Source organism: Pholis gunnellus, assembly GCF_910591455.1.
Source record: "Pholis gunnellus genome assembly, chromosome: 14".
Taxonomy (NCBI): Eukaryota; Metazoa; Chordata; class Actinopteri; order Perciformes; family Pholidae; genus Pholis; species Pholis gunnellus.
The window spans coordinates 8,635,583-8,696,530 of record NC_136541.1 but is presented as its reverse complement, the minus strand read 5'-3'; the positions used below and the strand labels follow the sequence as shown (position 1 = coordinate 8,696,530).

Here is a 60,948-nt window from a genome sequence, read left to right as displayed (position 1 = left end):
GACAGGTGACTATGAGTTCTTTGTGCTGTGTATAGCTTGTGTTTCTATAAGTTAGATAGTAAATAATCAAGGGATCTAACAGGGACAGGGAGAAGGACATCCTCCTTGCATGGGATTTACTATAGATCACTGTCATTAAGCCCATGACATAAACACAGGAAGGAAGCTGGGGGATCCCATCTTGTTTTACACTGAGTGACGGAGCCAGATGTTTCCTCAGACAATGAGCAAGCTCATGAATTTGTACTTGTATAAGAGTAAGCTAAGCAGGAAAACATGCTCTCTTTATTACTTAAATACAAAAAAAACACTAAAATACAATTCAAATACCCACCCGATGTACTGTCTACATCAGTTAAGATCCCTACAAATTAATTGAGGTCAGTCTCTGCCATAGCTGCAGCACTCTCTTAGAGGGATAAAAGCTATGGGTAAAACACATAAGAGTACTGCTTACACAAACACCATACAAAACAAACACCTAATGTATTGTCAGATTTACTAAGTCGTGATTTGTTCTGACACCTAGGTTAGATAAGAACTGGTTAATTGGACATTATTAATAGAAGGAAGAAAAATGTAGCATTGACGGTAGACAAGTTGCTCAGGGGCCCAGCAGCTCCAACTCTGAGCCGCCCTTTAGCAACACAACAAAATGAGTGACATTTTTTTTAAAGCTACTCTAATCAACATTTTGGTTGGTTGCAATGAAAATGTACAAAGAAAAAAAAGACTGCTTACCTTTCCATGGCAACTTTATAAGGTATAATATGGCAATGCCTAGTTTACAAGTGGCTAAAGAAATCTATAAAGCAGGTTTAAGACAAGGCTATTGTATTGCTTCATCACACTGTCCTGTCTTGAAGACGGTGAGAAGGTCTAGTTTACTTTAAAGAACATAATTATTATGTTTTGTGCAAATATTTTCTCATATTCCTGAATCAATGTATACCTACAATATTGCTCAGAGAATGGGACGAAGTCCCCAGGGGCCGCTGAGCCATAGCCAAGTAAAATAAATGATGCAAATAGTTCATTAAGAAAGTAAATTCTAAAGTGATGAATTAAAATGGTCAGTTAAATTAAATGAGTCACTTAAACTTCACACTTGATACTATAGCGTTAAACAATGGTGATCTATATTATTTATTATTATTAATAATAACATCATTATAGGTATTAGTAGTAGTATTAGTAGTAATAGTAGTAATATTATTGTTATTATTATTTTGCCTCGCGCGTCTCGTCTGTAAACTTCCGGAAGAAAAAAAAACGAAGCGAGCACGACACCGGAAATGGAGCCCCAAAAAAAGAAACTGAACCGTCAAAACATAAACAGAGCAGTCAACCTTGTGCGAACGCAGTTAGCTCGCTTTATAGACTGTCTTTTACAAACAAGCTGTATGCACGCATTCCTAATGTCGTGTATTTACGGTCAAAGAACTCCTAGCCGAGGCACTTAAGTTAGCTCAATTGCTAAGTAGTCAGGTGGAAAAAAATAAATCTGCAATAAAGATCAGGACCAAACTAAGAAGTACGCCTCGTCGGGCCTTCGAGTAGAGGTAACGCAAGCTATGCTAGTTAGCCACTACACGCAATGCTAGCTGCTTGTTCGATTTATAACCAGCCGTTTGGTTGTTCAGCAGGAATATTTAGTTTAAATATCGGTTAGCCCACCGCAGGCTAGTTAGCATTAGCTCACGTTGACAACAGCGTCGGGTAGTCGAGCACTGCAGAGGACAATGCACTGTTAAGCACCACAAAGCAAAATACGGCATTAGTCGGGCCTGTGAGCCCGCTACCAAGCGAGTAAGTTTGTTTATGTCACGACAGACAGCGGGAGACAGGCAGTACAATTAGCCTGGCTGCTAGTGTGGACAGGTACATTGTGCCTCGCGGCACACAGTGCGGCGTCGGTGCTTGATAACAGTTCAGCGAGTGCAAGCAATGGTGTCGTCGCACTGATGCACACACGTTTTTCTGTTGTCTTAATTTGAGCCCTTGTTATTGTTGCTGAATAAACAACCTACATATTGTTTCTGTTCATAGGTCGACGCAGGACAAACGGAGACATCATGTCTGAGGCTGACGGGAAATCCACTGCGCTGAACGGTAAATGGATCAGTGCAATAAAATAACTGACTATGTCTGCTAACCATAACTTTGCGAGCGGTCATGCTCGACATACAGTTAATCAGAGGACATGTTTGGATTTACCAGGTGGCTCTGAAGAAAAAGAACCAGAAGAAGATCAACACAAGGAGACAGACGCCTCTGGAAGCAAAGAGGGACAAACACAGCCTTCTTCTCAAGATGGTAACCCCATTCATTTCTTATGAATCGTATGCTGCTAACTTTGATATGGTGGAAACAATGCTACAATATGTATTTTAATTTTTGTTCATATTTAAAAGGATATGTATTTACTGAGAGGAACCAGTGCTACAGTTTACAGTAGTAGTTGTACACCTTTTTGTTGGATCTCCCAGTGAGATGGTAATGTCTAAACATCCTCCATGGCTCTGGCTTACCTTACTTCTGTAGCTCCCAAAGACACAGGAGAGGCATCTGGAGACAAGCCAATGTCCGATGTGGATGGAGAGATGGGGGGAAACAGAGAGAGAGAGGAGGAGGAAGACACAGACAGCATGGATGGCAGCGGTCTTTACTCCCTGACGGAGGACGGTGAAAGAGAGAGTGAGGGAGGCAGACGGGAGAGGGCGAAGGATAAAGATGGTGGGAAAAGGGCCGCTAGAAAGAGGAATAGACCTGGCGGTGGCACCAATCACTCCACCAGCTCAGATGAGGATGACGACGACGACGACGACGAAGAAGAACAGAAAGATGATGATGACGAAGACGACGATGAGGCTATGGAGGCCTGGCTGGGAGCAGAGCTCTGTGACCTGCGTGGCCCTATATGGCGGGCGATACCCTCGCTGCGCTCGAGGGAGATCGGCAAGGACTCGCACCAGTTTGTGAGGCGTGTGTGTGGAGCCCGTGGCCTCGTGCAGAGGCTGGAGCTCCAGGGCCGACTGGAGAGGCACACGGGCTGCGTCAACACGTTGCACTTCAACCCCTCGGGCACACGCCTGGCTTCGGGCAGCGACGACCTGCGAGTGGTTATCTGGGACTGGGCTGTCCGCCGTGCTGAGCTGGAGTTTGACAGTGGCCACAAGAGCAATGTCTTTCAGGTAAGGGGAAACAAAGAATCCTTGATTTAACAATGAGGGCTAGTGATTACTTCATGTTTATCTCTAGTAAATGATAGACACGGATTGAAGTGACTGAGTGAGTGGCTAATCAAAGTGACTATTGTGGTCAGAGACTTCTTCTCTTCTCCCTGCCCTTGATCTACATAGGCAAAGTTCCTGCCTCACAGTGGAGACTCCACCTTGGCCATGTGTGCTCGAGATGGTCAGATCCGAGTGGCCGAGCTCTCTGCCACACAGCGCTGCAAGAACACCAAACGGGTCGCACAGCACAAAGGGGCGGCACACAAGGTGAGTGTCTGTGTACCGTATGTGTATATGAATGTCTAATTGGATAGAATGATGATGCGATGACATTTTGGTCAGAACTGGAAGTGAACTGCACCTTGGCTGGTTTGCGGAGCCATATAATCGCTATGTGGTAATTCTTGTTTCTACTTGTTTTTGTTCCAGCTGGCCCTTGAGCCCGATTCCCCCTGCTCCTTTCTGTCCGCTGGAGAGGATGCCGTGGTGTTTGGTATTGACCTGCGTCTGGACCGTCCTGCCAAGTGAGTGATACTATTATTAAAGTTTGCCAAGTTCAAATTCAGTCACCTCTGGCAGTTTGTATTGTTGTTGCGCAAATCTCCTGTCTTTCGTTCAGTGCTGGTGGACATCCACTTTTTCATACATTCCTCTTTGCCAGTTTTCCTGTGTTTGCCATAATTCCGCCTTTCCAGAGGTAATATTCTTGTTTTTCTGTCTCCTTTGTTAAATTTGTGTGGCAGTAAACTGGTGGTTGTAAAGGAAGGAGATAAAAAAGTGGGGCTGTACACCATATTTGTCAACCCAGCAAAGACACACCAGTTTGCTGTGGGCGGTAGAGACCAGTATGTGAGGTATGAAGCTCAAGTTGTGGTGCTAATGCTGATTATTTCACTGTTAATGCAAAATGGCATCCAATGGAAATCGTACAATAATATTTGAAATTGTTGCTTACTGTCTCTTAGATGTTACTTCTGAATTCCTTTTTCTTTTCTCACTTCCTCTTCTCCTCACCCTCTGTAGGATCTATGACCAGAGGAAGATCAATGAGAATGATAACAATGGTGTGCTGAAAAAGTTTTGTCCTTCACATCTGGTATCCAGTGAGTCCAAAACCAACATAACCTGCCTCGTGTACAGTCATGATGGCACAGGTAAAAAAAAACTTTATGTTTAAAGCACTAAAAACATGACATTTAGATTTCCCTATCATGAGCACAGCGGAAATAAAGACATGTAACAGCTTGCATGCAGTGTGTATGGAAATAACTGAATACCCCATAGCATGATTTCATTTCCTTGCAATCAACTGTTTCACATTTATCTTTGAATTAATTTGGCTTATCCTCCCCTAATTTCTCCTTCTGTAATGAACATCTTTTAGAAATATTGAAAGTTGTGAATCCTGCATGCTTGTTTCAATGTCTTAAAACGCCCAAACTTTTGCCCTCGTTAGCCTTCCTGATGTAACCACAATGCAATATCAGGGACACTCAAACAGAATGGGGTCTATTCTAATAAAGCATGTGTGTGCTCGCATCTTTGCAGAACTTTACAGATTTAGAGCCAATTGCAGGAATTTACTTATGTCCAATAAAAATCAATTTTTCTGAGATCAACAATTTAGCTGAACTTGTCTGAATATCTAAAAAAGAAAAAAGTTCAGACCATCTTCTGCCTTGATGGCATTAAAGGGAATTAACAAAAGACTGTTTGACCTCTTTTTTGTCTGCAGAGCTCCTGGTCAGTTACAATGATGAGGACATCTACCTGTTTGACTCCAACCACAGTGATGGGGCAGACTATCGCCGGAGATACAAGGGACACCGCAATAACGCAACAGGTGTTCTATTTAGTTCCCAACAATTTATTTCAAAATGTAATCTTATGGAGTCCTTTTTTCTTAAAGTATACAGCTGCAGAGAGATTCTGGTTACCACACAGACGAACACTGTATCATCCTCCCTCATCTTCGCCTCTCTCTCTCTCTCACAGTGAAGGGGGTGAACTTCTACGGGCCGTGCAGTGAGTTTGTGGTCAGCGGCAGTGACTGCGGGCACATCTACCTGTGGGACAAGTACTCTGCTCGCATCGTCCAATTTATGGAGGGAGACAGGGGAGGAGTGGTGAGTCAAAGAGAGGGGGAATGACCTATCTTTGTCGGGTTCAAAGATGACTTAGGATAGGCTGTAAACAACAACTATTGATTATTAATGCTTCTGTAATCTCTTTTTCTTAGTGTTCATTGTATTCCGTTCCAAATTTTATTTTGATAAAACCCACTTGTACTGGTTGTATTTTTGTCTCTTGAGACATCTGTCTTAACAATATTGTTTTTAAAACTTCGGCCATCTTCATTTTGTTAATCTCAGTCATTATCTCCACCCTCGGCAACTACAGGTGAACTGTTTGGAGCCACACCCCAATCTTCCAGGTATGGCCACCAGTGGGCTGGACCACGACATCAAACTGTGGGCCCCCACAGCTGAAAGCCCCACAGGACTCAAGGGCCTAAAAGAGGTATTCTATTCTGCTCCATTATCTCTGCCAGGAGGTTCATGGGATTGGTCTATTGTGGGTTGCATGCTCCTGTTCGCCAAATTCACACGTTCCTTTGGTTTGTCAAGGTGATGAAGAAAAACAAGCGGGAGCGCGATGAAGACAGTGTGCGCCACGGTGACCAGTACGACACCCAGCTGCTGTGGTTCCTGATGAGACACATGAGGAACAGACGGCCTCAGAGGGTGAGCTCCCGAACTCTCCGACAAACGTGCATTTGTTCACTATGTTTTCGGGCGTGGAGTTGAAACCACTACCAGACAGGTAGTAACAAAAAAATAAAAATATATCCTATTGGTTACATACCGGACATTTAGGATCCAGAGTTTGTCTAAAGGTAAAGATATTTTTGACTCTGCTTTGATTCTTCTTCTTTTTTTTAATCTGGGCTTTGCGAGTCCCCCAGTTTTATGGAAAGGTAATACTACATTGCTGGAGTGCCCCTTTAAAAAGCATGCAGTTGGTATTACTCTTGGATTACACTGGTAATTTAGCACTGAAAATTTTGATTTGTTTGATTTGTAACATGAAGGACCAGGTTGACAAGATGTTTACATATTCTGTGTCTTTGATGCAGGCCCGCCGTGAGGGTGCAGACACAGACACAGATGAGTCCTGGAGCTCTCCAGATTCCTCTGATGAAGAGGAAGGAGGTCCAGACCACGTCCAGTGCATGTCCTCCTGAGCAACACACACGCACACGCACACACTTAGACATACATACAAACATACACATACATTTATTGCCCTTGAATTGAGGCACATAGGCAAACTATTGACACACTGGCACACTGACGAGCCACAGACTTGTTTTTGTTTTCTTTTTACACACATACAAAGTCACGGATACAAACACACTAAATTAAACATACTTTTGAAGCAGAGTGACGGAGCTTAACGCCTGGTTTTCCATCAGTTGTGAGTGTGCAAATGACGACTACAGACCGCGTACACACTTCCAGAATCCTGATTTTTGAGAATTGTACAAAGAGGTTTAGTGCGCGCTTGCGTCCCTATAAACCACTCGGAGGGCCCCTGCTTGTGCATACATTATCTATATGCTCTGTCTAGCCCCAGAACAATGTGCTGTGTGTGTGTGTGTGTGTGTGTGTGTGTGTGTTTAAGGCACCTCCTCTGTAGGCACCGTGTAGGAAGCTGTACATCACCAGCACCCCTCCCCCCCTCTCTCGTAGTGACACACCTCTTGCTCTTGAGCTCTCTGTGCTGATGGGGTTCAGCAGGGAGCAAGGGCTTAGAATCATACCATCAACCCATCCCCTAAATGTGACTTCCTTTAAGATCTGAACTGGTAGAGGGACACCCACAGTGTCTCCCCCCCCAACTGCATCGCCCCAGCCTCATACTGATTACCTGCCCCGAGCTTGTGCAGCTAGTTGCATTTTTTTTTCACACGCTTTCTCTCCAAGGACTACTAAATCCCTACATGCTGCATCACCCGACATGCTACTCCCTCCCCTCCTCTCTACATCACCCTCCCCCTCACTACTGAGTGCACTTTGAATCAGGGACGCTTTAGTTTGAGACACAGACAAAATGTGCACTGAGTGTGTGACTTGGGGGGGGGGGGGGGCTGTTGTATCCTTCATTGGAGACCCCACAGTGGAGTTTAGTTTATTCTTCTAGATTTCTTTTTTTTTGAGTGGGGAGATATTTTGCACTAAAATGTTTTTTTTGACTGAGGAAGAGGAGGTTTCTTTTGCTTCCACCAGCCTTTGCGCCCCCTCTTCTTCCTCCCTGACTCTCCATCTTTGACAGGAAATCTTGGATGGTGTTCAGCATGTGCATCGGGTAATGCTTGATGTGGGGCTCTGTTGGTGAACTTAATCATTTTAAAGAGCCAGAACCGACCTGGATCAAATCCCAATTTAAACAATTGCTTGTGTGCTAATTGAGATTGGAGTAATAACCACGTGGTTCCTGAAAATGCCTCTGCGACGCTAGCGGTGTCAAATCAATAGCTGAACGACGTCTTTCAAACAAACATTTGAACACCATGACAACTCAAAGAGGAGGACTGGGGGGGGGGAGGGGGCAGGGTCAATATGCTTGCCAGTAATTTGTTGTGTGAGAGCGATGAAGTCCAGCTTTTCTCATTTTCTATGAGAACTCTAGTTAGTTGAATTTATATGTACATATATAAATATATATTAAAACTGTAAAAACAACTTTAGCAAATGCTGTTTGACTTCAAAAGAAGAGAAAAAAAAAAGATGTCAAAACATTTGATTGGTATTGATGCAGAGGTTTATATTCTATATGAGGACAAAGTACTTTTAAAATCCAGAGAAAAAGAGTTGACTTGAGGCACCATTTTTCTTCAGTTTTTCCTTTTTGTGAATGACATCCTTCTGTGAGCAGAACAGCTGTCGAGTATTAAAGTTATGATTCTCTTGTTCAAGAAAAGAAAAAAAATCAAGACCGTTTCCTTTCTAGATATTCATCCATCATTTGAGACAGTTAAATCCAGATTTTCCCACTGGCTATTTTTGGCATCTTGTATACATAAGGCGTTTGATGAACAATTTTTTTGTCCACTGCCTAATATTGCATTCTACCAGTTAAGTTGGAAATGTGTACGATTCGTGCAATAAACAAAAAGACAGTGCTCTTGATGTTGTCATTTCATGGTCTGATTCTGTGTTGTATTGTTGTAACATAACGTATTCATGATTTTATTGCTTGATTGCCATAAGAGCTCCTATTCTTTATCTGTGGAGACTTTTGTCACCAGTTTAGCAGAATTCCAGAAACATTCACTTAAACGTTGCAGTTTCTGACAGCTCACACTAATAGTGAGAATTCAAGTTATTGATATTTGCCATTATTTGTTAAAGTGATTTCATATTGCAATTGAGAAAAGACAGATTTAAAAAAAATCAAAGTCTCTAAATTGACTTCAAGCAATGCCCCCCCACGACCTCTTGCATTACATTTCTTTCCTTATTAAAATTTCTGGAAGCAGAAGATCATTTAAGACCGGCTTGTTTCAGCCAATAAATGAAAAAACAAGCTGCCGAATGATCTTAACATGATGTTTTTATTTAACAGGTCTCCGAGTGGGAATTTAAACTCAATACTTGTTGGCAGATTCCCCACACTTGTTGCCAGTCACACCAAAATCTCCATCCTTGATCTGACATGAAAGAGCCTTATTTCACATGAACAAAAACAAACAAACAAATAGTTGACATGTACAAACAGTGGTGTCTGATCAGTAAATCTGACTGTGGTGTATTTTCTAGTTGGAGAACCTGAACTGACAGATTACAGTAAACTAGTTCTCCAGGCTGGTGTTTAGAACAAAACCAGTAGTAAAAAAAAAATATATTTCCAGAACACATTTCAGACACCTGTGAAACTAAAGAGAACACAGCTTCTTTCTCATCACTCTGACCTCGCATACTATCCGTCTCACTCACCACAAATGCAAAATGCTTTGAAGTCACACGGTAAGGAATTCCATAAGACAGCCTGAACATGTACATAATTTAGAACCGATGCAGCGCAAATAGCCCTTTACAACTCATCCCAATTCATGAAAGTCAAATATGATCACCTGAGATGGCTTCCTTGTAATACAAATAAAGCAAATATCCTTTGGAATGAGTTGCTTATCTGTACAGTGAGCTAGTTTAATTCTCTCAAACACAGGAGGAAACAGCTTCCAACCTGTTTCAGTCTGTCAGTTGGGCAGGAAGCCCTCGTGTCGGAGACGTGATCTAGCCTATCAGATACAATCCGCAATGACATCGTGCAGACATAAATATTAAAAGAGGCACTACCATGGGCTTTCACTTGTTGCCTCAATTATGCTCATGTGTGCACACACGCGCATACACACACATCACAATAAGAATCTGACAGCACAACAGTTGTGTTATTCCTTGTACTCCAGAAACTGCTGCAATCTTTTCCGGTGCTCTGCAGACATCTGAACAGCACTAAGGATTTAAAAAAAATACATACAAAAAATTACTCTACGTATGATTATTATTTTGAGGATTTGAAGAAAGTCAATTTTAATGACAGGCCTTACTTTAAGTGATTTCCAAAAGTCGTTGTTATCCTGTAGATGGCAGTCTTGAGAGTGGCCCTGAGAGCAAAGCGCAGTGTTTTGTGAGTGGATTCTCCCATGCTGCTGGCCGACCTGACGGGCTTACTGGAGGCATGAGGCAGCTTGAAGTGTCGATCTACTGCCTGAAAACGAGGAGGACAGGAAACAACTGCCGTCAGTGGGTGAAGGGATGTTGTGTCTGTGTCACTACGTCGTACAGCATCTGTACAATTCTCCGCTTCTCGTCATTTACATGCAAAAACACTTCAGGGCACTTTAAAGTCAATCAATACAAATGTCGATAACTGAATGTTGCACAGATACAGAGAAACTCTTGCTTATCTGGCTGACCCACCAGAGTTTCTACCATGTGGATAAAGGAACAATGTTTTATCGTGATTTAGATGAACTCGCCCCTCTACAATACAGCTGGGCTAGGAAATGAATGTAATCATTGTCGCTGCGCCCACGTGTGCTCTCAGGGTGGCTGCAGTAAACCATTACAGCTTACCTCTTGTAAGACCAGCATGCAACCGAGAATGCTGGGTAATGTAGTCTGTACAACACCAAACTGGTCTTCTGAGAAGGAGGCTTGAACAAGGTATGACAGCCCTGCAGGAGGATATTAGAGGAGATAATAATGTACATGTTGCATCAACAAGGACAGGTCGCATCCGTATCAAATGAAAATCAAGACCAACATCTCTTCCCACCTTCTAAAGCCCAGATGTGAGCCTGGCTGTCTGCAAACAGAGCTTGACTGGAAGCTTCCGGAAGCTGTAAGAGACAATGTTAACTTGTACGAGCTTTCTACTGAACAAGACAAATGCATCTTTACAGCAGACTGATGAATCAGGAAGTTGTTGGATTGGACAGGTTTGAATGAGACTACATCACAACATGCATGTGTGATCAACGGAAGATACGTGACCCTCAGGAAGCGAAGCAGACTAACCAAACTAGTTTCTACAAATAGGAAATAGTGCAACACAAGCACAATATCTGGTGGCGATAAACTCATCAGCACCTCACACTCCTGATATAACAAGATTTCTCAACATTTAATGGTACAAACAACAGTTTTTATAGTCAAGACAAGTAGGTTACACAACTCCTTAAAACAAGCTTTTAAAGTAATTAGTAACATTGTATCGTAACAGCTAGGGGGACTGGAAAAGAGCTACATTAGTAATGTGTGCACAACTGAGCCCAGATACAGGAGGTGAATTAGTGATGCTTGGAGGGTGAGGTTGTTAGGTTTAGTAAAACTAAAAGGAAATCTACGGTGTCAGATGAGAGCATGCAGGGAGCCCCTCGGTGTCTAAAGACGACAGCATGCACATGCCACACAGCCTTACCTTGTTAAACAAATACATTATCAGCACGCGTTTGGCCAAGAAATGTCTAACCTGAATGAGACAAGTATAAAGTTGTTTTGCTTTCAAAACGACACAGCAAAATGTAACACACGTATAGAAATAATGGCTTTATAGACTTAACAGAGGGCTCAACAACGATGACAAAGATGGACAAACACTCCACCAGAACAAAGGCAGATAATGTGACGGTTACATTGTAAAGCAGAGGTAATCCTCAGTAACCAGGCTACAAGGAGGTTCTTAATTAAGTTGACACTCCTTCTATCTTATTGCTCTGCCAGCACAGAGGGGATTGGCTTTGTCCATTTTCAAACATGTGCACTTGCTAGCCAATCACTGCATAACATCAGACAAGACCAACCCCTCTGTATGGCAACTATTGTTTGCCCAATGTTAATAAATGTTAAGTATGAAAAGCCTTTAGTCAATGCAGTATAAACACATTAGTATATCCATTGAATATTGAAGTACCTGATCTTTTCTGTTCTGGAGAAACAGAGCCAGGCGACTTGGTTTGGACGGCTCCTGCTTGGGACTGGGAACTGAGGCAGGGGATGCGGGGGGACTGCCATTGACCTGTGAGTCTGCACAGAGAGACGCCAAGTAAATAAGTGGGAACAAGCAAAAAAAAGCTCATATCTACTAATCAACCATCTGCTACTGAACTTATGCAATGATACCCTGACCTATAAGTCGACATCATGCCATACCAGACGTTCCAAAATCTCTGTTCAGTCATTTGAGGTGAATAAACACAGAATACAGAAAAAGTACAAAATACACCTCAAAATTGACTCAACATTAGTTTCAGAGCTATAACGAAACAGATCAAACGAGGTTAAACTTATCTTTTACCGGCTAAAATTGGACCTTTAAGTGTCTGTTTGATCTGAGCCTCCTCTCACCTGTGGGGGTGGACCAGAGCTTTGGGGCTCTCCTCATGATGTGTGGGCTTTGCACCGTGCCAAACCCTGGCGAGAATTGGTCCATAGGAGCAGTGAGCCGGCGCAGGGCGGGAGAAGCAAACGGGCTGTCCAGGTCAGGAGTGAATGGTGCCGTCAGAGGGCTCTGTGGGGGGCCGACAATGGAGCGTGCAAAGACGGAAGCGGGAGTCTTCATAAGTAAAGTGGGCCTCGGGCTCATCAGATCTTCTGGGCATGAGGTTACTTTAAGAAAGAAACCAATGAAATGATGAAGGGAACTGGGCATAAATAATGACATGTAATTATGTTTTAAAACAACATACTTGACGTCTCAGATGAGGTCTTCCTGTCACTCCCAGTAGACAGAGATTTGGCCCTGCCATTGGTTGCTACAGTGTCATGGTAGGCTATGAGTCTCTGGGTCAGATCAGCCAGCAGAGACAGACACTCCTGAGTGATGGCGTTCCAGTTGTGAGGATGACCACCTGGGAAAGACGAGAATGAAAAGCTAATTATGTATAAATACAATCTGATTATGCAGAGTGTATTGTTTTTTTTGCAAATAGTCAATCAGTGACCGCTCAAGCAAGGACCACTTGTCTGTGTAGACAAGAAGACAGACCTGGCAGACTCAGACCGAAGACCTCACAGCGTCTTGATGGGGAGTGTTGAGACAGCAGAGCCAAGTCCTGCAGAGCTAGGAACTACAATTTGGGAAAAGACAAGTTACAACACCCATATGTGATCAGCAGTGAGCACAAAGAAGAGGAGAATCATGCATGTTATCTACCTTCAATATCATTGGTTGCTTGTCCGTTAGAACTTTAGGAAGACACTGATGGGCATCTTCAGTAAAGGATGACTGCACAGGAAAACTGTAGACCTGCAGATAACAGGAAATAAAGTGGATGACATCATCTTAAAAGTCTCACTCCTCAAGTGTGCATTTAATTGAATATGTGAGATGAGCTCTGGTCTGGTGCTTTTCAGATACTTGAGAACTCAAAGCAATGACAACATTGCCCCCTAGTGTCTCTAAATAATTAAAAAGCAAACGGAAGTCGTCTCTGCAACACAACACTGTACTTTTAAGCCAATTACAGTCACAAACTGGCAATAAGCTGCGATTGTCAGAACTGGGCCAAGTCCATGCAATTGTATGGTGGTCACCACGGCCAGCTGGCACTGCGAGTAATCTTTAGCCTTTGGATGTGCTCAAGTCTGGTAAATTAAATGTTGATTGACAGAAAAACAGAACTTATTACAAGTTAAGGGAAACAGAGAGGGAAATGTGTAGAGATTGTACTTCAGCAGCACCGTGAGACCTTTGGTTTTTCAATATTAGGGATGTTTATACATTTTGTCTGTTATTGATTGACATACCTCAGTGACAAATATCCTAAAAAGCAGCAGTGTGATGTGCCACGTGAAGAGAAGGAAGCTGGCACTGATCCACTGGTGGTAGAGCAGGGAGAGGTCCAGCAGTCCAGCTACGCTGTCCAGAGGGTGGACAGAGCTGGAGGTGGAGATCACAGACATGAATACATGAATGCAGGCCAGGAAGCAGCACGGTGCGCCTGCAAGTCATTTTGTTTGTACAGATTGTATTGTATTTAAAAAAAAACATAATCGATACTGACCTGTTCAAATGAAGATTCAGTGTTTTACAAATCCATGCTTTTGGAATGTATCCTGTTAATAATAAAATATTTTGTCCATCACCTCAAACAACTTTGTGCAGCAAAGATCAAGAACAAAATAAAAACAACAATAAATAAAAGAGACTTTTTGGGAGAAGATCATGGAAGTTTTAACTCTTACAGCAGTTTGTTATAAGAGCTCTGTGTTACTGAAGTTTCCTTTGTCGACAGAGATCACTTACCCAAAAAGAAATACACAACAATGTAGTTCCTGACAGAGTAAAGTGCTTGAGCGGCGCTGCACTTCACCACCAAAGGTAGGGATCCTTTAAAGCGAAGGTATTTGTATTGCTGGGGGAAAATAACAGTGGGTTAACATCAACGATCATCATCCACCATTTAAAAAGGTGCCAGTTATTGTATTTTTCTTAAGTTTGGGCGAGCCTGTGTAACTGGAGATAACAGGGCTTACAACACTGTCAGTGTGCATGTTGATCTAAAATAAACACAGATTCTAAATGAAAGCAAATGGCAGTCTTTGAGCCAGGTGTGTCTTCAGCGACCACTGATGTATTTTTTGATTGAGTGATTACAACCCCATACCTGAACAGTGTGAAAAGAGACGTAGTTCATGTTGTAGATCACGCCAAGCAGACTGTGAGAGAAGCCAACAAAGGCTCCAGCCAGCAGAAGGAAGAGGTGATATTCATTCAGACACATCTGAGGGGAACCGTCAGTGCTGAAAAACAAATTGAGGAAATTAGACTGAGGATGAAGCAGGGAAGGCTCAACGCGACGAGTTGTACGTGACAGCTGCTCACCCATCAGCCTGTGTGCAAGGGTAGCCGATCGTCTCATATCTGCCCCCGATAGTGACAGCACAACACCAGGCCACGATTATTCCCATGATGCAGTGGGCCAGGGAGTTGACAACCTGACGAGGGTGGAGCAGCTGACCCAACAGGGCGATTTTTGAGCATGCAATAGTTGGGATGACTGAAGAGAAACAGAAAAAAAAACGACCAGTTACAACCAAAGGCTGGCATATGTGCCACGGTGTACAAACAATTTGCAATGTAAGCGTCATATTGATTGATTTGGCTAGGATTATACTGTGTGTAAAATAGTGCTAATATGTAATGATTAATTAAAAGACAGATTTGTAACAATAAAATACAAAAATTACTTGTTGTCCCCATTTATTGAGAGGGATCCAAACACTTTCTTCTTGCTGTTTGAATGTGTAGGTAAGGCTACAGTGTGATAATGCTTCAGTGTGTCCTCTCAGGGAAAAGCACAGGAAGCTTATTCATCTTTTGAGTCTTGAGGTTAGCTCGAGTTACTCTAAATAAACCCTGCGGCGCTTAAGGTGTATGAGCTGGTGCCAGACGTGTATCGCCAGCGTTTTGGTCTGTGCGATTTGATTTTGGAGCAGTTTAATTCAGTTCTTCCAGATCGTATTGTTAGATACACCAAACATAAGATGATGCATCATCACACACATAAACTCTGAACTGATAAGCTGATGTAATGCATCTTTGCTCTGATAAACTGAACACCTACTAAACCAGAGACTGGAGGACCTTGTCAATCAAGGAAATATTTAATATACATTTGCAGTTATCTGCCACCTACCTGTATAATACTCCAGGTTCAGGAACCCCACCATGATGATCACTCCACACAGCAGGATCAATGAGAAGATGGCACTTGCACACGTTAAGAAGGACAGGCATTCTGCATGTAAGAAAAACACAGTGAGATTCACACAACTTCAGACTGATGAAGAGTCAAATCTCACAATGAACGTGGTGACTGACCGGATATGGTCTGGATGGGGTGGAGCAGACTGAACCTGCTGAGGATTACAAAAACCACTGTGATGGGTAGCAACAACAGGACAGCCCAAGCAATACTGGCCACCGCTCTCCAGCAAATCACCTGAAAAGAGCAGTCGTCATTATTAGATACATAAATCTTTAACCCATCTTTACAGAGCAGTGGCTAAACAGACAACGTATTCTGCTTCTTAGTTGTCAATATGTTATAAAAACCGATTCCAAAAGGCCTCTCTAGATATTTTTGCAGACTTTTCATCTCTTTTCTCTTTAAAACCCTGTTCCAACATTGCCTACTCCCAAGATCTGAGATGTAAACCTGGGTGATATGAAACGCAGTAACAGTTTAATCAATACTTAGTTGGTCGTGTTCATCACTCCACCATGAGGAAAAAAATATATATATTTGAGTTAAAAGATCCTGTTTCTGAAAATGTAAACAAACAAAAAAAGGATCCAAATTTGATGTGATGTTTATCCAGTCAGTGCATTTTACATCCAGTTTAAAACTTAAGTGATGGGCAGCGTTAATTATTTTCTGACATTTAACAGGTTAAACGATCCCTTGACTAATTAAGAAAATATTAGGCACAGAATGTCCTAATAAAAGTAATAATCTGCAGCCCCAGGTGTTTTTGTTGTATTCTCTTTATTATCTGTTCTTCTCTTTTAAATCATTTACATATTGGCGTATGTTGTTGCTTTGCTGCTTTATTTTGTTTCAATTTTGTTTGTTTATTCGTGTATTTTTATCGCATCGATTAGTTTCATCTATTGTCCTGTTTTATCAGGGTTTAACTAGTTTATCTTGCCTTGTTATTCCTCACTGTTGAGCTTTCTGTTGTATTGCTTCGTCTGTCAAAGCACTTTGTAAACTCTGTTTTTAAAAAGGTGCCCTATAAATAAAAGGTATTATTATTCTGCGGTAGAAACTATAGAGCATCTGAATTGTTGTTACATATCTTACATGTTTGAAAGGAAACCAGACTTGGGTATGATGAAAACGCACTCAGAATTGTTCACTTGTATGATCTTAAATTGGATTAAGATGGGTCACTCGTAAAAGTGACTAACGGACACCCATTATTCTTTGCTTGATTTGGCTAATTTCTCTCTAAAAAAACTCACCATTATGTCAAAGATTAGTGGGAAAGAAGCTGTATAAGTACAGGTATTATACAGCTAACGTTAACGTAATCTGCTCTTGATAATTCTTTCTATTTTTTCTTTGCTCCGGTTTTTTTCTGTATAACGCGAGTAACATTTTAAGCTCATATATTGTGCAAGACTGTTGCATTTATCGTGTTCTTTAACTTGTTTTTGTATTTCTCTGAAAGATATATTAGCTACGCTACCGATGAACTAGCATAAACAGACAGGCTACTTAAAGTTAGCACGCTAGCACCCGCAACACGTCTTCTCTTTCATGAAAGAAGAATTAAGTTTAAAGACTCACCTTGCGGACAAACCAGCAACTTTGCTCTGTAGAAAACATGTTGCTTGGATAAATGGAGAGCCAAACAACGACAAGAATCTCTTCGGCTCTCCTGCTGTCAAACTATTTTCCACCGTTTCCCATATCGCGCCACATGCATTCAAAGGACCCTTGAAGGACCCCGATAAAAAGTTGTCCGTGTTCCTGCCTTTTGGCAGTATCACAGCCACCCGAATTTAGTTTAATTAACTTATTTAACAACAACAAAAATATGTATAAATGTCAGTCAGGCAGTACGGCCAATGCGCGCTTGATTAAACGGAATAAGCTCACAAACAATAGCTTTGAAAAGCTGCTTCAGTTAAATGTTGATCTATAAAGTTAGGTTTAGTTACACAAATACTGAAATAACTACATTATCACAGAATCAAATTACACAAGGCACTAAAAAGTCAGAAATAACATTAATTAAAAAGTATCTCAGCTTTACTTTCGCAATACAGAATGTGAGTGAATATCAGTCAATGGGTCGAGTCAATTCTTTATTCCTTTTGTTTCATCATGCATGAAAGCTTTCTTGTCATGATGAAAGCCATTCCCATAGGTCGGAAAACTGTGTTTATCCAAAACTGTTGTATCATTGTCCCGAGAGAATGGCTTGGTCTCAAAGGCATTGGCTGGAAGCTTTTGGGATGAACTGACGGACATCTCGGTTTGAACTGCTTTGTGGACGAATGGCTTCTGCACAGGTTTCTGGACAATTGCAGGGAGGGCAAGCTGCTCCCTTTGGACCTTCTTGTCTTCCCACAACTTCAGCAAGCGGCGTTGATTATTTGTCATATCCTTGAGATTTTGCTGCAATGATTGAACTTGATCCTCTAGAAGTGTTTTAGAGGTGACTGTATTGGCCAACTCTGAAGTCAAAACATCAATGTTCAGACTCAGTTTCCCAGTCTTCTCCACCAGGGAACTGCACTCACGGTCCTTTTCATGAAAGTCATTGATTATGTCCTTTGTGGTCTTTCCATTGAATTTAGGGCTGCTCTCAAGTCCAATCTCGGTACGAAGAGCCTTCACTTGTTTCCTCAGCTCCTTGTTGTCCATAGTCAAGCCCTTCAGTTTCTGTCTCACAGCCTCAGTTGAACGTATCCTCGACTCATACTGTCGGAGTTTCTCTCTGAGAACACTTTCTCTCTGCATGGCATCATCTTTTTCCTTTCTGCATTTCTCCAAAAGTTTCAATGTCTCAAATTTGGACACTTTCTCCCCTTTCCCATTTGAAGTGGCCATCCTATGGCAAGATTTTCTTTTTAATAAATGTTTTTACTCACAAGTTAATCAAATAGTCCTTGAGCATTAAGTCGGTAAATCCACCTCACAAGCAGCTGCATGTATGCCTAAGACCGAGGCAGGTGACATTTCTCCAACAGGGTTATCCGTTTGACAGGCAGCTCCTGTGTAACACAAAGCTGGGGCTAGAATGACCATTAATTAGGGCGTCACCATCCCTGTGATACCGTTTCAAGTGACACAATTCTTTTTTTTTCTCTCCCTGTTTTGTTAAATAATCTGAGAACTTGTCCTTGTGAATCAATGCTAATATGAAACAGACTTAACAGAGGTGGCCTGTGTGTAAGGTGCTGACCACACGCTGCCTGTAGAAACAGGCTTTACATACATAAGTAGCATTTCCCACTGCAGGTGATCTGTGCATCCAAACAGTGACACAGTAGATTCTATCAGTTTGCTCAACCACACGACAGTTAAGATGGATGAGTTGGAAAAACAGTAGCAGGAGCCAAATGTCCACTTTAAAAGTTAGACGCTCTCTTTGAAATCATCCAAATTAGCTACAATCCCTCCCTTAAATATTTAAAAGGTCCAACTGTTGAAATGTACTGGCAGCCTTTAATGCTCTTAGGAGCTGGTGAAGAAAAAAAGTCACGTTGCCTACACGTGTGGGGGGATTTAAGGTTGTCCTACCTAAAAACTTGAAAGAATAAGGTGAACAAAAAATGTGTTTACTGACATCTTAAGCATTTATATGATGTAACTATCCAGAGTCACAAATTCACTCTGAATCAGGAAAATGTAAGAAATTAAACGCACACCGCAGTAATAAGATTTAGTCAGTTTGTTTTCAAATTGATTTGAATTGCAGTTAGTGTTTAGCTTAGGTTTTCCTTGTTTAAAACTTGAAAATGATGTCGACAAAATTATTTCAATATTTGAAGGAAGAGGGAAATGGGCTTGTCTACTTTCTTGCTGAGAGTTTGCTGAGGGTTGATTTCACTCTCATATCTGTCAATTTAACATAAGGCTCCAGCTAAAAGCCAGTTCATGTAGCTGAACATAAAGACTGGAAACAGGGGGAAACTGCTGGCATTGCTCTGTCTGAGGGTAACAAAATCCACCTAACAGCACCTCTAATGGCGAAAACACACCAAAGCAGCGGTGAAGTGTGGCCAAAGCAGAGCTGCCATGTATTGTCGTTGGAAAGCTGCAGTGGCCACTCCGAGCCCAGCAAACACAGTCCTGTGACACGTTAACCTACTTTACAAAGAACTTCTTCCTGTCTGATACATATAAACACACCTCACGGCTGCAGAAGAATTTAATTATTGTCGCGAGCCGCACTTAAACATTGTAACACATTGACAGATGACAAGCATATTTTCCTAAATGTGGAATTGTGTAAAGACAGTATGCAACTTATCTGTTCAGTTTCATTTGTGCGTGAACACAGGCTCCGGGTGGACTGTAAATCATTGTCATAACACCTTTATTATCGACGGTTTCATTAATAAAGTCGGGTCCCACAAAGACCATCTTTTATTTTCTTCCAATGAAACACACATTGAGACATTTTAAATTTCATAAATTTGATCAACTACAGTTTGTAACATGTAAAGACAAACTAATAAAAAAAACTTGCACAAATTGTAAATACCGTGGACATTTAGAATGAGTCTTTGGCATTAGTTGTGGGCACTTGCGGTTAAATCAGTTAGAGGAAAATACAATTACTCTATTTGTACACAATAAGTCCAACCCTTAAAAATCTTAACAACACCTATAATTGTTGTGCTGTTCATACGGAATATTTTTTACACAAAGTATACTGATATGTTCCCATTAACTGAATATAAAATAACATTACTGCACAGACTGGTTGTCTAAATATTTCAACATAAGAACAATAAAGTGGAAAGCTACCATATTACAAGAGATCTTATGTGCTGTGTAACACCGTACCCCATTTATCTTTAAGGAAATGCAGAACCCATCCCATTAGAAACAACATACTTGGTACCAGTGTTCATTTTCAACGGTCATGCAGTTGTACCGGGAATGCACACTGGGTTTTAAGGTCTTGAGTCAGAACGTCCGAGTGAAGTTGAAATCCAGACGGCCCATTACTTAATCACCACAGCAACCCAATTCTCTCTAATAAGGCAACCGGAGAACCTGCAATATAAAAAAAAAAAATGCTTTGGGAAGAAGAAATCGTGTAAAGGAAGTCCGGTGTCAGATGCTCTGTTCTAGCAGGTGAAGAAAAAAAAACACACGCTCGAGCTAAAGCTCCTAAAATAGGCCAATGTAACAATGTAGAGCTGCTACAAGTGAATGCAAATTCAAAGCGGCCAAGGGAAAGTACAGGGTGGAGGAATATGACTTGTATCAGGTTAGTAGTGTATTTGTACAATAGGATCATATAGCTTAAAAAAAGCACCTGGGTTGGTTACCTTTAGTAAAAGAAAGGCTTTCATGTCGGAGAGGGTGCTTTGGTCACATCTGTTGCAGCAGTATTGTCAGCTGGTAGTGCTTGTTCTGGTTTGCTGAAGAAATAGGCCTAAAAAACAAAAAACAAGGAAAGGAGCGTAAAACAACCCGGCAAAGAAACAATTACAGTATTAAGAGAAACTCCTGAACCATCAAGAACTACAGTCAGTGTCTCTGTTTGTAAGAGTGCAAGAAATGTTCAGTGTGACAACAGAGAATACAGCATTCTCGCCATCTTGATCAACCTTCAGACCATCAGGCTTACTTTGTAGATTAATTACATTTAATGCGACCAGACATACGATACCTCTGTGCACCTGACAGGAAAGCACGAACAAGCCATTCTCACACCAGTTAGCCAATGCAGTCACAGTTTCCAATGAAGAGCATCTCCCCAGAGGGAGTTAACTTGACACTATCAGGTATAGTCATTTCCCAGAAACCCGCATGGAGTCTGTGTAGTGTCGGTGATTGACATAGATAAGTTGGGTCAAAGCTTGGCCGTGCTATTGAGACCATTGAGGACAAATGAGAGTGGCTCAATGATTGTTGTTATCTACACCAACATGGACAGGCAGCTTGAATCAACTGGATTAATAAAGGTGTAGTTTCCCAAAGCAGGACAACAACTGTTGTATCGTATTTCTTCGAACAGATTTATTTTCCATACCTCCAAAATTTGTAATTAATCCGTAAAAAGCAACATCATAGAGCACAATTACCTTACAGCCGACAGCAAGCAGGACGTTGAGCACAACAATGGCCGAAATGATTGCTATGATAATTTTAGGGTGGTCATCCTTCACTGCAGGCCAGAAAGTCATCACCAGAACTGAGCCAGAGAGGCAGAGAGCCACCACGATGGTGCACCACCTCAGCCATTCATATGGGAGAATCCATAGGACCTTATGTAGGAAACGACGTTTAAAGAGAATTATTAGACACAATGAATGCACAAAATGTTTTAAGGGGAAATGAATCATCTGTCAAGATTTGTAATGAAAGGTAACAATGTTTTGTATTAGGCTATATGCAATCATTAATTACGTAAATGGTACATTCTACACTGAATCACATGCTGTGTGCGAAAGATATTAAAAGATACAAATATTACATTTTACAGAGGTGAATGTTATAACCACATTGTAGATGAGTCTGGTGATATTCTATATATTATTTGTTGTTAACAAATCCAATGAGAAGACAAAATCCAACAATTAACTGATCCTACTGACTACTATTGTCTGTGTACCCAATCCCCCCCCCCCCCACACCCACACCCACACACCCACACACACACACACTAAATATTCATTAAATGTATTAATCAACAGCTGAAAATATTCCTTAAAAAATGCACTGTTTGCTAAAAGCTACAGTGTTGAACTGGTTTAGAGAATTACTGAGCCTTTTTTAGAAATGAAACTAGAATTCTGTTGCCCATCTTTGTTCATTTTTACGTCTTCAATGGGAACCGATGGTTTTGGGGCCAAGTGCCACACACAGAAACTGATATTCTGAAATGAAAATTGTAGGTCTTACCACTGCTGGTATGTAAATCGCAAGGGAATATCCATACACACAGACGATCTCCATGAAGGAGTACGACACCAAGTTCATGATCTTGTTGTTTCTCCACAGCAGGAAACCCCACAGGGCAAGGGGCACAAACCAAGCATAGCTGAAGATCGCTGTTGCAGCTATCGTCACTAGAAATCACACAGAGTTATTTCAGCAAAATGTACAGTCTCCTCTTACATTCCACCTGCACAAGTGAACCATAACTCTCAAAGAATAACAGCACGTACCTTTTTGAAACTCTGGGGTGTACCTGTAGTTTGGTTTGCCTAAGTGCACCAGAAAGTTGGATATGTTTCCACTGATGGCGATAGCAAACACAAGGGTGGTGCAAATCCAGAAAGGTCCTGAAAGCACACACATCAAGACATTTGAACTTCAGTTTGTATGCCCATTTGGTTTCTTTAAACAGCATTCGCTACAGATATTACAAAATACAGAACAGGGACACAATTGTCTCTTTTTTTCACAACCAGAAAATGTCTGACAACCTCTTATTAGGACACGTGTGTCCAACGGTTTGTGTGCGTACCATAAAGATCAGGATTTCTACGAAGGTAGAGATGAATGAAATTCTTTCCAGGCCATGGCAGCATTGATCCAATGATTCTTTCCTTCACCTGAAAGAAATGTTAATAACCATTACACGTGTTAAGGTAACAAGACAAAATGTAACAACAGTTAAAAGTCATTAAAATTAATATATTACGTGATGAGTCTCGACGTCAAAAAATCTTTGATAGTACTCAAATGTCCAGAAGGGGACACTTTTCTGTTGCCCAGAGAGAAGCTTTAATTGGGAAAAAAACATGGATTAAAGCTAAATTAATCACACGAATATTTGATGCAACAACATTTAATAGCTGACGGAAATGTGTGAAAGAAAGTGCCAGTGTTGTGCAGACCTCTGTCTTGTCATCACTGGCCAGCGGGTCCTCGTCTTCACCATCAGCAGAGAAAGCAGCAGCTCTTCTCTGCTTCTCGGGTTTCATTTCATCATCTTCAATACTAATGGTGGTCGCATCTCTGTTGGCTTCCAACAGATTTCCAGCTTCTTCAAATTCTAATTTCATTGGATGGATAAATGGAGAAGGTTAAGCCACAATTTGAGGCAGCTCCTACTGTTTTATAGGTGAACTATGCATTATTTTCTACCACTACGTGCAGCACAGGGAGAGTAATGATGTGTGTTTACAGATGCCACACAGACTGGGAAACAGTACAGCAAACTGGAGCTAAACATCAATGTGGCAGCTTAATTCCTTAACCAAACAAATAGATTGTGGAGGACATTTACCTTGAAATTGGAATGGGTCATTTGTCGACGCCATTTACACGGATTCACTCTCCGTGGGTCGCCTCACAGTCACGTATGGGCGAGTTAATGTCAACTTACTTTGGGAAAGCTATGGAGGAGAGACAATAACATTTTAAACTCCTAGGCTGATTATTCCCTCCCTATGGAGCTTTGAATGACAACGTTGTAAACTATAAGCAATACAGGAATAAAAGTTAGCTCAAGTTAGCCAAGCCCTTAGTTGACAGCTCATCAACAACTAACATTAGCTTAGCTCGCTAATGGTACATTAGCTGACGTTAGCTAACTGTCTAACGTGACTTTACGACTCAGAGTCGCATTTGCATTTTAAAATCAGTGCACAGTTTTTGTTATTTTTTTAAAGACAATGCATGCTTACCAAATAACCTACCAAAAGCCTTTAAAATACCTTTCACTTCCGTCAGGTTGGAATCAGAGGTTGGAACAGGATATACTAGCCAGAGCCGTTTAAACAGGGTCACGTCATCTCCGTTCATTCCAATGGACCATTATTTGTTTACAGGAAGTTAGCAGAGTTTTGTTCTTCTTCTTCTGGTGTTACTGCGGTTGGCATCCAGCTCATTGGTGCATTACCGCCATCTTCTGCACTGGAGTGTGGATCAGACAATAGACTTTTAATGTATTCCTCAAAACAAACAACAACAACACATACCACGTTGATCTACACTTTATATATTTATATTTTTATATTATATTTAGGCTTTTTCTAAGTAAAAAAACCCTGCAATGACCTGGGCCTTTCTTAGTTAACTCAGATAGAGAAGAGTATATAGAAATGTTTAATGAAAATGTGAGAGATGCTATAATTGGTGCTGCCAATCAGACAGTTATAAGGTAAGCCAGTACAAAAAGGTGGAATGATGAGTAGCAGTGAGGTAATAAAGAAAAATAAAACATTTCAAAGAGTACAAAAGAGCGAAAGCAGTATTTCGAAAAACTATTAAAGAAACTAAAATGAAGTGTTGGAGAGCATTTTGTAACACTACAAGGAGAAGCACTTCAATTAATCAAGTTTGGGGAATGATAATGATAATGAGGAATGAGGCGAGTAAAACGGGAGTGGGGGTACCCACTATTGGAAAATTGGCAAGTGAGAAAAAGAAATGTAATATCAGTTAAAATGGGCTTTTTATTTGGACGCTCTAAAGAAGTGAGAGAGGGAAGGTGTTTTTCAGCCAGCTATTTTTACAGTTAATGGAACGCCACAATGAAGTTTAGTTAGAATTTAGTTGTTTTCAAAAATGATTAATGATGTGTATGATGATGATGGACAAAGTTTAGGGAGATCTATATTTGCAGATGATGGGGCACTGAGGAGAATATGTTGTGAAACAGATGCAGGAAACAATCAAAAGAGTGGAACAGTGGTCATTGGAATGGGGATTTAAATTTTCTGTTGAGAAAAAGAAAAATGCTTTTCTTTACAAGAAGGAGAAGCTGAAAAGAATAGACTTTTGGAGAATGTGGTTTAATGCTAGACTCACCTGTGTACACATTGATAAAATGGTAAATAAGAGTAAAAGGTTTTAAATGTGATGCGGTGCTTTGTGGGAACAGAGTGGGAGCTGACAGGTCTGCTTACAAAGCTATATCTTTCAAAGCAGACCTGTCAGCTTGATGAGATCAGTTCTGGATTACGGTAGTGTGGCATAAAGGTCGGCTTCTAATCCCTGTTGGGAAAACTGAATGCAATACAAGCACAAGCATTAAGGATATGTGGGGCTTTGAAAACAACATCTGTGGCAGCATTGCAGGTAGACATAAGGATTCATGTGCAGCATTGATGAGCATTTGATATTTTGCAACTCCAGGAGTAGAGAGGATTAATTGTTTGAAGTACTACAATCGTTATTCAGAATTCATCAAATGCTGCTGTAGGTTTATGTTGTGTGGGTGCTTGATGTTGTTGGAGTTGATGGGAATGAGAAGGCGGATAAAGCAGCAAAAAGGGCTTTGAAGAGTGAGAGTAATAACATTAATGTATATATAGTCAGAAGGTAAAGTGGGGATTAAGGGATTTATCAAAAAGATATGGCAGAATGAATGGAATAAAGGGAGTGAATAAGACATGTCTTTATAATAAACCCTTGGTTAGGAGTGCAAAAACTACTGGACGAAACACGAAAGAGGATTAAGACTAAGGAATGGTCATACTGGTTTTAACAGTTCCCTCCGTGTTATATGAAAGCATAATAATGGACAGTCTGAAACTTTGGACCATCTTTTATTGTTTTGTCAGAAGTATGATCCAGCGAGAGAAGAATACAAAATGAATTTATAGAGACTGGAGAGGAAAATATCAGCAAATGTACTAAAGAAAAAATATTTGGAAACCTCTTCTAGAGTCTTTAGGGTCAATCAGACTAATGAATAGAATTTGAGAAATAAGTTTTATTTATTTTTGCTTCATTAGTTTCCTTTTGTTTGTTTAATTATTGTGTTCCTTTGTTTTGTTATCGGATCAGAGAGTACAGATCTTTAGTCTTCACACTCCAGATTAGTGGGTGGCGGTAATGCACCAAAAACCTCTTTGCCAACCGCCATTAAAAACAAAAGAAGAAGAAGAAGAAGCATTAGTAGAAGTAGAAGAAGTGAACGAAGATGATGTGACTCTCATTAGACGGCTCCGGCTGCAACAAGTTAAAAAACGGTGCGTTATAAGCGAATTAATATGAGACGATAGCAGCTAAACAAAAAAAAGAGTATTTTGAGGTTCGGGAGTCCGTTAGGTCTCGGCTTTAGCTCAGTCAACGACCATGGATTAGCTAACTAGCCAGCTAACGTCACCTGGAGTGTCTTGTTTTGAACGCTTCCGCCGTCTAAACGTGCATGACTTAAAAGAGTTGTGTCCTTCTCACAGGGACGGTAACACGTGCGACCTTTAGTATGGACAATAGCGCCATTTATGTCCGAGAAAGAGGCAGCCTTCGCCGCGTCGGTGACATCGTCCTGGCGCAGCCGAAGCCAGTGTCGTCGTGCAGAAGGACGAACCCGTTTGTGCTGAGGAAAGAGCACTTCATATTCACCTACAACGCAGAGGGTAGTCTGAGATACACCACCAAGTCTCTCTTTGACATCGCCCTGTTGTTCGTGGCGGACAACATCCACCACGTGGACTCTCTGGTGGGCTTCCCCGAGCAGATAGGGGACAAGCTTTTCGCAGCAGCAGAGGAGAACCGTGTGTTTTTAAACGCAGACGTTTCTCCGAAAGCCCTGCAGCTGTTCGGTGACGCATATGGGGAGATGGTGCTTGGGTCCCTCTGTCTCAGAAATAGGTGAAGTGCCAACACATGTTAGCCTCCCAAGTTGTACTTCCCAGAGACAGCAATAGCATCTCATGTCCCTTTTTATTTCTGCAGATTTCCACTCTTGCACGAGAGGATGGGTGAAATAAAAACATTTCACAGTTTGAAGTCTTTAGACCTGTTTGGCTGCAGACTGGGCGACGAGCACGAGATATTCCATCACCTAACATCCAGCTCATTGGCCAGGTACTGACTGAGTTCTTAGTCCCAATGACGTGATGTGGATGTTAACTAACACATCTGTCTTTTCTTCTTCTTCAGCAACCTAATCCATCTTTTCATTGGCGGTAACGGTCTGTCGGATGTCGGCCTGCAAAGATTGACCGCACCTATCCGGATGCTGAGGAAGGGACTGGACTGTCTTCAGCTACTTGATGTTTCCTGTTAGTACCCACAGTCACATTTTAGTGGCACCACCTCCAGATCTAAGAATGTAGTCGTTGACATCCATCATTACTCTGTTTCTTGTACAGACAACCCTATCTCAGTGAGGGCTCTGAGATACCTCACATGCCTCCCCAAACTTGAAAATCTTGACACATCTGGGACCAGTTTGAAGGTACAAGGGTAATGGTTGTGCGTGTAAACACTTGGCTGCAGCTATATTGTGAAGCTGACGTCTAAATGCATTTCTCATCTCCAGCTTGGCGCTGGACTGAAGACAACCATGTGGGACCTGTTGGGGCTCATTCACTCCGAGAAACCGCTGGACACCTTTGATCACTCGAGATGTAAAACAGAAGGTTGGGCAGAGCAGGTAAATGTTTTCAGACGTTGATAATAGTAGACATGTGTTTCTTTAATGCAAGCAATGTAGTTTAATTGGGGCTAAATGTTGCAGGTGTAGAGCTGCTTGACATCTCGTAAATAAATGCATTGTTTCATTTTCAGGTTGTAAACCAGTGGGAAACAAATAGCTCACAAATGCCAAAGCAGAAGAAAATTGATGAATCCAGAACATCAGCACTTCGCTTTTGTAAGATAATTTTTGCGTTGCAGTCACATTTTCATATGCTATTTGTAAAAGTCAAGATCTTATGACTATGATTATATCGTAAGTGTTTTTGTTCTCTAGTTGGCAGGCAGAAGTTTGTCAGAGAAGTGCTGAATGCTGCACCTTTGGTATGTGAGAGCGAGAAGGAGGCCGAGAGGGAGAGACTGCATTTCTTCAGACCTGCAGCGAACAGTCACCTACCAGAGAAACACAATCCTCCCGCCAGAAGTCACGAAGGGACGCCTTCCTGGGACAATATCAAAAAAAGGCAGCGTCAGTCAGGAAAGCCGGACAGTTCCCATCAAAGTCCTCCAACAAAACGTTTGTCCTCATCAGCTCTTTCTGCGGAGGACATGGACTTGTTGAACAGCTACTGAGGTATGCCACCATGCAGCATGCCGCGGAGAGCGGCTCGAGCATGTCTGCTAACCGGTGACATCAAATGAACAATTATTTCCCGAGATGATTCACGCTGGTGAACTGTAAACACCTTTTCTTGGATACAGGTGGCGTGAATTTTTATAAATAAAGTTGAGTATTATTTATATGTCCACTTCCTTACCTGACGTTTTGTTGTTTGGAGACACAATCTAGCTGATTTTTAGTTGAGAACTTGTTTTGGAATATGCTGAACTGAGGCTCAATGCCAGCAGGCATGGTAACCTAAAGGTGGTTGTCTTATTACCTAATCCTCCCGTGAGACCTTGTGCAAGGTTTGTTCATTTGTTGCATATTTCTAAAGGACTGTTAATAGAATTAATGGCATTGTTGAAACCTCGATGGGCAGTTTAAAAAAAAGTATTTATTCTACACTTTTTTTTCTTGGCAAAACTTGGCACCTATATTACCCACAATGCAACTGGAACACTTCGGGAAGAGATTCAGGTGCGTCATGCTCGTAGCAGCTCATGTAGTCTCTCTGCTATAGGGGTCTGGTTAAGCTCAGTTCTCTCCCTCCACATGACCAGATATTTTTTTTTTTTAATTTTCAAACTTTTACTCTGGGCCCCAACTGACGCAAGTGACATAACTTGAGGCAATGTATCCCACTTTGCGCTGCGCCCTCTAAAGCCACAAAAGGCTTTAACCAGCTTTTTCCATTTATGCAATAGTACTCCCCAAGACCTGTAAACAGACTTTGATGTGTAGAGGCTGTGCAGTTCTGCCGCAAATCAAATTATCACAGCGAACCTGGAGGCCAGGGAGTATACCGACGCAGAAACACTATATATAGCACAAGGAGGGGGAGAAGAAGGGAGGCATTGCAGGCTAAATCAGCCATTACTAAAGATCTTTTTAGTCATTTAATTCATCGGAGGATACTCACACTAAACAAGCCAATTTAAAAACCTGGGGAGGCCAGGTCAAATGTAGCTGTATTTACAGATTACATCATATTCCAAGTCTAGTGGTAAGCAAGTTGTGTGATTCATTACTGCACATGCAATCGCTTCATTTCATAACCCTTGTATAAAGATTAGTGATAAGTCACTTTCATCACACAAGATAACTAGTGCCATTATCTGCAGTCCTGCGTAAACAATTACGCCCTTAAAAATGGTTACTTAAATCCTACAGCTTCATTCTTGTGTTGAAAGTGTGTTTACAGAGACTCCACATTCCCACAGTACATATATATAATAAAAACAAACTCAACTTTCCTCCAATGTTTTTAATCCTGATCAATCATGAGAACAAACAGTGAAGCAGGACAGTAGGTGTTACCGTGTGTACCGTCACTATTAATTGAGGTGAGGAGCATAGAATTTTATTGTAAAATCCAACTTCATTGCAGTAGAAACATGAGAACGTACAGAGAGAGCATATTAGCACAATCTATATAACAAAAGAAAAAAAAAATGAGGGGGTTTGGGTTAAAAATCACTTCAAGTCACAAACATTTCATTTAACCATTATTCAATAAAATAAGCACACCAAGAGAGCTAAAGCACACTTTGAAAAAAAGAAAAATCCCCAAACACATGTACTGCCGATTACTTTAATGCCTCAATTATACCAATATACAGAAAAATACCCTTTCATCACTCCAACTTTAAAAGCATCAAAAGGGAGACGAGACATATTACATCAGTTATACAAAATCTTCTGCAAGTAGTTGCTCCTGTTTAGCCCAAGAGAAGCACAGGCCTGGAGCCAGAGGATAAAAATCAACCAAATATTATTCATAAAAAGAGGAAATCCCTTCTCTGCTCCGGCCTCTAGACGTTGGACTGGTTCAGGTTGACTTTGGAGGGGAGCGGCCCAGCCTCTTCCTCTGGCCCTTTGGAGGTAATGATCAGCAGGGAGGATGCTGGGTATGGAGTCAGTTTCTGCTCCATTAAGTTCTCCCGGTCACCATAGATGCTCAATTTCTGAATGGAAAAGAAGAGGAAACTATGTAAATATCATTTTGGCTTTGACATTGCCAACATAAATACTCAAAAAGTAAAGATAATCACAACCTTAAACAGAACTTACCTCAGCAGGAACATACTGGTCAACAGCAGTTGCCACCGTGGCACAGCAGATCCAGATCAGGACCAGCACAGACAGGACCAGAGTTGTGGTTAGGATCCACCCTGGTAGCCACGGGTTCCTGACGAGACAAATGCAAATATGAGAGACTTGCCCGACTGGTCCCGTTAATGTCATGCTCTACGAATCAAGTCGACAGTTTAACTCCCTTGACGGTGTTGTTGAATGCGTAACAAACCTGGAGAGACAGTTGAAGAGGTTGTAGTCATCATAGCTGCGGTCCCGGGTCATATCTCTGTCCCTCTCCTGGATTAAAGTGCGATGGTATTCTTTGTAAACTGGGCTCAATCCGGGAACTTGAAAATGAGAAATAAAACTTATTTTACATGCACGCACATGTAATCATTTTACTTCCCTGATGATTTTGAAGAAAAAAAAAAAAAAGCTGGAATCTGTCTACGTCTGTCTGTGGCACTTAAGGCACCAGTACACTCTGTCTGAACTGAGGAACCCCCTCCCTGCACAACCTTTCCCATGTCGGATAAGGGCTAAAAATCTATGATCTCACATCCACTTCACGACGAGATTGGTCGGCCATACGTAGGGGAGAATGGAGCCGGGGTTTGCACTTATTTCACAAGCTCGCTTTATTCATTCTGGACACAACTTCTCTTGTGAAAGTCTTCAGGGTGACTGACTGAAAATATACACATTTAAATGATTTTGTGGCCCCTCTCAATAGGACTAGCAGCTTTTCTCTCTTCCTCCAGTGTTATTCTACCCTTAGCCCCCCCCAAGACCACTTGCTCCCTCTGAAGATATAAACCAACTGTTCGCAGATATATACCTTCATTTAAAAAAGGGCTACGTCATCTTCTAAAAGAACAGAGTAATCCATTTTCTGTAAAAAACCTCAATTAAACATTGAAAAATAATGCATTTGTTGGGGACTATTTTCAGCAATAAAGACACTTTAATTGTTGTATTGTAAGAAAACTGAGTGGAGGACTTACAGCTCTTCTGTGGCTCCTCTCTGAAGTCCTTTTCCACTTCAAACTGGGAGAAAAACTTGACTTGTGGTTCAGTCTATTAAACAGAAGGCCTGAGTCGGATTTCTAACATTGTTCTTCATTGCACTTGGACAGTAACAGGATGTTTGCATTACAGTATGTTGGATTAGATCGCCTAGTTTCCCTCCCTCCCTACTCAGTAAAATACCTGGAAAATGACAACTTTGCCATCATCAGCCTGGAGGTAGAAGGTCCACGTGGAGGTGATGAAGCTGTGGGCCTGACTCATCATATCCTCCCAAAACCCTCTGACCAGAGTCAGGGGGTACAGCAGGTGAATCCTAGGCATCATGGCCTCCAGCTAGAAAAACAAGCAACACTGAGAACACTGCTCTTTATTGAGAGATTTGCACATCAACACAGACCACCGAGTCATTGTGTACTAATACTTGGCAGATATGGCCTGAGTGTGTAGCAAACAGGTATTACCTGCTCGTGACGCTGCTCAGCAAACGGAAGCTGGTTCTGACAGCCCAGGTTGCATGCGTACTGTTCATCAGAGTGGGTGTAGGCTTCACGACAGGCTGCGGAAGGGTTTGAGGTGGTGAGAGATGTTTTAAAAAAAAAACAGGGATAAACAAGCGACATCATAGAGGTCTGGACACTGCGTCAAATAGGTTAACGATTCGGTGCACAGCTTACTTGATTCACACTCGGATTTCGTCTGATTAAGATCGTCGATGTCACGAACAAACTGACAAATGGAGAACAGACGGCAGCCTCTCTGACAGGCATATAGTTCCTCCTCCTACAAAACAAACCACAGGACCAGTTGATTGCCTCGACGAACAACAACAACAACAACAACAACACGTCCAACGTTCATACAATTGCCCTCCTTTCACAAACAACATTTCACTAGACTTAAAACGTTGTAACGCAAGTGATTGTAGGGTCCACTTCCGCTTCGCCCAAGTTACCAAACGTTAGCTAGCTAGCTGACGCTAGCAGATATTACTTTGCTCCTCGAGAGGAGTAACGTTACTCACCCGTGGATACGTGTGCAAACTGTACGTCATTTCACATGACTTGTGGCAAGATGCTGTGTTTCCCAAGACGCTGTCGAACACATCTGCAGATCCTGATGTGCAGGCGAAGAGTCCCAACGCGCAGACAAAGAAGGAAAGAGTCCCCATTTTGTCAGCGAAAACCTAAACAAACAACACGCTCTTCTTCTTCCTCTTATTTAATCGGCCTGTTATCTCGCGGGAACTGGGACTCACGCGAGACTGTTAGTGTTAAACGTGCTGTATTTAAGTGCGCCTCGTAAACTCCTCGATTCTTCGAATTTAGTAGATACAAAAATGATAACCAGTTTGAAAATGTCTTATTGTTTTCTTGGAAAGGAACTGTTGTTGTTTGACATCATTTTGAGCAGGCTTGTAATAATAAGACTTGTAATAACTTGTAGTTTATTCAAATGCATCACTTCAATGTTATGCTATACTAGTTTGAGTTACATGTCATTTATAGTTTATTTATTTTTGAGTCCTATGCTCTTTTAACTATGCTGGGATTTGTTTAGTTTTTTCTTTTGTTCCTGGTTTTGTTTTATAAATGGACAAGTATGTTGTTTTATGACAAAAACAACTCAAGCTGCACAGAAATACTTTCTGCAGCAGGACAACGCAGGACATGATTATACTTAGTTGAGTACACAATATTTTTGCTTGTCACTAACAAAAGAAAAGTAAGACAATAACAGTGAACATATACATGAATGAAAAAGACTGCATTTGATTTTGAAATACATCATTTGTACAATCGGATACTGACACACTTGCAAGGCAGGACTGGGTGAGGCCTGTGTGTGAACTGTCCCCGGTGTTTATACGCACACTAACGAGAATAACATTTTGTGAATGTTGAGGGAATGCTAAAGAACTAGTTCAGGATAAGGACTGAAAAAGGGAGTTGACAAGCAGGAGCATGAACAAAAGTCCTGATTTATTGATTGACATTACCACTCCTTTTTTCAGCAATTATTTAAAAAAATGTGAGGATTTGATTATGCATTTCCCTTGCAAATACTGCAGTACTCATCGCATTAACTGTTAGCACCCATAAAAATATCCATCTACTCTTAATTCCAAACTTGAAACTCTGCATCAGATATATAATGTTGTCCTCAGCCCCAATCTGGGGTCGCTCAAGGCTCAATTTTAGGTCCTACTCTCTTCTCTCCTATAATTTCAACCAAAAAGTTCCAGGAACTAGTAACCAGAGGAATTATACCAAGGACCTAGAGAAGAACGAGCAAGAACTCTAGGTTACAAACCACTTTATATACATTTCCAAAAACATGTTCACACATAACAAGGCATCCTATAATAGAATCACATGACTGGTGATCCAGCCATAACATGTATCAAGTGTCACCTGTGTATGCTTTACATATCATGGCACCATCTTGTGGTTGAAAAAAATACAACAGGTTGAATCCAAACTAAATCTATTAAATACGGTCTCACCAATAAAGTATATTTGAATTAAAACGATGTTGTGATAAATCAAAAGTCAGTATTCACTATGTGAGTTCATATCAGAGTCTGAGTGAAAAGCAGCAGAACAACACATGGAAGTTACAACGAGCTCCTTAAAATCTGCCTCTTCGTTTATCTCTGTTCTTATGAGTTGTTGAACCAACTTCAGCCTGTATTTAATAATTGCATTCATTAATGTATTAATATTAATGTATTTTGCTGTATCTATATTTATGATTGATGCCTATTTGCTGAATTTTGTAGTATGTGGACTACGCTACCACCTTGTTGGGTCGGCTCTGTTATTTCCGACAGCACTTGAACGCAACATTGGTCCCTGCTGTTTGCCATTTAGCTGCAGCTAGCTAGCTTTACTAAACACATTTGTGACCGTTTGTGGTCTTAAAGGCAACTATCAACTAGAGGGGAATGGGCGGATGACCTGAACCAAGCGAGCAATGACTTTAATACATTGTATTTTATTCGGAGATCATAGTTATCTCGGTAGCGTTAACCAGGTAGCTAACTGCTAATAGAGCTAACAGCTGTTAGCACTGATGGTCTCTGGACACTCCTTCTGACCTGAGCTTCGTTATTGGCGACCAATTCCCTTTAATTGATCTAAGTGTTAACTTTTTAATCATCAGCTATAGTTTCGTCAAAACCAACCAGTCTGCCAGCCAGTTGCTACTTTATATTTTGAGGATGGACAAGTTTGTAGTGCGGCTTCCCAAAGGGGAAACACCTATAAAATCCAAAAGCAACGAAAAGGTTTACAAACAAGCAACCATTGAATCTTTACGGGTGAGCCGTCATACCTAGCTACATGTGAATGCACGTTCTTCCGTGACAGACTTACTTCAGTCACTCATTGCCCTTGTGTTTGGTCTGTTACAGAGGGTGGTTGTCATTGAGGATATCATGCGTTACAAGTCCATCCTGGAGCTGCCACAACAGAACAAGGACAACCTGCTGACCGCCTTGACAGAGCTGAGCAAGAAGATCCCATCCAGGGAGGTGCTCAAGTCCACCAAAATAGGTAGAATGAGGAAAAACTTCATGTTTAGATGTTGTGTTAAAAACGAGCTCCTTGCAATGCTTATGCATCGCTTTGTAGACTGCTGCTGATACGATACACTGTAGATGTGGAAAAGCATACTGTGAAGTCGTTAAAAGTTAGTACTTTATTTAAGGTTTATATCTCTCTGCTCAGGTGGTAACACAATGCAGTTCAATGGACAGTTCATCCGCCCTTCTATCAGATTCACATTGCACAAATTGGCTCATGGCATTATGAAAACCTCCCTCTCTTCTCAGGTCACACTGTCAACAAAATGCGGAAGCATCTGGACCCTGAGGTGAGTTCAGTGGCTGCGAAGGTTTACACTGACTGGAGGACGTTCATTGAGGAGAATTCCAACAAGCCGGCTATTGAAGTGCGCTCCGACAAACAATCTGAAGGACTCCGGAGCAACGCCAGACGACTAATGTCTGAGGCCCTGGAGGTCAAGGTGAGAAAGAGCGTCCAATGTAATGTGTTCCACTCATTCTGTTTATCCCACCTCTCATTTAGATGTGACATAACGTTGGATGTGATATTTTGGGAATATAAATTGATGGAGAATTCAGTATGTTTGCTGTAATTCCATTGACATCCTTTCCTATATCTGTTTGCTTATGCATGTGTGTTCTTGTCTGACCTACAGGAGGATTCTGGTCTTATAGACAACATAGAGAGAGAAGTGTTTCACCTGAGCTCCCGCTTAGTCAGCAGTTCATACAGACGGACTGTTAGAGCGCTGGTGTTTGCCTTCAAACACAACCCTGATATCCGGACTCAAGTGAAGGACAACACAATAACAGTCAACCAGCTGGTTTCTAAATACAAGAAATAACTGGTATTGAAGACTTCTGGTGTTTAAGGTTAATTAAAAAATATATATTTTTAAATTTTCTTTATTTTCTGTAAAGGGGATAAAAAACATTTGTACATTTTATGGCACATTAGCAGCCTTATGATGTTTTATGAATGCATGTAAAAATAAGTACTTTATTGTTGGTGGTCATGATAATGTCATCCCTTTGTACTGGAATCATTCCGTTTTTATTTTGTTGATGATCTGTTTTTATACTGCTGGTGAACATTTTTATACAAAATATAATTGAAAATAAGACGACGTAAGCTTTCGAGTCCTTTGTTAAGACCATCTGTATAACTGTACGTATAATTCTAAAGCAGCACCAGCCAAACAATGGCTATCACCATGAGAATAACAGCCAAAACACAGATGCTAATGAAGACGATGTCGCTCAGGTCATGAGGCACAGCTTCCGGACCCCCTGTATCGTCGCTGCTGTCATTGTCAGTTTGCTGGGCCTGCTCCTCGAGACGTCGCTCCTCTGCCGAGATGATTGACACTGAGGCTATCTTCCGCAGGGCGTCACACTGCACTTTATATTCTTGCACGTTCTGCTGCTTCCCATCAGAGAAATCGATGTAGAGTTTGTTTACCAGCACTGTGATGTTCCGGTGTTTCTGCAAGGGATCAGGTGTTACAGCATTAACATAAGTCTAGTCACAACATCTTTAACACAAAGTATGGTAAATCGTTGCCTATTATGATGTACCAGCAAGTGACATGTGGCTGTGGCTAGTCACCTGGCCAGCAGTACCACAGTTGACAAACTGAGCAAGTATCTTATATGAGGTGGCTGTCAGCTGGGCTGCACAGGTTTTGTCTCCCAGGTAGATGCTCTCATGGTCCAGCTGAGGTAAAGACTGCTGTGGTATCAATATGGTGAATTCTGATCTTGTGCAGCTAACGTTTACAGGTACCACTTGATTTGAAGGGGGAAGACGACACAGTGTTTAGCATTTTTTTGCACAAAGAGTTTGATATTTAGACTGAACATTGTAAGCAAAAGGGGTCGAATGGCTTAAACCTACAGTGCACACAGTACAAGTCGAATCAACCACATGGGGAACGTTTACCTCCAAGATAAGAAGCAGTGAACCCTCTATGAGCCTCATTTCTGTCTGCGCTGAGGACCACCAGCAACTTGTTGCCCTTTGAGACGAGAAACGGGGGTTGCTCTCTGCCACACCAGCGGCCCAGCAGGGCGTCTGTCTGACTGTCCCCGTCGTAAACGGCGACAGAGTCGTAGTCACACTGGTCTGACAGACTGTTGCGGTCCTCCAAGTCCATGACGGGGAAAAAGAGTTTGATGCGGTACCCAGCTGCTAGAGTGACGCTCCAGTGGCAGTTGATGTTGTTTGGGTAGATGTTTGGGAAATGCGGGCTGCTGAAGTTGCCATTTACAGCTGACAGGACCTGCTGGCATTCACCTGTTAAAGCACAGTTGATCAGATCAAGTTTGTCAACTTTATTTATATTAGATTCCTTCAGTGAGGATCGTTTTAGGATGCTGCATTCGTTTGATATGAGTGACACTACAAAAAATACAAGTTTCTGGTTATAGTATTATTATTATTGGCGAAATAAGATTACTCCTTTATAGTTTATGGAATAGTTCCACATTTTATGAGAAAATACTTATTTGTTTTCTGCCTGAGACTTTATTGAGAAGATCAATACTACTCTGATTTGTGAGAGTGCTATCAGTCTTCTCATATAACTCTTTGCAAAATAAATAAATAATGCAGCATTTTCACCCTCTTGCCAATTGGTTTATGCTCGACAAGGTGAAATGGGGACAGTCTGTGATCGGCTGTCCAAAAGTTATTCTGCAGTGTTTCGATTTGATTCAAGTCTGGGCTGTGGCAAGAACACTCAAGGACTTTTACTTTGGGGACTTTTTCTTGTTCGGGGTAGGGATGGTGTGAGACCGTTGATAAGCTCTGCTCATTCAGAGATAGTGCTTTTCATCGTAGCAGAGGTGTTTAATTTTCATTTCATCAGATGACAGGTTCTTTTGTGTCATGTTCTAGGTCTTTATGTGTGCCTTGTTTCAAACTTCCAGTTTGATATAATGTGTTTTGTTCCTCAGATTTTTTGTAGCTTTTCTGCACTGTATAGGCAAATAAATAGGATTTTCTGTGAAGGTTGCTTTACGCGAACCCAAATGTCTGACAGAATAATAGTATATCACTTTGTCCTTTTTTCATTTACAATTCCTGCAGCTACACCAAAAAACAGGCACGGGGGTTATATACTGAAAGCACTTTATAGGCCTATTGCATACTGGTGTGAAAAGTTTATATTTGGAATACAAATAAACACAACAAACTTTCCAACCTGAGTAATAGTAGGCCTTGAACCCACGTCCACCAATGTTGAAGTCGGACTTGAAGATCACAAGAAGATGGTTGGACGTGGTGACTATGCTGGGCGGTTTGTCTGCCCCGCAGTATTTACCCAGGTGGCGATGAGTGACTGTCGGACCGTCAAACAAGGCGACAAAGTCAAAATTACATCCCTCGTTGTTTTCCAGCTGGAAGTCCAAGAAGACCAAGGTGACCACACTGGTGTTGGACACGTGGATGGCCCAAGAGCAGTCGGCATTGTTGCTGTACTCCTGAGGGTAGCCCGGACTGGAGATTACACCTGACAGGCCAGTTAAGACCCCACCGCACATGTCTAGAAAGGATAGAAGGAAAACCCAGATGCACCTTACATTTTTCTTTTTGAAAAAGATTAACACTACAGACGACAGTTTGGGAGTACAATGACCTCTAGACAGGGTTGTAAAGATTGCAAAGATATTTAAGGTACTTGAAAGATAAATTCTAATGACTTTGCTGATCCACTTACTTTTACTTCAGCACCAATATGTTTTTTTACTGAAATACCTCAACAAATATTTAATCTAAGCTAATATAAGCTGTCAAATTTGATACAGACATTCATCGTCCCCGGAGGATGAACCGCAATAACTTAAATCCCCTGAACTTTCATCCAGCACCGTCTTTGGGGCAAATTTAGCTTTTTGAGTGAATGTTACATGTTAGCATGCTATAACACACTAAGTAAGCTCAGATGATGAACATGGTCAACTATACTGGCTAAACATAATTATGATAGCATTATCATTGTGAGCATGGTCGTTTGCTGATGTGAGCATTTAGCTCACAACCTCACAGAGCCTCAGCGAGCCTTCTGTATAATGTTTTGGTGAAATCAAGTGCTCCTGTGAGTTTAAGGTCAAGAAGATTGATCTAAATTCCATGAATTATGGTAGTGCCAGAAAAAGTCAACTCAGGTTTTGGGCAGTTGGCCCACTGATTGCTGTCATATTGCATCAAATATAACGAGTTACCTTTCCTGTAGCCAACGCTGAAGCCCCCGTAGGCCACATGGCGGTCTGAATGGAAGAGGATGGACATGACATTCCAAGACGAGGTGAACTGTGGAGGGGAGATCTCACCACAAAATGTTCCAAGGAGGTTCCCCTCATCCTCAGATATGCCATTGTAGATCTTGATGTAGTCGTAAGCACAGTTGGCATGGTACTCCAGCTCAAAGTGGTGAAAGGTCAGGAGGACGGAGGAGCCCTCTGCCACAACAATAAGCCAGGAGCAGTCAATGTTGTAGGGATACAGGCCTGGGAAGTTTGGACTGGAGATATTGCCAGATGGTGCAGAGAGGATTCCTCCACATTTGACACCTTGTAATGACAATAAAGTCGAATTTCAGCTCAGGAGAAAAATAGTCTGAATACGATTCATTGCTCTTTCCTCGCTTACTTATTTCCTTTCCTGTTTTTTTTTTAGCAACCTGATACAACCCCTAAAAGTGCATTACAAGCTGACATTGAACAATTGAGGCCCAACTTTTTCTGTATATACAGTACCTGCAAGATAAAGCACTTCCATCAAATTAAAGCTTTGCTCCATCGAGATAACAAATAGCAACTCACCTTTTTTTGAATCAGCCTTGACAACAAGCAGTAGTAAATGAATCAGTATAGCCACCGTGAGACTCATGTTGTTATTGTTGATTCGGCTTTTGTCACGCCTTAGCGACGATACCAGCGGAGGCAAACAACGGCAGTGTCAGAGTGCACAGCCTTGAGACATCAGCAGTGATGCCTGTAGAGGTAATAGGACTTTGAAAAATTCATTCACTGCCTGAATGAGAAACCTGATACCATACGTAAGGCCACGCTTTGCCCTCTTCGCTAAATTTTAATGACTGATATCCAATGAGCATGAGTGGCTTGTCGGGACACTGTTTGGAGAGATCGCATGCATTTTTAATGATGGTCTCACACACATACTGAACACTAGCTGCAAGTGGAGTTGATAAAAGAGACAGGAAGAAAGACAGGAGGAGTATCCCATTTGTCACTAATATAAATGGCTTCATTAGAGCGATGTGAGGGAGAGAGGATCCCAGAACTAGTGATGTCGTGGACTAAGGGGCACTGTGTGGACTTTGCTTCTCTTGTGAAACACAAAGACATCCACAACTTAACGTTGAAAAGGAATGAAAGTCTTTGAAGAAATGGAGATTCAAAAAAGATAAACATCTCAGTTTATCTTTTTTAAATAGATTTAACCTTTATTTAACCAGGTTCAACCAATGTAGATACAATCTGAGTGAGTTAACGCATGTTGATATATTTATAAAACAACAACAGCAACACATTACAGAGTAAATACATAAGTCAACAGAAGACATGACAAAAGTACTACGTGTTGTTGCAGGAACAGATTGTTGTTTAATCTTTTGTTAACTTTTGGTTATAAGTAGTTAGAGAGATGAGGGTATATGGTACAGTGTATTATTGAGCATTAGATAAAGACCACGAGATGCGGCTGAAAAATCCAAAAAAAGGAGATAAAAAGGACCATGAGTTAAGATTCTTTTATCGAACTATGTTTGCAAATGAAATATCCTCAAATCCTTCACTTAAAGGAATAGTTTGACATTCTGGGGAATGTGCTAAATGAGTTGCTTGTCAAAAGTTAGATGAGAAGATCGATACCACGCTCATGGCTGTCCATTGAAGATGATGCTACAGGCAGGAAACAGTTAGCTTAGCTTAGCACAGAGACTAGAGGCAGGGGGCAAACAGCTATAGCCTGGCTCTGTCCAGAGGCTAAAAAAATAAATAATACCAGCTTATATATACTTTATATAATTTGGTTTGGGGTCTGTGGGGTAACTATTCATTCGGCAGGAGCAGTGCCATCCTGGAGTCTCTTAATGCTATAAGCCAAGTCTCCTGTCAGCTTCATATTTAACTGACAGAGTGGTCTAACTCTCCAACAATGTATCTCGCGCTGATCCTTTCAACACCACTCTAATATTCCATCATAAGTAGTCATCATATACATTTTTATCTATTTAAGTGTTACAGCATTTGCATTTTAATGTAATCAAAAATAAAAGTACCCGCTGCAAGAACTCCTTCCTGACCCTGCTGTTTCTGTTACCGCTGAGACTCACACATGCAGCTTGTACTTGAGTATACTATTACATCCTCCATCCTGTTCTATCTACGTTTTTAACAGCGTGTCATGCTGTGTGTCTAATTAGCTCATCATATGTTTTGCACACGTGTTTGTTTTTTTTTGTCTGTAAAGTACCTAATTGCAGCAGTCCAATAAATGTAGTCCAGCAAAAAGTTCCATGAAATAAAGTTGACTTGTTAGTAGAAGTCACTGGTCATCGCAAGGTCATCTCTCTCAAAGATGAAATTTTGTTTACACTTCAGTTTCTGCTTCTGAGACAAATGCTGAATCGCCTCTCAGACAGAGATTTTGTTGTATTTGCCAAATGCCAATCATATCCCCTGATTCCTCCTGCTTTGGCTTGGTCTTATAACTGAACAGTGTAGACACATGTAAGCAATCCTAACTCCACGTATAACAGACAGGGAGATAAAGCACTCTAGTAAAATCCTATTCTGCAAATAAGTGTTAGCTCTACCAGCGGTGCTGTGAAGGCTTTTAGAGTGAATATTTAACGGCTTCAGTGAGCAACGCCAATACCCACAGAAACCTGCTAGATGGTGCTGTTACACTTCGAAAACACAGTGAAAATCACCACTGGCTTTCAGAGAAGTCATGCAGAGCTCTATACTGAAATAAATAAGAATATGATTAAAATCAGTCAAGTGTTTTTCACACAGCAGTTCCTGGAACTAAAGTCAACCGCCCTGCCTTTGAATTTTAATTCCGTCTTCTCTGAAAGCGTGTCATTGTTCAAGGATGTGAGCACTGGGCAGGGCTGAAATGTGTTTCAGAAAGATATCGTTTGTTTGGAGCAATTAAATCACCTATTAGCAAGTAAATGCTAATAAAAAAAAACAGCAAAAAAATATAAACACTATTAGTAAATTCCAGCAGAATAAAGAGGAAGCTCAGTCCAACAAATAGCAGCCTTTTGACCTGGGGAGCTTAATTGAATGGTAATATAGTTATATGGAGCAGTATAACATAATCCATTACCAACCTGTGGTTGGCAGGAGGAGTGTTTATGTGTGTGTGTGTGTGTGTGTGTTGGTGTTGTTGTTGTGGGCGGGGGCACTTGACAGCTATGGCATCTGGCATCTTTTCATCCAAATAGCAAGAACACAGACGATGCGAATCTTGATGTTTGTGTTTAGCTGGAGAAATTTTAATAAACCGTAATCTGTTTACAAAACGTCCTTTTCCAGCTCAAGACAGATTACGTTCTGCTATACGGCTGTACAGGAACTGTTGGTAACTGCTCACTCTGATGAATGTTACCTCAAGCTCTTGACAGTCAGGGGGAAATGAGATGAACACATAAACATCAATGTCACAAGACAATAAAAAGTGAATGCTTCACACAGCCTGCAGCTGGGCACAACATCTCCATGCCATCTTCAAGTGTTCGTGGGTGATATGATGTCTTGGTTAGCATGATTTGTCTTTAAATATTGCTTCATGCATGGTGTGTTTCTGCAGAAAGAGCCTAAGGATAACCCTCAATCAATTTACGCTGCATGCTGTTTAGATGTACAATTGAGTTCGGTCCATGTTTCTTGCATAGCTGGTTGCATTTCTGTCTCCTGTTTCTGCTGCTTTTGAGTGCAGTTTGCACTATAAGCTGAATGTCTAACAACAGAGCTTTACTTAATGACATTCAGAATATTCAACATCACAATCAAACTTTTAGAGCATCAGTGGCAACTTTATGGACCATCCAAACTGAATGTGTACAGAGGGAACATTGCTACAAGCTTGCACCTTGTATTCCCAGCTGGTGCTCATTTACAGCCATAAATGTTATTTTTTCTCCCTCACAGTGAGTTTGTTAACGTTTTCTCTGCACCACTTTGTTACATTTACACCCACTCTCTCTACCAAGGACAATATTGATATGCCATTGCACCTCCAATTCAGGGAGCTCAGATTGGATTATGGACCATAATGAGCTAAGCCTCCCTCTATAGTTATGAGGGCAATGAAACACGTTATCTAGGTTAAGCGACAGAAGGGAGAAAGAATCGACTTCCCATGAAAACCTCCACTTATACTACCTTCATTCCACTACATTAGATGAGCTGACTTATTATGTTGCTGGTTGTTTTTGCTATTATACAAATTTAATTGCATATAATGTGAATATGTACCAAAAGCATCACAGAAAATGAACTCAGAAACAAAGTAAAATGCAAATAATGAGACATTGTAAAGTCAGTGCTTGGAGGCTAAATGGGATTTAGCTGTCTTAATTGGAGTTTCTTTTTTCTAAAGAGAAACATTCCACTGCATAAATATAATATTAGTTATAAAATGTACTGCATGTAAAACGAATGGGTTGTCACAGCTGCAGCAAAGATATTCTCTTAAAAATGGGTGTTTGGCATATTTAATGTAGACCATTACAATTGTTACAAATAGGAAAACCATAACAATTTTGAGAAATTAATTTCAATTAACATAACACAATATACAATAAGTGTACAATATAAAATATAAAATGAATATACAGTAAACCTACAACTGATGGACAATCTAGTTATCTAGACTTTAGTTATCTAGACTTAGTTATCTAGACTTTACTTATCTAGACTTTAGTTATCTAGACAAGGTGTGTTCAGGTACAGTAGTGAGTGTAGGTCACCTGCGAATTGGTAGCGCACAAAGCCAGCACAGACTCATTGAACTCTGTAACGCCCGCGAAACGGTAGAAAATAAAACACCCCCTTTGGGTCGCGTTTACCTGCTTTAAGGCGCGAGTGGAACGCGAACCGCCACGCGTTCTGTGTACTGAACTGTGTTATGTCAGACTGACGACTGAAAAACAAACCGAGACACCTGCTGTGTGCGCGCGGCATGGAGCTTCAAAGCCCGGACTAGCCGAAGTTAGCCGCTAGCTAGCTAGTGAATAACGTGGAGCATGTAGCAGCTAAAGAGCGAACTATATGTCCCTCAGGAATTGGTGAGCTAAAAAGAGAGTGAATGTTGACCTTAGATTCGCCAGCTAGACAGAAGCAAGACCCAAATGAATGTTTCTCCATAACTGCTGGATATGTAAGCAAACAACTGCTAAAAAGTAGGACATGTCAACTTAAACAATGGTGATATTTCAGTGTTCTGTTCACTACTTGTTTTTGCTGCCCTCAACTGGCCAAAAAAACGTGTTTGAAGGGTTGAGTAGTCAAAACATTGCTCACTATTTGCTAAAGTCACACTGTTATTTGCTCACGTGCTAATTCTTTCATAAGAAAACTAACGTTAGCCTGCTAACTGTCACTTTCAGGACGGCTTTGTGAAGAAATAATGAATGGTCTTATCAACTGTCAAGCAAAGGTAAGTGCTTGATGCTTACAAATACATCTTGAGCCATAAAGTATTAGCAACACTGCTAACTTGCTGCTTTATGGCATTGTTGCTATGTTGCTGCTATCTTTGTGCAATTGTGAACCATTTTCTTCAACTGGCTAATCTTAGCCTCCCTAATGGAGATTGTGTGGCTGTTGCCTTTTCCACAGCCTCTTCAAATAATTATTTCCGCTGTAATATTGGCTTCATGGGAAGCTTTTGTAACGCATAGGTTGGGCTGTCACAATTTTGATCCTGCTGCTTATCAATCCCACGTAACCTTTCACAGAAGAAATTGTTTCCTCCCTATGCTTCTATGAATTTGTGTGACATGCCCAAGATGATAGCTCTGCCGCATAGTTGAAGTGATGGACGTTCAGACTGAAAGCAGCACGTTGCAGCAGGTAGCTGTGCGATGATGAAATATGATCCGGGAAGGTTGGTCTGAGCAACAGATTTGTGAGGCTTTACCAGACGCCAAAACACAGCAGTTTATAGCACTCTGCGGAGAGATTTTATAACTCTGAAAAATTCTCCTGGTGACAGTCGTTTTATCCCTTCTGTTGCAATTACTGCAAGGTAAACAGTAGAATTACTCGTTAGAGATTTAGTATTTTACCAGGAAAAAACAGTGAGTTGCCAGATGACACCAGATAAAAAATAAAATTCCAGGCGACGTTATGTTTTTCCCTGCAGCCCTGTGCATTGGGACTCTGTGGAGTCATTGCAGAGGTCTCATTGAAAGAAATGAAGGGTTTGTGCTTTACGGCCTCCTGCTGCATACGAGATGGATGGATCCCTCTAGAAAGGTTGCTGCCATTATCTTTTGTTCGTTTCCTATTTGCTTGTCAATCAAGCTATTTTTCAAAAGGTTAAAATCATTGGTTTTAAACACTGTTGTTTTGCACACAGCACATACGCGTAGTTATTTCCCTGTAATATTGGTTTCATGGGAAGCTGAACATGGCTTTCGTCACACATAAGGTAGGTAGTCAGTAACATTTCGTCCACATGCTCTACGTTGAGTGAAGCATTCGCCCAGTTTTGTAATAAAACTCTGGGTACAACAGGCAATCCACACACATTCCTTATGATAGCTGACTTTGGGCTCAGTATCTAAAGCATTTCTTGTTGAAGAAGTTTATTATCATCACTCCCCCGATCTCTGCTGCTGGTGTATATTTGAGGGCAGTGACGGGTCAAACTCTGCAACTGGCCTTTCTGAAATCTACTAGTTTTCCTTATAGGCGTAATCTGTTGTAAAGAAAATGAGAGCCGTCCTACCAAAAACCAAAACACAAGCGTTGGAACCTGATACCCTTCTCAAATTGAATGAAAAGCCTTTTTAATACACACACACTGGACAATATTCTAGTATTTGCTGATGCTGTTTGTTTACGTGGGTGAATTCGATATCTGTTCAGCTTTGCTAATTGTGCAAATTAATTTTTGAAAGGCACAATTTGAGATGTACTCCATCTGTGACGAGGGAAGTGTTTCTGTTTGGTGATAATACATTTTGTATATCTCAGCCTTTTAATAGAGCGAACACACAAAAGTATAGCATCAAAAGCTGAGCTCTAGAAATCAATTCTAACTGAGGAGTCTAGACGGCGGTGTTGTTTTGAGCAAAATGCGACAGCATTTTAATTAATCACTCGCACAGTGATGCTGCAGTGTAAATACTCCAGATAACAGAAACTCAAAGGGGGGGGGCACCCTGGCACATAAACAGAGTACAATCATGGCCCTTAGCAAGAGCACTTGATTAGGCTGTTTTACTAGCCTTTACTCACTGGGTGCTAAACATCTGACTCATAATGCATCAGCTATGTCAGAAGATTGCTCTTGCTATGAACTTGCATAAATACTCACACAGTAAATAAAGGAATGGAATGATGATGAAGTGGACGAGGACAAGAATCAGTGACACAAACGGCTCAGCTACTCGATGACAGATATGATGACAGTGAATATTTAAAAAAAACAAAAACAGAATTGTTATGTCACTTGTGTCCCATTTTTTTGATCTTTTGAAGTGAATTGTGCAATCTTTCAGTTTAACATGCTGAGACTGTCCTCCCCAAGAAAAACTGAAGCACTGGTCGTTTCGGCAGACGTCCAAAAACAACAGATGTTTACGTACAAGTGACTAAGTTCTCTCGCAGCCGTATGAGTTATGTCTCTTGTCTGCCAGGAGCAAAGAAGGAAATAGTGTAGAGTCCATAGAGGGAGAAGGTTAGGGTGTTTGGATAGTAACCAAAAATTGCTGTTTGTTGACTTTTCCCACCGAGAGTCAACATTGGTTTCTCTAAACCATGAGCACGATCGTTCCCGAAACCAAGTCATGGTGTTTCCCTGAACCTAACCAAGCCTAAAACTATACAAACCTTTACTGAACACACCATAAATAACACATACCTTTCAGGCACTGCTCAAAAGTGCCATGACCGAGGTGTGTTTTCTGCTTGATAATTGCCAGTATCCTGCTGAGTTAGCAGGTGCGATGTAGCATACTGAGTCAACGTCAAGGTGAAAGATGTAATGTTATTATAATAGTATTCTCTTTGGAGCGACCCTAGAAGCACAAAACTAACATGGTCCCCGTGCAACATTGTCTTTCAGTGTATTGCATTCTTACTGTATGAAATCCATAAAGAAAATGTCTCTGGCCACAGCTTTCCTTCCCACTGTTGTTGACCCTTTTGGCCGAGTTGGCCTTTTGTGTCAGAATCGGCTCGTTATTTCCTGACAGATGGCCGAGCGTACCGGTCATTTCCTGGTCTGTGGGGGGGGTGGGGGGGCACCAGCTGTATGTACGCGTAACGACCACAGTGAACCTCTCATTCAACAGTCACACTATACATTTAGTTGCAAATAATGTGAAGCCTTGCGTTGCACAACAATATGAAAACCAATTTCATCAGTACTTGACAAAGGGCATGCCGGTGGTGTTCCATCTGAACAGTTTACATAACGCTGCAGTAATCTGACAAAACAATGTGGTACAAGCAGACTGAGCAGCCTCATGATTCTGGGACAGTTCTGTCTTTGATATTAGATGTGGCTTTGGACAGCAAGACGAGTGTAATCCATGAGATACTTGCTCGCTTTCACAGCAAAAACAGTGTGTGTGTTTGTATGAGAAACCAATTCAAAGTACGTCATAATCCACCTTGCATGAATAAACAGTTGGAGATAATCAACTTCTTATAGAGAACCAATGGACGTTCTTCCCAGGAGGCACTTGGCATTGATGCCCGCCAGTATATTAATAGTTTGGGGGACAACAGCAGCGATCGAGGCAGAAGGTTAACGGCTATTGGCCAGTTACACTCCTGGGATGCGGAATGGCCAATTACTGTGATTAATAGGAGTCTAATTAAATAGTCTCCCTCCTAAAGAATGTTTTCAGTATAATAAAACAGCAGGAAGATATTGCATGTCCTATCTCCCGTTTTATTACTCCTATGCTGTCCATATCTGTGGATCTCAGTGTTGTGGGTAGATCGTCAATGCCGCTCATAAGGCATTATCATTATTACATGCAGACCGATGGGAGTCCGTTTGTGTATTTCTGTGTGTACTTGGGGTTGTTTGTGCCATGTTCCCTCATCTATCAGTACGCTGCCCTTCTCTGATGGCCACTGAAGCTCCATTAGTACCCACGGTCCTGATTGATGTTGCACAGTACCGTGTGAGAAGGCTAGGATTGTTGTTCTGAACCAGCGACACGTTTGTTTCAACAGCTTTTCACCGCAGACAAGGGGAATTTCTATGCTGATGTTTTGAGGCTCAGGTTGTGTTTTGTGAGCTCAACAAAATGTTTCTAAAATGATTATCTTTTCAGGAGCTTGTTTGCAAATGTACCATGACTGAGTAAGAAGGATGAGTTTTTTTTAAAACAAAGCGGTTTAGATAGTAGGGTAGTTCTGGAATGAATTTGAAGAATAAGTTATTTCATGCAGAAAGGCCCTGATTGACAGACTGCACAAGCTCCCCTGATTCAGAGGACTCAGAGCTGCTAAGTGGTTACATTTGAGCTAGTGTGTCGGGTTGAAACGCTTCAACCCAGCTTGATTGGAAAGATTTAAGCAGTCATTGTGAGAGCTCTGACGGTCAAGGTCCAGTCGCCTTATGATCCAACTTTATGAGTTAACCGAAACAACATAACAGCGAAGGAATCTTTCGAAAGCCCACGGATCAAACGGAAAGACATTTCAACGTGTTAAACATACTTGATGACATGGGAATGAAGTAGAAGGTGCTCTTAAAATGAAAAGCTGTGAAAAGCAGAAATTGGTTAGATTATGAGATCAGACACTGATATGGTTTCACTCTGTCACCTGTCTCGGTCTCTTTTTAGTGCCGTGTGGGTGCGTGTCAGCGAAATCGGACAGCTTGGAAAAAAAAAAGAAAAAGTGTGCTTGAGTTATGTTGCTAGTTTTCAATATGGCCTTTGAATTGTTGTCTGCATTCATTAGTAGGAAGCGATGGCACCGTGAGTACCGGGGCCGGCTGCCAAAAACATCCACGCCGCGAGACAATGAGCGAGATGGCCGGCTCTGTAGCCTGCTGATGACTACACAGTCCCTTTGATTTTGCATTTGAAAAAGAGATGTTAAGCTCGGAGCGCGCTGGACTGTCAAAAAAGAAGCTGAGCCGAATCACTCAAGTCTGGATTTACTTTGTGCCAGCTCTGCTTTGTTTCTTCCACGGTGGCTCTTTGTTGTCGTTATCAAGGTCATAACTGAGTCTGAAATGAAAATAGTTAACACGTTGTCTTCTCTCTGCGTCTAAGGAGGTTTTGTGGTGGATTAATTGCTTAAAGTGTGGGTTGTTGATGATTTAAGATGATGTTTGAGATTATTTGTCTATACGGAGATGCAGGAAATATGAGAGAAAGGGGACGACATGCAGGATAGGCTGAGTCATATTCAAACTGACAGCCTTAACTAACGGAGCTTCCTACGCACAAACAATTCTGTTTTTATTGTTAAATTCATGCTGTTTGGCAGATGGTGTACATTTATTTATTTTTGCCTGCAGTATATGCCTTATGTACGATGACATGTGACAAAGAGCAGTGATTGCTTTGCTGCATATTGAACGCACCATTTTAGTATTCCAACGCCGCACATTATTACACCCGCTTCCACACATTAACCTTTCCCGAGTTCTTTCCTTACCGTTGTGCTCATGTGTTCCTGGACTATGATTAATATGCCTTCGCCCTCATGTGATAAAATCTTGCGTATCTCCCTCCCTCCCTGCCTATACCTACAACTCCAGTCACCTTATTATTTTCGAAAGGTTGTACGGTCACTGGGCTTAGATTATTCCATTCCCTGCTCTACATCTTGTGCCCCACATGTCCCTTCCTCATTCAAATGTGATTTTTTTTTTTTCCTCCAGGAATGGAATATGGAAATGTGTGTTAGCTTATGTGTGGATGATTTTTCACTATAGCGTATTGGCCATTTCATCAACTTCCCATCTCGACAGCTTGTGTGGCTGTCCTCGGTTCGCCAGTGTTTTCTCAGCTGGTTCTTTGTTGCTAGATCGTGACACAGAGCAGCATTGGACCAGAATACATTGGGGAATAAAACGTGACAAGAAGGGTGTCATGAACCTCATTGCTTTTTGACAGCCCCTTTCTATTGACAGCATTTGCCTTTGAGTGTATGATTTGTCCTGGTCATTTGGGAGTAAATGTGCAGGTCCTTAAAGGATAAGACATTATTCTTCTACAGGCTTTATTCTTTATTTTTGAATGTCAAAAAAATCCAATGGAAAGAACAAAACCATTAATACCATAGGTTGTCTCTCAATATGTCCAGACTTAGCTTCTGTGGCACTCACGTGCAAAAATAGATAATCTGTTGTCTTTCTATGGAGTCCTATCGTGATGAAATCATACATTTAGATATCGTGATGCACAGTTAAGTTGACTAAATTAATAATAACAAGCATACTAATTCAAAGTTCTCAGAAAATACGGTTATTTTGCAGTTAAGTTCTAAATACTCGTAACATACTCAATAATAACTAGCATTTAAATCACACGAGTATACAAATTCATGTGGTTATTGCATTTAGACTATTCATTGAACTACATTAAAATATGCTGTATCGTGATATCGTAATCAACATATTAAATGACCTACAGTATATCATGATAGAAGATGTTGTCCATATCCCGCAGCCTTATTGGAGATATTCTTTTTTTTTTAAGTCTCTGGTTTAACTTCACGAAACCCTCCACACACTGTGTCCAGGCTGTCGTGTCAAGACGTCGTTACAATAAACATGAATAATTGACAGAGCTCAAGTCCTATGAAATATTCATAGGAAAGTATCAGCTGGATTTGTTATTTGCGCTCCACAAACATCGGACCTCTGCAATATTCTAACTATTATTATCTTTTATGCATGACCCCCATCTATTATTTATTAATTGTGGTGTTTTTCTACATGATAGGGGAAAAATACATCCCTCTCGGGCTACACTCATTGCTTCCCATTATCACTAATCTGAACTGCCGAAATAGGTCTTGCTGTATTAATCAAATTTCATAAATGTTAACATTACCGTAAGGCTGAAAACTATTTAATGAGACCCATTTGTCCTTTCAGGAATAAGCAACACAAAAATCAGTCATTTCTGACCTCTAGTCAGTGTGGCGAAAACCCAGCAGAACCTTTCCCAAACATCAAATGTCCGTGATTTTTATCACCTCAAAGTGGTTAGAACACACAAGACTAAATCCCCAAAGTGAGGAAGCTATTAGCAGGTGTTTTCAAAGAGAATCTTCTTGAGTCGGAGACTATATTTTGACAAGCATACGCTCAGACAAATGGCTCTGTGCATTAACTTGGAGCTAAAAGCCCTGCCTGACCAAATGGACCTGTCTACCCACAGATTCTGTTTCAATTAGCACGGAGACAATGATGAGAAAGACATCCATTACAGCCCACAGCGTGTTTTCAACTGGCAAATCTGAAGTATGACGACAGGACGAACAAGAGGAAGTGATTGCTGTTGTCTGCAGTGTCACTCTGGGGAGACCATTTTGTTCCGTGGTGCAGACTTGCACACAGTATATCTCTTCTCGAGCTTTCCAACACATCAGCCAGTTCACATTTCCTCAAAGCACGCTGTTATTTTCAGAGCGAGGCTGTGAAAGATTCAGCATGTTCGCCATCCATCTTTACTGGAGTGCACTATTTCTGTTTCTATGGGGGTAACTCTACACGGCAAGGTGTCCAAGTGACACAAAAAGTGGAACATACTCTGAGGACTTTAAAGGATAATTACGGTTTATTACATCGTGGGTGTATTTTTGCATGTCAGATGATTGGATTAATTTATTCAAAGGGGAAGTCAAGGCGAGCAGTAACATTTGTAACACAACGTTTGTTGTAATGGCATGAGCCAACATAAAAATAAAATTGTTTAGATAATTTGGCTAAACTTTTCCGTGTTTACAACCTGGCTGTTCACGTGTCTCACCCTGTCGATCCATGAAAAGAATAATCCGCAGCTATTTTTCAGTTTTAAGGAAAAACAATTCCTGCCATTTGCTAGTTAAAACTTGCAGCTGTGAGGATTTGCTGCTTTTCTCCTTGGCAATAATCGGAAAAACAGTTCAACAGATTAATCAAAAATGAATTGAGAAATTAAACCAATCGTTAATTGCAGCCTCGGTGATGACACCGTGTTCCTTACTCATTTCACATGACTTTTTATTGAGTGCAATTTTATTATTACCAAATCTACGTACAAGACAAAAGGTCAGTTGTAATAAACTGGAATTAATTTTTAAAGTCACAAAATAAATGACAGGAGACCGCCTCCCACCTGTAGTTCTTTTTATTACTTCTCCTCATCAAGTACAAACTATTGTCCCCTTTCTCTCAGGAGGGCACATTGTACTCATAAATTACTGCTGTGCGTAGTTTGTGTACTCACTCATAAGTGTGTATAGTCGCGTGTCTCTATCTGCCCGTCTGATTTAGGTAGAGGCTATTCAAAGATGTTCATGCTGTGCAGATGCCCTTTCTATCATGGCAGGATCTGCTGCTACTGTCACCTTCGTCACTGTGACTGACGGCATCGAGGGAAGAGCGGGACGGGTCACCTGCTCCCCAACGCAGGACCACCTGTCGGCGCTCAGCTGATGATGTTGAAGATCAACTTGGGGGCTGTGGCCTTCACTTCAAGGATGTACGCCTCATAAACTCAATGGCGGAGCATTCATTAGCTCCATTAGGCCTAAACATTCAGAGGGTGACAGTGTCATTGACCCGAATAGAGCGGTTTCTGTTGGAATCATCACTCACTTAACGTCCTGTAGAGTTCGATCTTTCCTCCGGGGTCCGACTAGTCAACTTTCTTTTTAGCTGATGGCCCATATCTGCTTTTATGGTGAGATTTAATTTGCTTCTGGTCGGTGTTCCATATCCCCTTGTGTGAAATCACTATTTCCACACATTTCACGTGTCGCATTACTAGACATGTGATGTCACTTTGTCGGGGTATTTCCTGGGGCTAGGTGGTCCCTTGCTTCCATGGGATGCTCAGTCGAGCAGGAAATTGAAAAAGGTGGAGCCCCAGATTGAGAGCCCATCACCTTTATTAAGCCTTGTTTGCACAGACAGAAAAGTGAGTGTGTTCATTTCACGCTCAAAGTTACAAGTGTCAGCTGTAGCCACTTTCTACTTAACTCCGAAGGGGGGGGGGGGAGCCGAGACAGATCTGCTGTTCTCGTCATTGGCCTTTTAACAGATGGGGCAGATCACAGAACATAATCTCGGCGTGCTTAGCTGTTGATGTACGGCGCCTTTGCACCTGAAGTCGGCAATCAACAGAACCAGGGAGGAATTGATGTTGATACAGCGATGGAAATCACCCCGTGATCCCGATGGATCAACCTCAGTATGAGCAGGATTAGGGTATTTCAGAGAAATATCAAATCACAGTGGAATAGGTACAACCTGTACTGCAGTGTCATTGTTAATATTCTCTTTTTATGTCGAGCCATGGAGGCATATTTGCGACAGTTACATAGGTGGCAGACGCTGTACAAGCTGAAAATAGCCAGCTGCAACAGTAGTCCGGACTCACCCAGGGACTTTTAAAAACAAATGACCAGTTTCCCCTGCAGTGACCCCCAGCAGTCCTGAAACCCCCCCCCCCACACTTTAACAAGGAGACTGGGGGTTAAGTTTAGGAATATGCACGTGTGTTGGCGATGGAGAGAAGCCTGTGCTGCATGAGACAAAAGTGGGTCATGCAAGAACATCTTAAGGGACTGCTGTGAAATTCAAAAAAGTAATTTGCTGGGAATTGAATTTCTAATGACACTAAATGAAAATGGAGCTGTGAAAGTGTTCCAGTCCTGCGCGAGCCCCACTTTCTACAACCCCACTGAGACACTGAGGCGGCATGGGAGGGTAGTAAAAGGCAGGGCTTATGGAAATGAATGGCACCACGTTAAAATAACATTTCATTGTGATTTATTAAACTTCATGGCGGCTTGATGAGGCCCACGGTTCTTGGATATATTATTAGTTAACGGTGTTGGGGGATGGAAGTTTTTTTGTTCTTTATTTTCATACACAGTTAGCATTTATCATGGAAGGTCAGCCACAGTAACGGCGAGGGAAAAGTTGTTAAATTCATGTGCACCTACAAAAATCCCAGCAGCTCTGTGTTGTACAGTAGTGTGAGAAGCTTTATTGGAGCATCAGGGCAAGAAGTTAACGGTTATTGATTAAGGGATCAGCAATTACTTCTCCCTCCCAGTTTCCCAGCTACAAATGTTAATGGAAACCCATCTTCATCCTTCATAAGCTTTGTGCTCTCCGGGCTACCACTGCCTGTAATGGGTTAGTTCTATTTGGTTCAGCTAATGATTTTTTTCATTATCAGTCGTTTTATGGATCCACTGATTCATTGTTTTGTCATTAAAATGTAAAAAAAATATATATATTTTAAATTTACAATTAAATCTAACAGAGAAAGGCACCAAATTCTCACATTTGAGAAGCTGAAAACACTGAACATTTGGCTTTTTTCCCCGTTTGCTTTACTGTTCTATTTTAATATAATGATGAAACAATTAGTCCATTGCCATACATGATTGTTTATATATTTTTTGTTCATTTGTAAAAGATAAAGGCTCAATTTATTTTGTACAGCCCGCAATAATCACACATTTTCTTCACAGGGCTTTACAATCTGTAAAACATAAACATAACATGACTCACATCGGAGCAGGAAAAACTCCCCAATCATTGGCTCGTTCCAGTTTTATCAAGTGCGAAGAGGTGCTGAAGCATTTCTCTGTATTGTATTATTATAAATGACATAAACGTGTAATATGGTTGGTCAGAAAAGACGATCGATTTGAAGATTAATCAACGTATTGCTTCGGCAGCGTTTGTCCACTGACTTGTGTCTCAGCATTGAATTGACCTTTAACATAAAAAGTTGTGCCTCCTGATCAAGGAGCAAACATACTGCATTTAGGACAAGATGTCTGAAATTGCCCCTTTCTTCAGGCAGTCTAAAGAAATGATTGTCTTTCCGAAGGCGATAATAATGATTGTTTGGCCGTGGAAGTGTTGTGATTATTGGCTTTCGACCATAGGTGTTCAGACTTTTGTCCGTGTTAACCTTTCGCCCGTTACTCTCTTTTCATGATGTATATTTTCCTGTACTGGTGCGTCTTGCAGCTGCTGCTCTGTAAAAGCACCCCTTTCTAAGTTACATAAGCAGGAGAAATGCTCTTGAGTGGCAAAGAAAAATAAATAAATAAAAGCAAAGTGGATTATCTGTGACTCATTCCAACAGTCGTGAACACTTGAAGAATTTTCTAATTTGTTTGATTATCTTTGAAGTGACAGTCATGCATAGTAATCCCAATTTATGCTAATGTGCTGCTCCCCTTACTTTTCTCCCATACTGAGGCTGAAGATATTGGCATCTGGTGTTTTTGACGTGCGTGTGTGTGTGTGGCAATAGAGGCTCTGAAACATAAAATGCAAATGGTCCAGTGTGATCTGTTAATCTGAGTGCGTAAATGCTGCGCCATGGATGCTGCTCATTGGCCTAGCGGTGGAGAGGCTAATTAACAGCAAAAGCCTGCTGGTTTGGTTGCCAACATCAACAGAAGGGCATGTTCCAGATGCCAGCTGGTATCTGGAGGGTGACTGCTTTTGGATTAATGGAGAGGACATTGTAAAGGGGGGGGGGGGGGGGGGGGGGGGGGGAGTACCGTTTTAGGGGCTACCCAGTTATTCCGTACACAAGATGGGCAGCCGCAAAGCCACCCTCCTCAAGAAGAGTGCGCCAACCACAGATGAGACAACATGACAGCTGGTTCCTCCGGTTCTCAAAAGTGCAGCTAATGCGGGAGTGCCTTAAACCTGCATTCGTAATAGCCAGCAGGGGGCGACTACTCTATGAGAAAACGACCCTACATCTCACTTGATTTATTACCTCGGTAAACAATGTAGGTTAAAGTCTTCTTCAATACAGCGTGATGTTCTGTTGGTAAATGATGGTCCATTTAGAGTAAAATAGGTGATCAAGAAAGCTATGCTTCAAGGGATGTAAAGAAGTTTAACTTCAGTAAGTTAAACGACCAGTTTAATTACAAAGGGAAGCTTGCAAATGTTGCTTACTTGATTGGCCTTTAAGTGAAATTCTGCATCCCTATCTGCTAATTTTACTGCAATTAAAAAGTGAGACTCTTCATCCTTGCAAGTAGAGAGATTTTAACATTCCTGAAAGAGACTGACGATGAATGAATGAATATGAGTTTACGGTCCATTCTAAGGTTGATAAACGTGCAGTGTCGTGACATGTGGATTTATCTGAATGCAATACTTTCACTTTGTTGATGTGTGCCTTCCTACAGAAATGGAAAATAAAAATTTTCGACTAGCTTGTTGCCGATAAAGTAATGTTAAAAACTTGATGAACGGCTTTGTTTGTGATACATGGTGGGCTGGTTCTGAAGGGTTTTCCCCTATTCCCTGTTCCCAGTAAAACAAAAAAATTAAAAAAGGGAGGTGGATTTAGTTTAAATGTAATAATCACTGAAACTGAAAAGCTTGCTTTGAGATGTCAAAATGTTTCACGCTTGTTTAAGTAAACTGCTCTTGACAGATTATTTGCAAACTCAGTAGAGAAAGCAAAATATTTCGAGAACAAATGTCTTTTAGGAAGACTTTTTAAGCATTAATCATGCTCATGGTGTCTCTTCCTTGCTTGTACATCACAGAAACAATAACATATGAATATGCAGTATTTAATACTATATCAGGTATAGTATTCAGTGCATGATTACCTCAGGTTCATTGTGCTTCCTGAAGTATTATGTTTGGTTGGGGAAGAGGATGGCATGAGCCAAAGCTAGTCACATGGGTGATGGAACACAACTCCCCAGATTCATCAGTAGTCTAGCTGAGTAAATGGTTCTCCTGTGTAGCCAACCCAAGGCTCATCTGAGAAGAGAACCACACCTGATACGATGCCAGCAGAGCACTGTGCTCTCTCTTCTGACACTACATAGATAATGATTGCTTCTGATGATATAAAAAAAGTAAAGTAAACCATCACTTTCACAGAATCGTTCAGCTTTCACCCTCTTCTGTTGTTTTTCAAGGTGTTTTGTGCAGCTTGACTACCAACGTTATCATTTCTTTTTCAACTTTGTGCTCCTCGTCCAGCTAATGGTGACAACTCCTGCCTCCAGAGAAAGTGCCCAACTCTCAGGTGGTCCGCTATCGATCAGCTGAAGGCGGCATAAACGTTTTATCTTTGTCCGCTGAAGAAGACATTTCATAACAGCATGAAAAGGAGCCTATGACTGCTCTGCAAATAAATAGACATAGATATAGACATAGATATAGCACTTCTCCCTAAAAACAATACAATTCTCATAAAAGAAAGCCTTACTGTAGTTTGAAGCGTTAGCATTTTTATTAACTCATGTGCTCTCTTCAGTTCAGGAACACTATATTGAAGCGTTCAACAGAGCTGATACGTAATAAAAAACCTTTACTCGTAATATAAATATTAAGAGTAAAGGTTTTTTATTACGCGCTACTCTTATCCCTACATTTTAGGGATAAGAGTAGCGCTTTTAGCTACATTATATTTACCAGCTAGCTGCAATGGTTTGCTCCGGTTAAAATCATATTACATGTCACTTCAAGATTAAACTGAATCGGAGAACGATTTATGGCTTGTTTTCTTGTAATATTGACAGTCACATAACTGTTATATATTTGAGGGTTCATTTGATTTAACAGACACTTTGAAGTGCTCCTGTTCCATTAGACATCCCATTTCTCAAACATCAACTTCAGTTATTTACAAGAAATTCTGCCCTAACATTTGTGATTCTATCTTTGTGGTTTAAATGTGACATTTAAACAGCAAAGCGCTACAAATTGTGGCGTGTGTGGGGGTATGGGAATGATATTTTCATGGAAACATGAGAACTCTGGGGTTTACATACTTGATAATACAAGTTCTCAGCTTGTTTGCTTGCTATTTAGTGGGGACCCTTGGTTTATTTATCCGGTCCCTAGATCTGTGATATTGCTGGTTGGAGTGCAACCGTTTACATGGTCCTGTGCATCGGTGAAGCTGCCTGGGGCGTGTCTGTGTTTACCATCTCGCCGATATTCATCTTTAATCAGCCAAGGCCACAGATGGATTAGCATGCTACACGTAGAGCTGTGTCAGGCATTAACATGCTCTCCATTTGCTGGCGGAGAGAAGATGTGTGTGTGTGTGTGTGGGGGGGTGGGGGGGGGGGTGGGGGTGGAGAAGAAGAAGATAAGGTCAGCAGTTAAATATTATCACGAGCCACAGGAGAGAGACCTGGAGGGAGGTAGCCACCGTGCCTAAACTGCTCCGTGAACACCAATAAATGAGGAGTAACCAGGGGCCCCTTTAGAGCCCTAGCAGGCATCACTCTAACAAAAGCTAGGACCAGGGTAAGGACACACGGTGATAATCATCTCACTTATCACTCGCCTACTTATCTCCATCCATGTCAAATTATACCAGACAACTGGGGCCGTAAAGTGTGATTCACCGGTGATGCTGTACAAGTTCTATTCTTAAATCCTTCTATGAATGACAGTCGGGAGGGATTAAGGCTTTCTTCCTATTGACCTCCAAATTGGATTGAAATCAGACGGTAACAAGTAGAGTGTGGAGCATTTAAACATCTCTGTTCGCTCTGGGTCTTGTTTGTTTTTCAATCAGCTGGGACACCCTTTCCATCTCCCCCAAAAGCCGCATGCTCCCATCACAGAGCAAAGCTCATAGTCTATTCCAGAAGTCTGCATCACGTTGGGTAGATCCCTCTAATAAGCACAGGTCAAATAGCCTCCATAAATCATAACACATTGCGCTTTCCCTCTGGTTTCACTGCAGCACTGCTGTAATGGAACAAGGAGCCAAGATAAATTGTTATTACTGCTCCTATAGCGGGAACCGCTGGTGAAAGAAAAAAAAAAATCAATTGTATAATCACTCGTGGAGGAGAGGAGGAAAGGGCGACATTGAAGTGTTCCTCCATTTCAGGTTATTCCTCTCATGGAGGCTTAGCGCTGTTCACAACTTGGGTAAGGGGGCAAAACGGAGAAAAATGATTCATACTCAACAGCTCTCATCCAACTCAAGCACCCAGCATACAAAAAAACAGGTATGCAACTCTTTGTGTCTGGCATTTACAGTTCATTTGTTTTTGCAGGAAGTCATTTTCATTAGCAAAACCAATTTCGCCCCCAAGTTCTCAACCTGAATAATAAACAAACTCTTGCAGGGAGATTGGGGGGGGGGACGACAAAATTTCTGCTCAAACTCGACTTAGCAGCGCTCTAGAAATATTTTGGGTCGCTGTCTTTGTTTGGGCTCCAGGTAAGAAGTGTCATAGTTTGCAGAGCGTGTCGTAATCACTCGCCTTAGGAGAATCCTGCCAGAGAGCTAATCATTACCACTCTGCCAGCTTGTAGAGGGGGGGGGGGCGCATTTCTCCCGCTTAACTTCGGGCTGTTTTTCGTCTCCGTGTGACTGCTGCCTGTCAAACAAGCCACCACTGGCTGAAACGGCAAGTTTACATCAAAGCCACTCACAGCTCAAGTTCATGTTGGAGCTGCGATGAAATATTCAATGGCGTCTGCCTTAAATCAGAGCCGAGCAGCGTTTTTCTCTCCAAAGAGTTCGTTTCCCTGAAAACAAGCTGCCTTTCACGAGCTTTACGCCGCAGTATCATCGCTCGTAGTGGAAGTTTTCATATGCTTAAATGTAAAAGTAGTCAAAAGTAGATGTTTCCTTTTAATGTGACTAGTTTCCTCTAAGTACTACACTCTCGATGCCTTTATTTGGTCACAAAGGTATCTTCGTAAGTGGTGATTTTGACTTACAATTTGCAGTCACGCTGACTCACACACGTATAGATCATCATCCCCACTGGCTTCTGAAGAAGATAGTCGCCTCCTCTCATCTGACAGGTGTTGTTACACTGTTGCTCCACTGTCCAGATGCCTAAAAACTATATTTTGTGATTTATTTCTGTCTCTGCTGATATAGAAGCTCCCCTATGTGTTTGCTGCGCTTAAGAAAGTCCGGCAGTTCCACACAGACGAGCATGTCTCTGCTGCACAGTTCGGCAGTAAAGAAGGAAGTGACCTAAACGCAGGCCAGCGTTTTGATTACTTCTGATCAGATCCTGATAGCTCATCTTTAACATTCACAGCAGCACTTTGTCCACCCCTTAGAGCGACTAGATCAAATTCTCAATTAGGCTTGTTGTAAGTGCGCCATCGACCTTGAGAAGGGCTTCTTTTTTTTAAATGTGGTTCCTGGTTTGAATGTTAAGCCTTTCAAGCCACTTGAGGATAAATAGTTTGTGAATCACAAACACAGCTGAAGAAATGTCTAAATACAACATGGTGGATTCTTATTGAAACCCTTTGATGTATAATAAGCACCTTGTATTTACGTTGTTATTTTGATAAATTATACTGATAATCTGGGTAAAG

The 60,948-nt window shown here is 41.4% G+C and overlaps 8 protein-coding genes across 11 annotated transcripts; 3 read left to right on the top strand and 5 right to left on the bottom strand.

Annotated features, from left to right (window-relative positions):
• Positions 1–1,329: 1,329 nt before the first annotated feature.
• Positions 1,330–8,421, top strand: dcaf8 (DDB1 and CUL4 associated factor 8). Its single transcript, XM_079173725.1, has 13 exons — positions 1,330–1,562; positions 2,050–2,112; positions 2,221–2,316; positions 2,545–3,194; positions 3,363–3,503; positions 3,666–3,760; positions 3,980–4,090; positions 4,260–4,390; positions 4,972–5,079; positions 5,232–5,362; positions 5,637–5,756; positions 5,864–5,980; positions 6,373–8,421. Exons 2-13 carry the CDS (start codon positions 2,076–2,078, stop codon positions 6,478–6,480), a joined length of 1,845 nt encoding a protein of 614 aa, XP_079029851.1. The 5' UTR covers positions 1,330–1,562; positions 2,050–2,075; the 3' UTR covers positions 6,481–8,421.
• A 419-nt stretch (positions 8,422–8,840) lies between these two features.
• On the bottom strand, positions 8,841–17,243 carry ndc1 (NDC1 transmembrane nucleoporin). The gene is made up of 18 exons (XM_079172625.1): positions 17,107–17,243; positions 15,633–15,753; positions 15,448–15,549; positions 14,634–14,808; positions 14,416–14,551; positions 14,055–14,163; positions 13,813–13,864; positions 13,556–13,688; positions 12,963–13,055; positions 12,795–12,876; positions 12,496–12,657; positions 12,155–12,415; positions 11,721–11,833; positions 11,229–11,279; positions 10,584–10,647; positions 10,382–10,482; positions 9,853–10,013; positions 8,841–9,757 (listed from the first exon to the last, which is right to left on the bottom strand). Exons 1-18 carry the CDS (start codon positions 17,143–17,145, stop codon positions 9,694–9,696), a joined length of 2,019 nt encoding a protein of 672 aa, XP_079028751.1. The 5' UTR covers positions 17,146–17,243; the 3' UTR covers positions 8,841–9,693.
• Positions 17,244–17,619: 376 nt separating this feature from the next.
• LOC306706043 (uncharacterized protein) lies at positions 17,620–18,395 on the bottom strand (the record flags this gene model as incomplete). Its single annotated transcript, XM_079172954.1, has 1 exon — positions 17,620–18,395. Exon 1 carries the CDS (start codon positions 18,373–18,375, stop codon positions 17,620–17,622), a length of 756 nt encoding a protein of 251 aa, XP_079029080.1. The 5' UTR covers positions 18,376–18,395.
• Positions 18,396–19,850: 1,455 nt separating this feature from the next.
• On the bottom strand, positions 19,851–24,231 carry yipf1 (Yip1 domain family, member 1). 3 transcript variants are annotated; one of them, XM_079173616.1, is made up of 10 exons: positions 24,144–24,231; positions 23,744–23,852; positions 23,352–23,509; positions 23,156–23,236; positions 22,979–23,066; positions 22,677–22,793; positions 22,411–22,577; positions 21,591–21,773; positions 20,832–20,938; positions 19,851–20,553 (listed from the first exon to the last, which is right to left on the bottom strand). In XM_079173616.1, the coding sequence occupies exons 2-9, from the start codon at positions 23,775–23,777 to the stop codon at positions 20,852–20,854; spliced, it is 915 nt and encodes a 304-aa protein (XP_079029742.1). In that variant the 5' UTR covers positions 23,778–23,852; positions 24,144–24,231; the 3' UTR covers positions 19,851–20,553; positions 20,832–20,851. The 3 variants fall into 3 exon arrangements, with proteins under 3 accessions (XP_079029742.1, XP_079029743.1, XP_079029744.1); XM_079173617.1 differs by having other exon boundaries at positions 24,156–24,224; XM_079173618.1 differs by having other exon boundaries at positions 24,174–24,214.
• A 2,114-nt stretch (positions 24,232–26,345) lies between these two features.
• lrrc42 (leucine rich repeat containing 42) lies at positions 26,346–28,655 on the top strand. Its single transcript, XM_079173800.1, has 8 exons — positions 26,346–26,435; positions 26,646–27,060; positions 27,145–27,276; positions 27,352–27,473; positions 27,564–27,649; positions 27,734–27,847; positions 27,982–28,066; positions 28,166–28,655. Exons 2-8 carry the CDS (start codon positions 26,672–26,674, stop codon positions 28,459–28,461), a joined length of 1,224 nt encoding a protein of 407 aa, XP_079029926.1. The 5' UTR covers positions 26,346–26,435; positions 26,646–26,671; the 3' UTR covers positions 28,462–28,655.
• Positions 28,656–29,836: 1,181 nt separating this feature from the next.
• On the bottom strand, positions 29,837–32,810 carry tmem59 (transmembrane protein 59). Of its 2 annotated transcripts, none has more exons than XM_079173898.1 (8): positions 32,619–32,810; positions 32,272–32,377; positions 32,059–32,153; positions 31,778–31,930; positions 31,573–31,645; positions 30,798–30,915; positions 30,563–30,680; positions 29,837–30,456 (listed from the first exon to the last, which is right to left on the bottom strand). In XM_079173898.1, the coding sequence occupies exons 1-8, from the start codon at positions 32,763–32,765 to the stop codon at positions 30,304–30,306; spliced, it is 963 nt and encodes a 320-aa protein (XP_079030024.1). In that variant the 5' UTR covers positions 32,766–32,810; the 3' UTR covers positions 29,837–30,303. The 2 variants fall into 2 exon arrangements, with proteins under 2 accessions (XP_079030024.1, XP_079030025.1); XM_079173899.1 differs by having other exon boundaries at positions 31,573–31,615.
• Positions 32,811–34,457: 1,647 nt separating this feature from the next.
• Positions 34,458–36,289, top strand: tceanc2 (transcription elongation factor A (SII) N-terminal and central domain containing 2). Its single transcript, XM_079173355.1, has 4 exons — positions 34,458–34,916; positions 35,010–35,151; positions 35,430–35,623; positions 35,819–36,289. The coding sequence occupies exons 1-4, from the start codon at positions 34,818–34,820 to the stop codon at positions 36,005–36,007; spliced, it is 624 nt and encodes a 207-aa protein (XP_079029481.1). The 5' UTR covers positions 34,458–34,817; the 3' UTR covers positions 36,008–36,289.
• A 53-nt stretch (positions 36,290–36,342) lies between these two features.
• Positions 36,343–40,056, bottom strand: cdcp2 (CUB domain containing protein 2; the record flags this gene model as incomplete). The annotated part of the gene is made up of 6 exons (XM_079173084.1): positions 36,343–36,648; positions 36,772–36,950; positions 37,105–37,458; positions 38,369–38,710; positions 39,390–39,737; positions 39,990–40,056. The coding sequence occupies 6 exons, from the start codon at positions 40,054–40,056 to the stop codon at positions 36,343–36,345; spliced, it is 1,596 nt and encodes a 531-aa protein (XP_079029210.1).
• Between the last annotated feature and the right edge of the window lie 20,892 nt (positions 40,057–60,948).

Excerpts from the sequence above, each read along its gene's own strand:
- tceanc2 (XM_079173355.1), top strand. The coding sequence starts at position 34,818 with ATGGACAAGTTTGTAGTGCGGCTTCCCAAAGGGGAAACACCTATAAAA. Across the intron at positions 34,917-35,009 it reads CAACCATTGAATCTTTACGG|AGGGTGGTTGTCATTGAGGA; the intron begins GTGAGCCGTCAT and ends GGTCTGTTACAG. Across the intron at positions 35,152-35,429 it reads GCTCAAGTCCACCAAAATAG|GTCACACTGTCAACAAAATG; the intron begins GTAGAATGAGGA and ends CTCTCTTCTCAG.
- yipf1 (XM_079173616.1), bottom strand. The coding sequence starts at position 23,777 with ATGGCGTCGACAAATGACCCATTCCAATTTCAAG. Across the intron at positions 22,578-22,676 it reads CACCCCAGAGTTTCAAAAAG|TGACGATAGCTGCAACAGCG; the intron begins GTACGTGCTGTT and ends TGTGATTTCTAG. Across the intron at positions 21,774-22,410 it reads CGATTTACATACCAGCAGTG|GTCCTATGGATTCTCCCATA; the intron begins GTAAGACCTACA and ends TTCCTACATAAG.
- dcaf8 (XM_079173725.1), top strand. The coding sequence starts at position 2,076 with ATGTCTGAGGCTGACGGGAAATCCACTGCGCTGAACG. Across the intron at positions 3,761-3,979 it reads CGTCTGGACCGTCCTGCCAA|TAAACTGGTGGTTGTAAAGG; the intron begins GTGAGTGATACT and ends TTTGTGTGGCAG. Across the intron at positions 5,363-5,636 it reads AGGGAGACAGGGGAGGAGTG|GTGAACTGTTTGGAGCCACA; the intron begins GTGAGTCAAAGA and ends CGGCAACTACAG.
- tmem59 (XM_079173898.1), bottom strand. The coding sequence starts at position 32,765 with ATGGGGACTCTTTCCTTCTTTGTCTGCGCGTTGGGACTCTTCGCCTGC. Across the intron at positions 31,646-31,777 it reads GCAAAGTTGTCATTTTCCAG|ACTGAACCACAAGTCAAGTT; the intron begins GTATTTTACTGA and ends TCTGTTTAATAG. Across the intron at positions 30,681-30,797 it reads CTCTTCAACTGTCTCTCCAG|GAACCCGTGGCTACCAGGGT; the intron begins GTTTGTTACGCA and ends TTGTCTCGTCAG.
- lrrc42 (XM_079173800.1), top strand. The coding sequence starts at position 26,672 with ATGGACAATAGCGCCATTTATGTCCGAGAAAGAGGCAGCCTTCGCCGC. Across the intron at positions 27,277-27,351 it reads ACATCCAGCTCATTGGCCAG|CAACCTAATCCATCTTTTCA; the intron begins GTACTGACTGAG and ends CTTCTTCTTCAG. Across the intron at positions 27,848-27,981 it reads CAGAAGGTTGGGCAGAGCAG|GTTGTAAACCAGTGGGAAAC; the intron begins GTAAATGTTTTC and ends TTTCATTTTCAG.
- ndc1 (XM_079172625.1), bottom strand. The coding sequence starts at position 17,145 with ATGTTTTCTACAGAGCAAAGTTGCTGGTTTGTCCGCAAG. Across the intron at positions 13,689-13,812 it reads CTGAATCTTCATTTGAACAG|CTCTGTCCACCCTCTGGACA; the intron begins GTCAGTATCGAT and ends CTCCACCTCCAG. Across the intron at positions 12,416-12,495 it reads GACCTCATCTGAGACGTCAA|TAACCTCATGCCCAGAAGAT; the intron begins GTATGTTGTTTT and ends TCTTTCTTAAAG.